This window comes from Vigna angularis, chromosome 8 (assembly GCF_016808095.1).
Source record: "Vigna angularis cultivar LongXiaoDou No.4 chromosome 8, ASM1680809v1, whole genome shotgun sequence".
Lineage (NCBI taxonomy): Eukaryota > Viridiplantae > Streptophyta > Magnoliopsida > Fabales > Fabaceae > Vigna > Vigna angularis.
Window position 1 is genome coordinate 23,067,647 of NC_068977.1, and position 72,089 is coordinate 23,139,735.

The 72,089-nt window shown below is 32.6% G+C and overlaps 4 protein-coding genes across 5 annotated transcripts; 3 read left to right on the top strand and 1 right to left on the bottom strand.

The window, feature by feature from the left end:
• Positions 1–4,745: 4,745 nt before the first annotated feature.
• LOC108345615 (PH, RCC1 and FYVE domains-containing protein 1) lies at positions 4,746–13,878 on the bottom strand. 2 transcript variants are annotated; one of them, XM_017584240.2, is made up of 9 exons: positions 13,357–13,878; positions 11,137–11,223; positions 10,054–10,143; positions 9,835–9,921; positions 9,615–9,734; positions 6,777–8,870; positions 6,416–6,562; positions 5,503–6,032; positions 4,746–5,261 (listed from the first exon to the last, which is right to left on the bottom strand). In XM_017584240.2, the coding sequence occupies exons 1-9, from the start codon at positions 13,402–13,404 to the stop codon at positions 5,108–5,110; spliced, it is 3,357 nt and encodes a 1,118-aa protein (XP_017439729.1). In that variant the 5' UTR covers positions 13,405–13,878; the 3' UTR covers positions 4,746–5,107. The 2 variants fall into 2 exon arrangements, with proteins under 2 accessions (XP_017439729.1, XP_052722791.1); XM_052866831.1 differs by lacking the exon at positions 11,137–11,223 and having other exon boundaries at positions 13,357–13,872.
• A 9,802-nt stretch (positions 13,879–23,680) lies between these two features.
• On the top strand, positions 23,681–24,798 carry LOC108344229 (uncharacterized). Its single transcript, XM_017582696.1, has 2 exons — positions 23,681–24,010; positions 24,466–24,798. The coding sequence occupies exons 1-2, from the start codon at positions 23,681–23,683 to the stop codon at positions 24,796–24,798; spliced, it is 663 nt and encodes a 220-aa protein (XP_017438185.1).
• A 32,386-nt stretch (positions 24,799–57,184) lies between these two features.
• LOC108344228 (receptor-like protein EIX2) lies at positions 57,185–59,796 on the top strand. Its single transcript, XM_017582694.2, has one exon. The coding sequence runs from the start codon at positions 57,186–57,188 to the stop codon at positions 59,784–59,786; it is 2,601 nt and encodes an 866-aa protein (XP_017438183.2). The 5' UTR covers position 57,185; the 3' UTR covers positions 59,787–59,796.
• LOC108344227 (receptor-like protein EIX2) lies at positions 59,796–60,495 on the top strand. The gene has a single exon (XM_017582693.2). The coding sequence runs from the start codon at positions 59,809–59,811 to the stop codon at positions 60,493–60,495; it is 687 nt and encodes a 228-aa protein (XP_017438182.2). The 5' UTR covers positions 59,796–59,808.
• Positions 60,496–72,089: the final 11,594 nt, after the last annotated feature.

Sequence of the window (72,089 nt, forward strand, 5' to 3'; positions counted from 1 at the left end):
TTATGTTATGTTATGTTAGTATTATCCTCTTTAATTTTCAAAATATTTTATTTAAGTTTAACTTAATATAATTTTTCAAATGAAATGAAAAAGAGTAAGTGTAATTTATTAATAGAAGGGAAGTAAATATATTTATGAAAAATATATATGAGTGATTATTTAAAAATTAGAGAAAACACAAATATAATTCTATAAAATAAAAAAAAAATAACTATTTATTTTAAAATTGGACGGGGTATAGCATCTGTTAACACAATTTTTCATAATAATTTATAGTATATCTATATATATATATATATATATATATATATATAGAAGATCCTTTTTCCATCAAATCAAATTTATTACTCATTTACATTTTAGATCTTTCATTATTGAATAATTCTTTATTTGTTATCATTGCATTGATTGTCCCAATAATTTCGAAATTCATGTATACTATAGTTCCCGTTTCAAATAAAAGACAAGATGACGTGTTCCAAAGTGGCCACTACTGGTTCTACTAACCTTTTTTTCTTCAAACACTAATCAGTGTTATTATGATATTGATCAAAGATTTAAATAATGAAGTTTTCACTGGGATATGTACAAATGTGTTTATTTTTTAAATTTTAAATTTTTTTTCTAATAAAGAAAATTCTTTTAATGTTTAGAACAATGACTTTAGTTTTCCTATTTATTTTTTATTGGAGAGATATATGCATTGTACTAACTTTGTTGTAAAGAGTTGAAGAAAAAACACAAAAACCAATTGAAGTTAATTGGTTCCTGAAAATGATGTAACTTTGTTGGGTGGTTAAGCTGTCTAATGTCTTGATTTCAAACCCATCTTTGAAGCCATGTGACCAATTTGAGACCATTTTTAAAGGTCATTTTCAAAGACAAAACCCTAAGTCAATGGTTGTTAATTAATATTAAATCATTTGATGATTTAAGGGAACAAAATTTCAAGTTTCACGTGGGTTTGGTTAAACGCCCTACAACTCATTCATCACTTTCCACTGTTATTTGAACCTTTCATTGAAATTTAGGGGCCATGCAACTGTTTAATTGGGAGGACATGTAACATTAATTGCTGTGCCCAACAAGAGTCGTGTGTCTATTATAAAATAGGACATCTTAATTTTAAATGTTTTTTACTTGATATGACTCCTTTTATTTCATTTCATGGAGTTATTTAGTACAATAACTATTTATCTTATCATTTAATTATAAATTATTATGTATGGGAAGTTTGCTGAGTTTTATTTAAGGTTTTTAATTGATTGATATTGTAAAGATTTTGACATTAAAGTTATATGAAAATTATATATGTGACAACTTTTTTTTACTACAATTATCTAAAACAACAAAAGTATTTTCCTGCTTAGGCAAGTAAAGCCAGGTTGGAAACGCAATTCTTTTTTTTTTTTTCTGATTTAAGTACATTTTGATGAAGTCATACCTACGTAGGTGTATGTAGTTAGTTAAAATTCACATCGATACCAAATTTGGATGTTGGTATGAGAAAAAGAACTTGTTGACATGGGTGACAATTGAAATAAAAAAGAAAGAAAGAGAAATGTTAACTTCTTGTTTTTTAATATATTTATTAGTATGTTTTCGTTAATAGATTAAAACAATTGTTTTCTAGTAAAAACTACCAAATAATGAGTGGTGTTCATAAATAAAGAGTTAGATTTATATAACTTTGTGATGTGTAATATATTTGCTAATTAAGAAAATTGCTAAAAGGAGTATATTGTTAAAATTTCTCTTCACAAAATAATCAATACATTTTATATGCCGTCAAGTAATTCTCAATATAGGAAAATTAGAAAAGGGTCAAATTTTAGATAAAGTTATTCTTTTGCCACCCATTTTCAGTTAAGTAATGATACATACATTTCCTCAAACATTACATAACTCATTAAAAACATATGTTCTATTCTTAAAAAAAATATCATGATTAAAGCATCTAATGTGAATAATACATAGGAAATTTCAAGTTTTATTCTTTAGAGGAAATGTTTATTTTTCTATATAAATTTGTATAAGAACAAAAGTATGAGATAAAACATTAATATTTTATTAATTAAATTAAAAAATATAAATAGAAAAATTTAACTACCTACATTTCCTTTTAAAAAATCACTATCACTTTAAATATATTTTTTTTTTATATTTTCTCTTTAAGTTTTTGAGTGGTCTATTCATCTTTTTCATATTTGAACTTATAATAGTGAAGTTTGTAGAGAGAAAATCATAACCTACCAATCATAATTTTGTTTAAAATTAATTGTTTTTGTCCTTTTTTTTTCTTGAGTTGGTTGCATGTGAGTGGTTCCATATTTAGGGATGTGTGTTTGTATGTATAGTTTGTTGAACAAGATGAAATCTGTCCATCTAAAGTCTTAGCATACCTTTAAGTTGATGATTATAATTTTTTGTAGGTAGATTTGAGCTTAGAGAAATTAGAATTTTAGGTAAGGAAAGTTAGTCATAGTTTGATAACACTTAGGGTAGAAGGCTTAGGCCAAATGGATTAAATGGATGTAACTTGGTCATAATTATAATTTTTTTGTGTAATAATATTATATTAATGTGAATTTTTGTAAATTGATCTATTTTAAGATGTAAAAATATATGATGGCCAGACTTACAAGATTTTGATGGTGATTTGTAACTATGGAAGTTATGGGAACTTGTGTGTTTCTCACTAAAAATTCATGTGGTGGGGGGAAAAGTTTTAGTTTGGCAGAAATAGTTAGAAGTTTTAGAATGTAAATTAGAACTTAGAAATACAAAGTCTTATGATTTAGATATGGTTAGTATATGTTAATTTATAATATTTATTTGATTGTTAAAGCTGAAATGCAGTCGAGAGGACTCAATTTCAAGGGATTTTCTGAAGTGTAAATACTTGAGAAAAATTTAATATTAATCAATTTTCGATTAAGCGAGGATAACTTTAATTTTCACACAAGCTAGATATCCTAAACAAATAAGGAGGTTTTAAAAAAGTGTTTATTTAATTAAAAGAACGTGGTTGTTTTATATATATATATATATATATATATATATATATATATATATATATATATATATATATATATATATATATATATATATATATATATATTTGTATACAAAATATAAAATTATATGTTTTTATTGATTTGTTAATTTATTAGATGAATTTTGTTATATGAAAAATATATTGTGTATGATAAGTTGTTGTTTGTCATATTTACAAGTTTATCAAATCGTGCAAATAGTAAAGTAGATAAATTCAAATATTATTTTTTTTTCAAGAAACTAATATTGCTTGAGTGAAATTATAGTTCTTTATTAATTTAGATAAAAACTTGAAATAATGAAGAACGTTAATTTTTGAATAAAATAAATCTAGTTTAAATAAAACAATTACATTGATTAAATGAAATATATGATAGATACTTCATTAGGATTGAATTTTCTAGTTCAATTCAATGTAAAAACACTAAATAATATATCTCTAATTCCTACTTTAATATTTACACCACTATTTAACAAACCTTGATTTTTAGAAACAAATATAAATTTTAATAATAAAAAATTATCCTATTACATAAGTGGATGATGAAATGGACAATAATATAATAAATGTAAAATATTTGGTGTTTAAATTTAAAGCATATGTGCATTCTATAAGTCGTCAAATGTCTAGTGTGATTAGCATAAAAAGACACAAGTGTAAGGTGACAAGTGATCTTGAAATGTGATTAATAGATACTTAAGTTTGTTACCTATTGGTTAATATATGTTTAGATTGCATGTTATAAGTGAATATAAGATGTATGAATTTTATTTTATAACTCGTTATTATTTTTATTATGAAAATTTAAAATTGCTAGCTTGTCTTTTTTGTGGTTTGTGTCGTAACCTAATTACCATGATTAATGTTCTTACATAAGAATTGATACATGAGAGGAGAGAATATGCTTAATATTTTGTTTTTATTTATTTTGGAACGTATGTACATTTCTATGAAGAAAGTATTTATCTAGTTAAAGTCTCATTCAATATAAACATGACAAATTTATTATCCATCTAGATTCCCTGCTGACTTGACTGTGAAGTCTCTTTACAAGCACCTATTATTTTTCTGACAAGGAGAAAAAGAAGATCTCACAGAAGAACTCAGAAAAGAGAAGAAAATTATCATACGAGGTCTATTCAGTCTTCTATTTTAATAATGTTTATATAATGCTTTCTTCATAACTGAGAGTCACTTTTAATCTTTCTCACTCGTCACTTTTGCTTTGGGAGAAAAGTAATTCTATACTTTACAACTCTACCATTATAGATCACTGGAAAATGTACTCACATTTACTGTCCTTTTCAAACGAATTTGTCTAAATAAATTATAAAACTGCTACCACAAGTACTGGAAATCTATTTAATGAAATACTAAACATCAATTCTTCTACTAAAGTATAGTTGACCCAACTAAAGCGATCAACAGTTCATCAATTCATTTCTGTTCAAACATCCATGTTTATCTTCGAAATATTTATTAATCATAATGCATCATAAAATCAGATGTTCATCCCTGATCTATCATTTAAGTAAATCATCACACTTGCAACGATTTGTAAGATCAAAATTGGACCTTATGTCTGCATTTACACATAAATTTGAGGATGATAAAGGGGTTTTCCTAATTAGGAGCCTTTATATTTTTTAAGGGTGGGAATGATCAGCCAAGTATTCAACAAACCATGTAGAAAAAATTGAATGAATGAAATTGCAAGTGTCACCAGGTACAAAGAAAGGTGTGATGGAAATAAATGAGAACAAGAAAATGGAAGGAGAAATGGGTAAGGGTAGTTCCTTGGTCAAAATGATCAGAACTGGTGATTTTATATACACTACACTACAACATGTAAAGGGCATCTTCCCAGATTAAATGGAAGACAATTAGTTTAACGAGGGAATGAGGCAAGGGGTAAAAGAAGACTGAGAAGAGAATAGGGATAGACATAAGAACCACCAACAAACAAGGATTCCTCAAATGCTTTCTTGCTTCCCTATAGTGTTGCTCAGTGTGATAAAATGTTAATGGAGGGCTTTCCTCTCCCTACTCCTAAGTTTGGGAAACAGGTGAACCAGCCCCTTCTGAACTACGTGCCGCCTGGCCGGCAGGTTTGTCTGCACTGCGAACATTGTATCTTTCATATACCTTGTCCCGGTTCTCCGACCACCAGGTTTCTGCTTGGTGCTCTCCAAATCTCCTTCGGCTGCAGTTACATTTACCATCAAAGAGAGTATACATATAAACAAAGGTTACAAGAAAAAACATCTCAGTTTTAAGCAATAACAATAATGTATGAGACCAAGTTAGACCAACCCATGTAAAGATGAAAACACATAGTTAAAGTTCATATTTTCAAATTCCACATGCCCACCAACAGTTGAACAGACAAATATGCAAGTAAACCAGATACAGATAACCTGTTCAAGTGGAAGATTTTTTCTTACCTGAAGCGTACTCGCTTCAGATCTCTAGTTCCATCACGCAGTGCCACAAGTGTTATGTAGACACCAGGTTCATATTGTTCAATCCATTCTGCTTCAATTTGATTAGTATTAGCAGCAGGTACAGCATTCCTTGATTTCAGACCACTCTCGTCATTGTGAAAATTCCCAGAATCCCTACCATCATCAGCTGTGCTACCGCTTCCTGCATGAATTACACCACCACCGTTTGGCAATTTAACATCTGGATAAGTATTGGTCCCATTAGAGATCACAGGGCTCCGGATTTGCTGGTGAAGATTAGTTCCATTGGTTCCTGGTGAATTCCGCGCAGTTCTATTCAGTAGAGAGGATTCAAGTCCCATGGAAGCCAAACTAGAGCCACTGATTGACTCTGCTCTGGAGTGCTGCTGCTCCCCATTTGAATCTGGATAGTGGATGCCATTTGGCTCAAGACCATTTGGTAGGTAAGCTGGTCTTATGTTCTCAGTATCATAAACTCCAGGAGGAAGCTTCTCAGCTAGATCTTTGAGCTAAAAGAATGTTGATGGGCAATCAGTATAAGCGTAAAATAAACAGTATGATAAGATGTAAAATAATTTTGAAAAAATAAATGCATTGAGACTCAAACCTGTGTGTATATGTCCCAACAGATAAAGCAATGCAATTTTTAATATACAGTTAAACTAAAAGCAAAAAATAAAAACTGGAAATGAAAGATAATTCTTAACTCTTATTGCTACAGTTAAGAAAATTTATAAACATAAACTTCAACTTGATAGATGGTTTAATCATGATGTTCATTTTGTCAATGCAGGAAAGTTGGCATCAGGTTACAAATAATATAGCAACACATGAAAATAAACCAGAGTAAAAGACATCTGGCTCCAAGAGAAGTAAATTAACAAAAAAATACCTGTGCTGTGAGTGACTTTATAACTTCTTTTGCAGCTTTACATTTTGCAGATTCCTCAGCAGCCAGTAACATAGCTTCTTCAGTCTTTTTTGCTGACCTTTGAAGTTCTAATTCTTGCAGTTCACATCTCTGTCTCAGGCCCTCAACCTAAGGATCTCTAATTAGACTTGTTTTGATACCACAAGAAGTGAAAGAAACAGCATATATTTATATATACGTGACATTAACTTTCTAGCAATTTAAGCAAAGTGACAGTGACTGTGTTTTGGTAGGGCTCAAAATCTGTAGGATAACTGCACCGTGTCAAAGAAGGAAAGCTCTACTACTTCATTTACATGAGAGAAAGAAAGCAAGAATGCACCTGAGCATGTAACTTCTGCACTTCTTGATTTAAAAGATCATTTGTCTTCTTCAAACTATCAGAAATACTTTTCGAGAAGGAAAGTCCTGAAGTTGTTGGAATTGGAGTAGCTGAGCGAGGGGGGCTTGTTCTTCTCGAAAAAGGTGACACAGATCTGGAACTTACTCCTGATGGTGCAACCACCGGTCTTGGGACTGTTCGTCTCAGATCAAGAGCAGTGGACATGACAACATCTTTCAGCTGTAGCAGAGAAGGTGGTTGTGAGGTGCGTACCAGAGAGAATGTATCATTTTTCTTTCCTTGCTTGGCTGCCTTATTATCTAGTTGCTTTATCAAATCCACATTAGAAGGAATTATTGCCTTGGATAATCTCAGATCAGATTTGTCTAGTCTATCCTTGTTTTCACCTGACAAACGAGGCAAGGCATTCCTTCTATTACTATTGCTAGCTTCAGCAACCTTGTTCAATTTTACATAGCAAGAATCACACACACGATATGGCTTGCCGGGATTAGGAGCCAATGCTGCTCTTAATGCTTTCCTTGAACTGCACGAATGGCAGTGGACCAATCCACAGTTATAACAGTTATGCCTCTTTCTTGTAAAGCCAAACGCCTGCCTACAAGTAGAGCACTGAGACTGCTCGGCACCAGATACCCACTTATGAAGGCATATGGCAGCAGAGTAGTTTGAACCACAAGCTATATATTTCACATGTCTATCCTTCAGTGCTTCAATCAAAGCTGGTGTTTTTCGATCTTCGATATCTCCATGACCCAATCTCCCATTTGCACCTTTCCCCCAAGTATAAACTTCATTTTTGGATGTTAATACAGCAACATGATACGCACCACAAGCAATTTCTTCAACACATTCCCCAGCAATCTTGTCTCCAACCAAGCATGGAAGCTTCCCATCAGACTGGGGATTCCCAAGTTGACCATAAACAGTACTTCCCATAGTAAAAACACGTCCAGATGTTGTCAGGCCTGCTGTCAAACTGTGTCCACAAGCAATTTTATGAAAATTGTAATCAATAAGCGCCGGCACACAAGTTGGTTTAAGACGTGCCTCCTTGTCCCCATGTCCAAGGCGATTTTTGTCTCCATCACCCCAAGTAAACAATTTACCTGATGATACACTTGTACTGGAGTGTGTTGCCATAACTTCTACAACAGCTGCAGTATGCCACACCCCACATGCTACAGCTATTGTCCTCAGTCCAGACAAGGATTCCACTTCTTTAGGATATGAAACATTTTCCTTATTTCCATGGCCCAGGACACCAAATGTTCCATCCCCAAATGTAAACAGCTGCCCTGTTGAAGTTATCAGCGCTGTGTGCCATGGACCACAAGCAACAAATGCAATTTGAAGTCCCTCTAATGAATTGGCAATTCTCTTTGGTATCCAATGGCTGACATCACTTCCATGACCAAGAAGCCCTGCATTATGTGTACCATCACCCCATGTGTATAGTTCCCCAGCCATTGTAACAGCACATGAATGGAACTCTCCACAGGCAACAAAATCAATAGTTGTAGAAGTCAACGCTTCAACTAGACGAGGTTGAACCAAATTCTTCCCAACACCATGGCCAAGGCGTCCTCCTGATTCTTCGCCCCATGTAAAAACTTCACCTTGCCTAGTGACTAGAGAAGCATGTCTAACACCACATGCTATATGATGCACATCTAAAACTACATTGGCTTCCAGTGGTCTAGGGAGAAGTACATCTGCCCTTGGGCTGAAATAATTGACATTTTTATCAGCACCAATTTTAACATGATCACAGATAACCTCGCCCCATATGTATACATCCCCCAGGGCATCATAGTCATCTGGTGCAGATCCATGACTCGAAGTACTAGGGGCACTTGAAACACTGACACGAAAAGCATCTGAACCAGATCCTTTCACTTGCATGTTTGTTGGGTCTGGTGGCGCATGTGACCTCTCAGAGATTATATTGTCAGGTTGAAAAGACTTCGGTGAAGTATTTGGAAGACTCACAGAAATGTCAGGAGAACTGATGCCTCGTGAAGTGCTAGCAGAACTTTCACTTGGACTTTTTGATTTTAAGTCTCTGTTATCCTGATATTATTCAAGCCGGAGAATAATAAGCAATTTATCCATGATTTCATCAGAAGCTATGGAAGCATAATAATGACAACAGCAGAGGTACAGGAATTAGGAAAACTTTTGTACAATTAGTTCATCTTTTCGCAAAAACACACATCACACAAAAAGTAGAGTAGATTTTAATCAGCATAATCAGTTACCCCAAATAACAATTGAAGAAGAGCGAGAGTGATTCGCTATCTCTTTCAAATAAATAAATAAACAACCAATAGCATATAGTCATTCATAATAAGTTGCTATGCGAAAAAAGAAAACAAAGGCATTCCATTTTGATGGAGCAAATAACAAATAATCACTCTTGTAATGGAGCAAATAAGTTATATCCATTTTGATTAGTTGAAAATGTAAACCTATAGTAGCATTTTGGTGTGGTGACAAAAGAATTGAGAAAAAGAGAGAGCAATATGAAATGATTCGGTTTTGTTCTGTTCTACTTGGTTCCACAATGTTTACTAAAACCAAAATGTACCATTTCTAGGCCTCATGTCTAACAGTGTTCCACTTTTAAAATGCACCAAACATAGAACAACACCCCATATGTCGTCCCATTCCATTCTAGCACATTTCCCAAATGCTGCCTATGGAAAATTATGCAAAACACAATTATTAACCAACAACTAAATCTACAGATATAGTACAAACATAACATGCCCAAAATTCGTTTTAACTACAAAATCCACATGCTTGCATATTTACATCAAGAATGAGACCCCCGTCACTCCATCCATCAATTTTAGACCGGCCACCTTGACCAGAAGATATCAGTCCTTTGAGGCCAGCAATCCACACTTCTGCCTCAGCTTTATCTTTACAAATCTGGAAAGCCATACACAAATTAATATAATAATAAAAAGTACAGAAAACGAAACCAAATAATGATTAAGTGATGCATCAAATAACATAATTTGTCACTAACCAAATCAAGTGACCGCTTTCCGTTACCATAAATAAGTGAAAAGGACAAATAGTCCTTCTCAGGACGCAAGTAGCGTTGGAAAACAGCCTGCCAAATGATTCAGGAAAGAAAATACAGAACAAATAAGAGAAGTTCGTGAAAGAAAATTTTAAATCACTTTGCCAGCAACAGAGATAGCCATGGTATTGTATGAAATTATAAATAAGGGAGAAAACTCACAGTTCTTTGTCCAGGAATAATTCTAGAGACTGAAGATAACTTCAAATTTCTTTCTTCGCCACTTGTAATCCAGATTAAAGATGATTCGTCCTACAGTTTACAGATATTTAATTTGTATACACAGAAATAACTTGACAATATAAAAAGCCAAGTCAAGGCTACTACAATATATGCATATGTAAAAGTAAAATACATCAAGGTGTACTCGTCTATTTCCTATGCATTAACAAGTTACCGATAATAGATATAAAAGGTTTAGAAGCGGGCTATACAATATTTTTATCACGTGCAAGTTAGTATTACAATTTAAGGGGAACTCCCAACTGTGAAATGAAATCACAGAGCACACTCTAGTACGTCAAAATCCAATACCATTAAAGAACACAATAGGACCTCACCAAATGTAGGGCTAGGGGTAGCAATTTGTGTTGGCTCTCCCTGACCCATCTCTAACCCATATAAGACCGGTCAACCCAGCCCAGAGGGCTATTTGTTATATGGGTTTTGTGTGTCAACCCATATTTGAACGGGTTGGCAGGTTGACCTGCAAAAACCCAATACCCTTGGGGGTGGTCGGTGGGTCAACCCTTTTTTTTTCATGCAATAAAAGTAAAATAGACATATTTTATACAAATTAAATAGTAAATTCAAATTAAAACTAAAATTACTAACCTAAAAAGATAATATATACTCACAAATAAAATAGGAATATATGAATTAATAGAATTAATTAAAATAAAAAGTTAGGTAGGTTAATCCACCCAACCTGTTTTAATATGGGCCTAAACGGGACAGGTTAGGCAGGTTGGTGGGTCGCAAATAACAACCCGGCCCACCAAAAAAATATGCTGGGATAGGCCCAACCCATTTTGACAATCCTATGCAGGGTGAGTAAACTAGGAAAACACAAATTAACAGACTTTTCAAACTATATTGCTTGTATTGTTTTAGCATCAAAAACCATGTAATAGCAGCTACATGTCATGACCACATAATCAATTAAGATTTGTCCAACTACGCAGTTAGAAAGACGTGAAGGAGAGAATCCACAAACACTCCAGAAAAGCCTTTCATTTAACCTACACTGGAAAGTCTAAATGGACAAAACTTGGGCTTTCCTTTGCGACCATATTTAAGAAGTTGAGCACCCTTTTTCAAAGCAATCAATGCCTGCAGAATTAAAAGTAACAACATAAACACCAATAAGGATCAAATGAGCTGAATACATAATCAAATGAAATTGAACATAAGCAACATATTAAAAGAGGTTTTCAGCCCTATGAAAAGGGGTAGAGGGAACCCAAAGACATTAAATGAAATGTTACGAGGGATCACACAATGAATAATGAATTTGGTTTTTAATTGAACCCAATGGAGTTGTGTTTTCCATGTAGCAACTTCATCAAGTGGGATAAGTATTTACTCGTTGTTAGTGAAATATGCTTTGTGGGGCAAACTTGATTTTAATTAGAAGAAACCAAATCAGACAATAGTTTTTTAGCCTTTTAAAATGATTTTTTGCCAATGTTCAAGAAATGGATATTTTTTTTCTTTTGCAGAGAAAATTACTCTTCTTTTCCTCGAGTGATGTCTAAGTTACACTGCCCTCCTCTCTTCTTTTAAAATATGCACTATCTTCCCTTATAAGATGAATATGAGTAGCATTTTGACCCTTCTCAATATAAACAAACTTCTGAAGTGTGGAAAATAATTATGAATGTGCTTTTCAATAACGTTTTGTCATCTTTTATAGTTTTTGTTACCATTACGAAATTTGGAGCATCCTATTATGGATTTTAGTATTTTAAAGGATAGAACCAAGTTTCAAATACATTTATTCATTTATTGTTGGCTTTAAATTTTAATCTAAATATTTATTTAATATTCTAAATCCACAAAAATTGATAACAGATATTCAAAATTAACTATTAATCATGTTGAGAATCTTCATGATAGAGGAAATTTGCATTCAAATGAATTGAAATGTAACATATTTATCTTTCAAGGGTGGGAAGCATATAGTGTATATTAAGAGGAGGGGAGAATATAATACAAGCATCCCAAGGTGAAGGGCATGTAGTTCACATATTCTTTTTTATAATAGAAGTGTCCTTTAACTGTCTAGCCATATGGAAGAATCGACTCAAGTGTCCAAGCTCATGAAAGATATACTTTTAAATCGACACATAATGCTCAATGTCCAACACAGTCATAAAAGTATCAGTATTGGAAGAATATCCCAACATAGTAATAAAACTAGCAAGTTATAACTGAGTTAACTAAAATTGATTCAATTTCTATGAGTAGCCTATCTCTCTTCCTTCTTAATATTTTGACCTGAACTACAAGTTAGAGATGTAGTACTGTGTTCAAACAACTAAAAATACATCAGTTGCTGCTTCAATCTCCTAGATAAATATAAATTCAATCAGCTTCCATTTAAAACTAAATCAGAAAATGTATAGTCAATGAGTGCAATCAACCCTTGAAGGTTCTAAAAATATATAGCATTCTCGCAATCTTCAACTTCCTATTTGAAACAATTCCAGTCAGCTATAAAATGCTGCACTATCAATACCTTAAAACTAAACATGCTCTTCAAAGACATTTTCTCACTTATAACTAAGGCAAGTTACCCTCCATTGATACACAAACATGCATGTCAGTATCTCATCATTTTCCATACCCCCCCTTCCATGAAGCATTCATCCATTTAATAAAAGAAAATCTAAAAGGGTCGGAGATAACAATTCTCATCCGCAACATGAAATTTTCAAAAAAATCTACAACTCACAAGTGTAGCTAACTTGTCACCCCCAAACAAAGAAAACAAACGCAAACGCACACAATCATAATTCATTACCTCAAGCGTCTCCAAAGGAGGTGAGCTTCTTAAGTCGAATTTGGTGAACTCTACAATGTCATTTAAGATTTACAAACATCCACAAGTTTTATAATTTCATCCAAGGGTGTAGCTCTTAAGAACTTAAAATAAGTTTCAGAGCGGTTTCAGAATTCATAAAAACTTTAAAGAATAGTTGCTTAAGAACAGTCACATCAGTTACTCCAATGGTGAAACTGCATAAAAACTATTATAGAACCGCCTTAGTAACAGCTGTACAATATCAACTATGGTCGTAAGACATCCAAAAGAAATTTAGAAGGAAAAAAAAATTAAACCCTTTCCAACATTTGAACAAAAACTGAAACAAACAATCAAAATTAGAGAAAAATAATTGTAACTTTCACACCAAACTCACAACCTTCCGTATGCATAAAGAGAGAGAGAAAGAAAGAACCTACTTGTTCAATGTCACGGTTGGCATTCCCGTAGCTAGCAAGATCTGCCATTCCATGTGAGAGATTCACCGACGCGCCACCACCCTCTCCGATCACTGGAAAGAGCTCCGGTCATCATAGAAAACTCCAACCTCTTCTTCGCTTCACAACCATTCACCCTTCACATAAAACCAAAATCTCTCTCTCTCTAGAAAAAAACTCCAAACCCACTTCTTATTCTCGCTCTAGAACCTTCCTGGATCCTCTCTTTTCCGCAGAACTCAAAATCCCCGAAACTCCACTCACGGTTCCAAGTCAAAGACCAAACCTAGCTGCCTGAACCGGGAAAAGAAAACCGGCCTTTCGAGCCGGTTGAATAGATTTCTTAAAGGGATCACGGTGGTTCGCCTCGGAGCAGTTTCCGAAGGGTAATTCCGGCGACCAAAGTTGGCTCCGGCGGGGAGACAGAGGAGAGGGAGAGAAAAAAAAAGAAAAAACAGTGAAAGGTGAAGAGAGAGAGAGAGAATCGGAGGATGTAAAAGTACACCTAGTCAAAGATTAAGAAAGACGGAAATAATTATTAAAATAATAAAATAAATAATTCAGAATAGTTTTTTATTTCAATTTTCTTTTTGTGAATCTGCAGCCTGTTCAAAAATTTTAACATAAAGCAAAACATTTTAACATGTTAATTTCCTTTTAATACTTTTTATGTCAGTTTATTTTTTATTTTTTAAGTATTCACTCTACAAATTTTAAAAGTAAATAAAACAATAATTTCACTGAAGATAAATATGTCAAATATATACTTATATTGAGTTTTGTGTTTATAGGTTTAAAATATGTATTTATAAATTTTAATAAAATCATACTTATTTATATTTTTATGAAAAGGGATAATTAAAATTTTGACGTAATACGCAAACATAAAAAATTATTCCTTGTGGCAAGTACTGGGCCTTTTTTATCTATTTTTCTTTTTGATGAAATCATGCTTACTTTTGTGACGGGGACTTTTCAGATAAAATAATAATTTTATTTATTTATTTATGCAAAAAAAATACATGAAAAATTGTAGCTGGAAAAAAAAATTCGATGACATTTTCTAACACACAAATCTTGACTTTTTCTTTTAAAATTATTAATAAAAAGTGACCTAATTTTGAATTTGCAAAGGGGTTTTCATGTTTGGGAAGGAGACACGTAGGAATGATGAAGATGCTTTCGTAATCCGAAGGGACAGAGCAGGTAACTTTGTGTTGATGTTTGGCTAAGGTTGTAATAAATGAGAAAATGACAAAATAAAACTTCCCACTTTTATTATTTTGTTTTGGAAAAGAGAAATTCTAATATATGAACTTATTACGATAAAAGGTTTTCATAATAATTCATATTTAAAACTATTTTCTAAAATAATATACATTCAAGATAATTTATCAAAACACATCAATCCGATAACTAATTTATAAATTAATTTTTTCCCTATTTCAACTTTTCCAATTTTCTTTTCATTTTTTCTCTTCTTCAACCTTTCAATCATTGAGTAGCGTTTACATATGTTGAGTGTTGTGAATGTCTTATAAGATTTTGTGTGTTGCTTATTTTAAAATATATATATATATATATATATATATATATTATTTTGGTCATGATAATATGAATAACATAATATAGTTGGTAGGAATAATAGTTGTTAAAATGAAAATGTGTTAGTACTAAGGAAGTTGGGTTGATAAGAGTAGTGGAAGACCTCGATGAAGAACATTCCATGAAGAATATAACCACCATAGAAAATTTGATGGCGAACGTGAAAGACAGCTGAAAAAATTGAAAAGGAAAAAAATAAAGAAAAATCTCATATGTTAACTTTTAAATAAGCTAATATAATAATCAAATACAATTTCTAATAAAAATACAATTAAGTCTCTTATCCTAACATACATCTTATTATTAATTTATATAATCATTAAATAGAGAATTTTATCAATTTGTAAGCTCTTTTATAACATGAAATTAAGAATTTATTTTTCTGTCCTTCATTTCTTTGTATTAATCCATCTATTAGTGTTTTCATTTAATACTACTTCTTTTCTGATACACATTTTTCTTCTGACATACATACTAACAATATTAAATAGATAATAGATAATATAATAGGTAATATTGATTGATAATAACTACTTTTAGACATATAAAGATAACTCCTTGAATATATCTACAAAAGATCATAAAGTTTATCCTTCATTTGATGAAAGCTTGAGTTCATTCCTCGTCTTGGTAATGTAAGGTACTAATTATTTTGTTTCCCATCTTTTCTTTATTATCTTTGATCTATTTATGGGAGTTTGGATTGTAAATTCCAAAAGAGACACATTATTCCTGGAATAACAAATATTTTTTAGATTTGTTTCTAATTATTTTCTAGATTACAAATTACAAATAAATTAATAAAAAATATCGAAACATGTAGAAATATTTTTTTAAGTTAGAATAATGAAATTTTAATAAAATTTAATTTTGTGAATTGTTTGGTAATTATTTGGAAGTCCTGTTTTAATTACCCTTATTTAGATGTATATAAGTAAACCGTGTCTATGTAATTTAGAAACAAAATGTAAGTTTCATAAAATATATATTTAAGTGAGGAATGATTTTGTAAAAATATTGAGTAAAATTCAAGTTAGATGACAAAATTACCTTTAAGTATTTGAAAAATAAAAAATACCACTGGACACCAAATTTAATTAATTCCACTATCCCGAGCTAACCATCCTAGCTATGCAATTTTTCTATTTGAGATAATATTGAAATTAAACTAAATATAAATTGAAAATTATAAAATTTAATTTTAATGAATTTTAGTTAAAAGTGTGGATAACACCGTATTTATCTGACTCGCCTATGGACCACAAATAAAATATTTTTCTTTCTTCCTAGTTTGAAGAAATGGAGAAACATATTTTTCTTCGTTTATTTTTTCTTTAACAAATATTAAGAATAACTGTGAAACATCTTCTCCATAATGTTTTATTAAGAAAAAAAGGGAAATTATTTTCTTTATAAATTAAAAATAATTATTATACAAATTAATTTGTAAAAATTTTCTCATATATTCTTATTTTTAAAATTTGTGTAAAACATTTTTTTAACAAAAATTCGCATGTTAAGCATCACAACTTAACATATAGAATTTGTGTATAAACTTATGAATTCACTTTTTATATTTTTTTTCTTTTACAATAACTTAAAAAAAATCATCCAATAATCAAGTTAATTAGGAAGTTACCATATATTCTTCTTTTAAGCACGGTCTATGATTAAAAGCACATTCATCTTCTTCTTTTATCTCTTAATTACATGGTTATGATCTAGAGGTAGAAGGACCATATTTATTTGGTAAATGGTTCAAAAGATTGAGATTTATAAATTAATTTATTTTGGTAATTACCCCTAAACTATATTAGTGATTGTTTTGTTATGTTTTATAATGTAACTTCATCACTATATAATTTATCTTAAATAGAAGATTAAACAAAATTTACACACATATAAAAATACACCCCTACATAAAAAAAAATTATTACAAGGCAAAACAAATATATTAAGAAAAATAATTACTATATATAAAACTATTACAAGTAAAATTTTGAATATAAAACATTGCATAGGTATACTCATAATAAATATATTTTTTTAACCGATGTAAAATGAAAAGTATATAATGGTATTTTCAACCAAGAAAGCAAAACCATATGACATAATCACAAAAATGCCATATAGTTTTAAAAATCGAGGAGTGTATAACTTTTAACACGCACTTAAAGAATACGCCATCTGATAAAATTTAATGGTCGAAAGCGGATTCAACCGATATTAGAACAATTATTTTAATAATTAAAAAATATAATATCATTTTTTGTGATGATAAAAGCTCAAACAATACATAATATTACAAAAAAAAATACTATTATAAATGGTGTATAATAGGTTAATTGTGGTTAAAAAATGCAAGCAATAATTACACAATTACAACAATTGGGAACATGATCTCCTTGAAAGGCAATTATGTTGATTTGGTATGAGTTTTATTGGGTAAAAAAGTGAGTAAGATCAAGATCCAAGAATACCAAAGCTTACAATGATGGAAAAGAAAGATAAAAGAAAAAGAGGTAGAGAGAAGATGATCCAAACTTAAAATATTTACGAACAAGATGCCAAAATTGTGACCCCAATTGAAGGTCCCCACTACATTTAATAAAATCACACAAACCAACAACTCCCCAATCTCTCAACCTGCAAATTTCAGACTTACATCAGTTCCCATTTTAAAGATTTTGAGCATAGAAAAAAAAACATAAAAAAATAAAAACATACAAATCCTCAGAAATTCAACCAATGTAACATGCATTCGATAGTTATGACCTTTTTAGACTTTAATTTATTGATTATTTCAATGCATTTGTTGTGAAACAAAGATCGTTCTTCTGTACTTAGTTTAGTATATCATGTTTAGAATCATATTTTGAGCAGTGTTGGTAAACCAATGCTAATTAATTAAGACACACAATCTCGTCAGTTACTTTTATAGCTTTTCCTTTTTGCTTTTTCTGTTCTGAATTATTACACAATGCATGTGACCACAGATATGCTGAGCCAAATTTACACACACTAACAAAACCAAAACCTAATTGTAGATTTAGTACAACTCATTATAGTACAACTTATTAGACATAACTAGGTAGTCCTCTTAAACAAAGTAACTTTGTAGGCGCAATGTTCACCATACATGCATTACACGTACCCTAAACAAAAGTGGCTTCCAAGTAAGCATGTACTTTGGTCTTTGGCCACCCTTTTCTTAGAGAGGAAAAAGGAGAGACACTGAACTTTGTTTTGATGGGCCAAACTTGGCGTGATTGCAACATTCCTAACATGAACACTACTTTTGTTTTCTAGTGCACTTTAAAGGCACGAATAGTTGCATGCCTTTGCCTATTGTCTTATTTGTTGGCGACCCTTGTCGTTGTCACAACAATATAGCTTGGATGAAGAAAAGCTTAGTCCTTGTTGAATGCATTCTGATTAAATACATGATGGTGGGGCAAAATGGATCTGGGAATGTAATAGATGAGATGCTTGCCTATAGTCATGTTTTGTGACTTAGACTTGTCTTTATGTTCACATCATATCATTCACCCTACATGCCTATGTGTACAGTTTTCACAAAATCAAGTTTAAATCATGGGCTTTTTCTGATTTCTTTTACCATGTTATTTTGAAAATTGAAATCCATATTTACGTATAATGTCATGGATGGCTTTTAAAGTTTTAGAGGTGAGAGATTCCACTCAAGTGAAATGTTGTAGAGCCAAATAAAGTTTTAGATTAGTGGTTGTAATTGGCCTGGAAATATTACTTCCATAATATAAATATTAGAATTAAAATATATGAAAATCATCACGAACTATCTTTAAGCCTAATTTATTTTTATAAAAATAGTTTATAAAGAGATGTTTGTTGTTATTTATATACTATAATTTGACTTTGTACTTGAGGTAAGATTTCTAACATATTTTTTGCGTTGCTAAGATAAACTTTGATAGCATATTTAACTTATCTACATAAAATTGATTTGGAAGACAAAGTTTGTCTATACTTTTATATATATATATATATATATATATATATATATATATATATATATATATATATATATATATATATATATATTATAAATTGACTTTATTTATATTGAATGTAATACTTACAACACACTTCTGACACAACGTGACATTAGCATCTCATATGTGGAACTAGAAATTGGTAAGTGGTATAATAGTAAATGTTATAACAGGCCTAACAAATCTTATTGGAACATATTTTGATATCATGTTAAAATGTGATTTAATCTAAACTCATCCTTATAAAAATATCTTGTAAAATGAGGTTTACCTCCATTATATATAATATAAATTGAGATTATTTTTAGTCGATGTGAGTTTTCCAACAAACCTACCTTGTATCGAGACATGGACATTTATGCATGAGATTAGATTTTCATGAATGATTTGATAGTGGTCTAATAACGGGTGACATGATAAACTCAAATTCTTGTTACAATAAACTTTAATATTATCTTAAAAAATAAGTTTAAGTGTAATTCATTCTCCAACACTTAACTTATAAAGTAAGAGTTTGACCTTATTATTATATAATGTAATTTTTATCTATAATATTACTTGTTTTTATATTCAATATGATCATAGTAGTTTACAACACATACATGTAAAGATAAACTAATAATTTAAACTATCAACAACTTGATGTATCACTCATACATCATTCTCACTACAAAAAATTACAAATAAATCACTTCTATCCAAGACTCTCTTATAATCTAATGAGTTCCAAAAGCAGAAAGTACTTTATCTCTTCAATACTTGATCAATCCCATTGTTGCTTAAGTGAAGTTACATGTATGCATGGTCTAACTTGTTCCATAGAGCACCATGCACCATTGTTACACCTTAACATCTGAGTATTTGTCACTTAATAGTTGATTATTCTATAGAAGAAAGAATTGTTTATATGTCTCTATTGGTCAAACCACAAAATTGTTGCTCAAGTAAGACACTCACTTGAACAATACATCCAAAACGGTAAAATTGTATCCTTTACTATAACTTTTTAATTTATATCGTATTTTAGTTACACACTTATGTTGATTATAATTCCTTTTCTATTAATATTACAATTCTCTAGCCATTTGAGTAAGTATATAATAATCTAATTCCATACATACATCAACAAATGTATGTAATTAACTACTAATGGTAGCCTTTATATAGTAGAGATGTTACAATAGAGTATCTTCATTTTTTAAGGTTATATTCTCTCCCATTTATTTATTTTTTCAATTAGGATCATTTTGAAAGTGGTCCATTTTTAAAACCGTTTCCAAACGTGCGTGTGGATGTGTCGTGATTCCTGCAACAAACTCTTCTAACGTTAAAAGACTCTATAATAGTTTTGGAGATATATAGAAATTTGGATAATCTAGTCGCTGAGCCTACTCTTTACTTCATATACATCACCATCGTGTTTTAAGAGAAAGGGTTTAGAAACTAGAAGCTAAGCAAGCATACAACAAGGGTTGGAGGTTGGTCTTTCTGTTTCCGCTTTTCTTATAATCTGAATATGCTTAAATGTATTTGTTTGACGTATTTAGATTTATTAAATGTTTAGTGTACATCTGTTTCATTTGGTATCACAACATGTTTATCCTGTGCCTTTTTTGGTTCACTCCTCTACATATCGTGTTTTTTAATCTTATCAATTGTTTTAAAACTGGGTAGAAAGAAGAAAGCTTTCTCTGAAGTTTCTGTGATGAAATATTTTGATACTAAAACCCTCAGATATTATTTTGGGTTTGCGTTTAGTATACGCTTTGTTTGAAGTCCATGTGAAGGTGGAATATGATCGAATCTCTTTTTGTTCTTGTATATCATTTTGGACATCTATCAAAAATATATATTTCAATTTTTATTTTTTTCTTTACCTGCATATATATACGCTTGAGATTGAAAGTACGCTGCTTGTGGTTTATTAATTAAGACTTGTCCTTTCGTTCTGCACACATGTAAATATTTCATATATATATATATATATATATATATATATTTTACATATATTGTAACATTCCATAAGCTCACACTACAAAATTCATAATTTATATATTGTAACATTACATTTACGGTAACATACATTCTGTAATCTCACACTTAAAAATTCATAGTTGATATATGTCTATACATGTTTTAAACTCAGCTTTCAAAAATCATAATTATAACTTGAGTTCTTCTACTTTATTCTTCTATCATTCTCTTCATTGGCAGTGAGTTAGACGACATTCCTTCATTTGCTCCCGTATAACGAATTATACGATCATTGCACATACCTAAACACAAACACAAACAAGTAGGGTGAGCTAACATGCAACCAATCATTTATAAAAACATGCATATTTACTTTGATGCACTCAACAAACCTCATATAATAATTATGTGAGACACACTCATACCATCATACAACAATCACATCATAGATACTCATCCCACAATACCACAATTACTAATCGACACTCATCCCACAATACTTAATAGACACCCGTTCCACAATACTCAATAGACACACGTTCCACAATACTCAATGGACACCCTTTCCACAATATCCAATAGAATCTTATCCCGATGATATGTTGATGAGCGATCAACGGGAGGTTACGCACTTGTGATGCCTTCTTATTCCTCAACACTATGTCCAAAACCGGCACATAGACCAGGACCTTCTGCCCCTCTCACCACATAATTCATCCTTTCTGGATGATGATTAGAGTATCAGGATAACCTCCAACTCAGAACCCTCAACATCAACATATACACACATACCATGACATTACAAAATCTCTCCGCGAGACTCATACCATGCTCACATTCCTCGACTCATATTATACCCTTACGAAATCATCCCATAATACTCATATCGTGTTCAGATGTATAAATTCAAATCTAATGTAATAAATTACAATTATCACAAAAATCATACAAAATGAATATATCACAAAATAAATTAGCAATACTAAAATATCACCATAAATGGTCACCGGAGAAGAATCAAATGTTTGACGAATTAAACTCACCATAAACGCCAGTACATATGACTAGTCACAACTTACTGGATTGGACCAGGGCTACTCTATGATCAGGGATGTACCAACTCCGGTTTTTAAGATTCCTCTATCCTACCATCACAATTATAATTCATAATTCTGTATCTACCACAATAACATGAATTCATCAGACATTTTCATTCCAACGAGATATATTGCACAATAGTTTAACAGTACATAATTTGTTCAACAAGATTTAAGTTAAAAACTTGTCGAGTAGACTTCTAGGAAAGAGAGGTGCGTCACAATGGACAACTTAAGTACCAAGTCTTTCCTTAGCCAAACTTTTCCTCAACTAGTTTTAACAAACTTCTTATTTACAGATGGACTTGACCACTTCTTTTAAGAATAAGAAGAACCAAGTTAATAAGAAGGGAAAGATTCCTCTCAACCAGTTATTAAGAAGGAGTCCAAATTGTTGATAGGGGGAGCCTTGTGAGTGCTAAACCCAAATCTTGTGTTTGTTTTTGATGATGATAACACATTAATTGTAACAACACAGATGTTGTCATGACACAACAAAAATTTATTTTTTGTGTTTAATGCATATGTGAATATATAATGATTGGTGTAATTCTCCAATCATTATAGTGAAATATCCTTCAATCAATGATTGATTGGAAGGGTGACTGAATGTAGGCATTGAGGCCGAATCAGGATAACAAATTGTGTTTGATCTTCTTTCTCTATCTCTTTACATTTCATTGCATACGCACTTTACTTACAACGCAATAAAGTTTTAAATATCATTCTATTTCTGCAAAAAGATTTGAAAAGTGTACATTTTTATAAATCACCAATTCACCCCCCCCCCCCCCCCTCTTAGTGTTAAGAAACAAGCTTTTTTATTTCTAACACAAATGTTTCTTTTGTAAAAAGAAGGGACACATGGAGAAGGAATGTCAAAAGTTTAAGGATTGGCTTGAAAAGAAAGGTAATTTGTTTGCTTTTGTCAGTTATGAATCCAATTTGACTAGTTTTAATCATAACACATGGTGGATTGATTATAGTTCTATAATCCGTGTTTCTAATACCTTGTAGGGTATGGAAAACCTAAGGAAACCGATAGGAAGTGAGCAATGCATCTATTCAAGAAGCAAGATGAGTTCACATGTAGAAGTCGTTGGGACATGCAATTTAGTTTTAAGTAGTGGTTTTGTTTTATGCTTAGAAAAGACTTTTTATGTTCCTAGTTTTAGCAAGAACTTGATTTCTATTTCACAACTTGCACCTTTGTGTTTTTCCTTTAATTTTATGGATTCTGGTTTTACTTTATTGAATAAATCCAAAATTATTGGCTTTGGGGAATTATGCGACGGTCTTTTTTCTATTAAATTGCAAAACAACGCTGCTTATAGTTCTATGCATGTTTCTGTTGGGTTAAAAAGATGTGTTATGAATGAGGATTCTTCTAGTTTATGGCACCAAAGATTGGGACATATCTTCATTGAGAGAATTAAGTGATTAATAAATGATGGAGTTCTTCGTACTTTAGATTTTGCTGATTTCGGGACTTGTGTGGATTGCACTAAGGGACAACAAACTAACAAGTCCACAAAAGGTTCTAAGAGGAGTTCAAGTTTACTAGAAATTATTCATACAGATATTTGTTATCCGTATATGGATGCAAGTAGTCCAAAATACTTTATCACCTTTATAGATGATTACTCACGATACATGTATCTGTATTTACTTTGTTTGAAGGATGAAGCCTTAGATGCCTTTAAACTTTTTAAGGCTGAAGTAGAGTTACAATGTGGAAAGAAAATTAAGATTGTCAGATCAGATAAAGGTGGAGAGTACTACGGTAGATACACGAAGAATGGACAAGCACGCGGTCCGTTTACTAGATTTCTTCAAGAACATGGGATTGTTGCCCAATATACCATGCTTGGCTCTCCAGATCAAAATGGTGTGGCAAAAAGAAGAAATCAAACCTTGATGGATATGGTAAGAAGTATGAGGAGTAATTCAAAACTTCATCAGTTCTTTTGGACCGAAGCACTTAAGACGGTTGTGTATATAGTAAATTGGGTCCCAACTAAGGCTATTTAAAAAACATCTTTTGAGTTATTCAAAGGTTGGAAACCTAGTTTATGACATGTACGTGTTTGAGGATGTCCGTCTGAAGTAAGAATTTTTAATCCACAAGAGAAGAAACTAAACCCAAGGATTATTAGTGGGTATTTCATTAGATATGCTGAAAAGTCTAAAGGGTATAAATTCTATTGCCCAACTCATAAGACTAAGATTGTGGAATCAAGAAATGCAAAGTTTCTTGAAAATGACTTGATTAGTGGGAGTGATTTAAATCAAGATGTTGATCTTGAAAAAGATCACTATGAAGCTCAAACCTCTCAATAAATGATAGATTGATAGTTATTTACGATCCTCCTGTTCAAAAGCGTATTAGACATCCAATAATTGAAGTTCCAAAAATTTTTGAGAATGGTAATATAGATCAAGTTGTTGACGAGGAGCAACAAGTAAATGTTGACCAACCAATTGAACAACAAGCTTCTCATCAAGATGTTGAGACATCATTAAGAAGATCTACTAGAATCAAAAGACCAACAGTTTCTAGTGAGTATGAAGTGTATTTGCAAGAATCAGATTATAACATTGGAGCCGAAAATGATCCTGAAACATTTTCACAAGCCATGAGTTCTAAGGAATCAAATTTATGGCATAATGCTATGAAAGATGAGATGGATTCTATGACATTTAATCAAGTCTAGGATCTTATTGAGTTGCTCAATGGTCTAAACCCCATTGGATGTAGATGGGTCTTCAAAACTAAGAAGGACTCTCAAGGTAACATTGAAAGATACGAAGTGAGACTTGTTGCCAAAGGATTCACTCAAAGAAAAGGAATTGATTATAAGATGACTTTTTCTCCTATATCTAAGAAGGATTCTTTACGAATAATCTTGGCATTAGTAGCTCATTTTGACTTTGAGTTAGATAAAATGGATATGAAAACAACATTCCTTAATGGTGATATAAAAGAAGAGGTTTACATGAAACAACCTAAAGGATTTTTCTCTAGAAATAGTGAGCACTTGGTATGTAATCTTAATAAGTCCATCTATGGATTAAAACAAGCTTCACGCCAATGGTATTTAAAATTTCATGAAGTTATCTTTTCTTTTGGTTTTGAAGAAAACATCATGAATCAATGTATATTCCAAAAGGTTAGTGGGAGCAAAATTTGTTTTCTTGTTTTATATGTAGATGACATTTTGCTTGCAACCAACGACAAGGGTATGTTATATGAGGTGCAACAATTTCTCTCAAAGAACTTTGATATGAAGGATATGAGTGTAGCATTATATGTAATAGGCATTAAAATCCATAGAGAAAGATCTCGAGGTATTTTGGGTTTATATCAAGAGACCTATATCAATAAAGTTCTAGCGAGATTTAACATGAAAGATTGTTCACCAAGTGTAGCTCCATTGTAAAGGGTGACAAACTTGAATTAAGTCAATGCCCAAAAAATGATATTGAGCAGGAACAGATGAAAAATATTCCATATGCTTTAACTATCAAAAGTCTTATGTATGCTCAAGTTTGTACTAGACTTGACATTGCATTTTGTAGTTGGAGTTTTAGGAAGATATCAGAGTAATTTAGGTGTTGACCATTGGAAAGCTGCAAAGAAAGTAATGAGATATCTTCAAGGAACAAAAGATTTTGTGCTCATATATAGACGAACTGATAATTTGGAAGTGGTAGGATACTTTTATTCAACCTTTGTTGGTTGTGTTGATACCAGAAAATCTACATCTTGCCATGTTTTCATGCTAGCTTGTGGAGTTGTATCTTGGAGTAGCAAAAAGCAGACCATGACTGCTACTTCTATTATGGAGGCTAAGTTCGTTTCTTGTTTTGAGGCTACTTCACATGGTGTATGGTTGAAGAGTTTTATATATGGGCTTAGAATTGTGGACTCAATTGCTAGGCCACTGAAGTTGTATTGTGATAACTCACTAGTAGAAAAATCGCATACAACGTCGAATATTTTGGACTTTTAACGGCGAATTCGCGAACGACGTCATATCAGGAGACGTTAAATTTACGTCAAATTTAAAACATTCGATGTTAAATTAACGTCGAATTTTGTTAATATACAACGTTAACTTAACGTCAAATTTTGTCAATATTCGACGTTAATCAATTTTTTTGTTTTTTTTTATTAATTATGATCCTTTTTTACAACTCTACGAGACCTGAAAAACAACAAATTTCAATTTTTGGTATTTTATAAAGCATGAACTATGAACGTGTAGTGTAGTATCAACAACAAACAATAATAACCAACAACAAACAAGTTCAATCAAACAACAACAACAAACAACTAAACAACAACAACAAACAAGTTCAACAAAAAAAACAACAAATAAGTTCTTCAAAATGAAAACGAAAACGAAAACGAAAACTAACCTTCAAAAGGTGGGTTCGTCAGAATAAAGTTTTGTCACAGTGAGAGAGAAAACAGAATGTGCCTATGAAGGACAAGAGCACGAAAATAATCAGTTAAAACAAACAAAAATCAAACATAAAGTAATTAGTTAACATGCATTTGTATCAAATGAAAGAAAGATTACATGTGATGCTCGTCAAACTTCGTTCGAGAAAAGTTTGAGAAGAGAATAGGGTATCTCATGCTAAGATAAAGTGAATGAATTTTCGATCTCTCACTCAAATTTTTATTGAATTCACTACCTTTTGATGTCAAATTTAAAATCCATTCAGCATTATATATCCTTTCACGTCGAATTACAATTCTAAACAACGTTTAATAATTGCATTTATTTACAAAATTGCCACCACTCATTTTTAACGTTGGTTATTCAGTGGTTGGACGTTGAATGCGTAACGTTATACGCTGTTGTTGTACTAGTGACTCTGCTGCTGTTTTTAAGGCTAAGAATAATAAAAGTGGAAGTCGAAGTAAGCACATCGATATTAAATATCTAGACATAAAAGAACGTGTTAAAGAAAAGAAAGTGGTTATTAAGCATGTTAGCATTGAGTTGATGATTGCTAATCCTTTAACTAAAGACGTGCCACCAAAGAATTTTAAGGATCATGTCACGTGAATGGGACTTGGTTCCATGATATGAAAATCATTGTAAGTACTTTCATTTTGATAAAACTTTTATTCAATTTAATGTTTTCTCAATTATTTGTGCACATAATTAGTTACTTTGAGAAAACTCATTTAATTGTGACCTAGAATAGACATATGGTTTATTCGTTAGAGTTAAGAGCCTGTGATGTGAGACTTAATACATCGTAATACATGGGAGATAATACTCATTATTAGTGGAACTGTTACCATGATTCATATATTTGGTCTCTTATTACGTTTGATGGTTGGATAAAACGGACCAAGTGGGAGAATGTTAGCCTTTATACAGTAGAGAGGTTACAATGTCTCCGTTTTTTAAGGTTATATCCTCTCCCATTTTTTTTCCAGTTAGGATCTTTTGAAAGTGATCCATTTTTGAAACCGTTTTCAAATGTGCGTGGATGTATCGTGATTCTCGCGACAAACTCTTCCAACGTTAAAAGACTATGTGATGGTTTTGGAGATATACAAAAATTTGGATAATCTGATCACTGAACCTACTCTTTAAGAGCAAGAGTTCAGAAACTAAAAACTAAGTAAGCATACAACAATGGCTGGATGTTGGTCTTTCTACTTCTACTTTTCTTATAATTTGAATATACTTAAATGTGCTTGTTTGACATTTTTAAATTTATTGAATCTTTAGTATAAATCTCTTTGATATCTATCCAAACAACATTTACCCTTGATTAAACCAAATTCAATATTCCATTAAAAAAAGGAAATTAATTGAATACAACACTAAGAACGTGTATACTTACCTACACAGTAATTATCAAATTATCTTCAGCTAGCACTTCTCACTTTCTCAAAATTACAGTTATTTTACAAATCAATAACGTGAAATCCATATTTTCTACAGAGGAAAGAGAATTTATAATTTTTGTTAAAGAAATTAAATTTTAAATGAAATAAGAATTATTATAATTTATGTATTATCTTTTTGTTCATTAAATTTTATCTCTACAAATTTGGTATTAGGATGATACTTTTTAAAATATTGTTTGGTATGAGATTAAAAACAAATAATTTAAAATATCGTATGAACTTTCACTTTTTCAAAGTGTGTTTTGAAATTAGTTAAGATTATTTGAATAAAGTAATGGCAACGATGCGGGATGGGAAGGAGTTTTATTATCATATGCAAATTCTTAAAAAAGAAAATTATTCCTATTTCCATATTCATACGAGTATAATTTTTTTTGTTTTATTCTTATCCCTGTCCCTGTCAGATAACTAGTATATTTGTGTATCTGTTTTCTTATTATTTCAATATTAATGACTTACTGTTATAAAAAAAATAAAAATCAACGCAAATGAAAAATGTAAAAAAACATAATTTTGTTTCTTTAATATCAAATATTTAAATGTAATGGTATAAATTTTAAAGCATTAAATATGTTTTTAGTTCCTAAACTATTAAGTGAATTTGTTTTTAGTCTATCTTTCAAATTTTGGTACATTTTGATTCTTCTCCTTAAAAAAACTATAATTTTTCGTCCTCCAAAATCAACGACGTTAAAAATCAGCTAAGGTGGCTAATGGTAGTGTGCCACGTCATCTTTTTTTTTTCTGACACCGAATCAACTTTTCCCAGCTTTTCTCCCTCCCTCTCCCTCAATATTCTCCTTAAACTCCTTCTCAGAAAAGGTCACATCCTTCAAACTCTTCACCACCACCACCGACCCTGCCTCAAGCATCGCCTTATATGTCGTCTCGAAAGTCCCTTTCCCCCAAAACCTCCGCTGAAGCCTTAAGCAAATCCTCCAAATCGAACGCCCTAACCGCACTCCCAAAAAATACCAACTTCTTCGCTGCCCCACCACCATTCACTTCCACCTTATTCCCCACCGAAACCGCAACCATAGCCACCGCACCTCGACGATGCCATTCCCTCCTTCCCTCAAGAACTCCCCAATCTCCTCTCCACCAAAACCACACTCAACCCATTCAACTCACAAGGAAATACCCCACCTTTACGAGCTTCCATGCATTCAATGAAGCTCTTCATAGCGCTTTTCGCGTACACCCCCATCAAAATAGGGTTCATTTTGTTCTTCCTTGTCACCACCTCCACGATTTTGCGACAATTCTCGTCCAGTCGAGAACGGGTCTTCTGAGCAGGTTCGAGGTTGTAGAGTAAAACCGGAGGGGTCAACCGCGAGAAGATTCTTGAAGGTGAAGTGGTTGAAGAAGCACAAGTTTGATGTCCTAGCTTCTGATGCTGCTGCTGCATCATCTACATAAGGTGGAAGCTATCCAAGTGGCGCCGCAGGTTCTCCTGTGAGTGCTTTATGGCGACCGTGAGGGAGTTCGAAATAGGGGGACCCTCGTCGCCAGCCTTGCCATCTGCCCCGATGGAGCCAACAGTTTTGGTTATGGGGAGGAGGTTGAGGGAGATGCCGACAGATAGCTCGAGGGCGCAGAACTGGAGGCGAGGGGAGTAGGAGCAGCTCCAGCAGCGAGCGTAGGCATCTCGAAGCGCCGCGAATGGAAGTAAGAGAAGCGCGGAGACGGCATGGAGGGAGGTGGTCTAGGTGTGGTTTCGACGACATGCAACTATGATGACGTCGTCGAGCGCACGCGCTGCCTCGTCCGTGAAGTAACCTTAACGACATGAAGAAAGATGAGAACATAGGAAGATGGAGAAGAAGAGAAATATAGAGAGAAAGAGAGAGCCTTGAAGGATTTAGGCGGTGCTTGAGGCAGGGCCGGTGGTGGCGGTGAAGAGGTTGAAGGATGTGACGATTTCTGAGAAGGAGTTTAAGGAAAAGATGGAGGGAGAGAGAGTGAGAAAAACTGGGAAAAGTTGATTTGGAGTCAGAAAAATTAAATGATGTGATACACCACCGTTAGCCAACTTAGTTGATTTTTAACGCCGTTAGTTTTGAAAGACGAAAGATTATAGTTTCCTTAAAGAAAATGATAAAGTGTACCAAAGTTTAAAAGAGGGACTAAAAACAAACTCGCTTGATACTTTAGGGACTAAAAATATATTTATATTTAACCAAATTTCAAATTAGAATATCAAATAACAATTAGATAAAGTGAAATAATAAAAAATATTATAGAATTATATACAAATAACATTTTTTTTTGCAAAAGATAATGAACCAAGTTGATAAAGTTAAATAATATTTTTTTTAAAATTTATAAAAAGAAAATAAATATTCTAAAAATATTTTAAATGTTATTTTCTAAATTCTAATGAGATCTTTCTTTTTTTACACAAATAAAAATTATAATACACCTTAAATGAAATTGTATAAAAAAATATTAAACTAATAATAATTTAAATTTAGCATAAATTAATATTTCATCTTTTAAGAAACTTCAGCTTACGTGTCGGAGGGTGATAAACAACAATAATATTAAATAATAATATTAAATTATTATATTATAGTAAATATTTTTTATATAATTGTTGTGATAAGTTACAATTAATGAGTTGACAAATAAAAATAATTATATAAAGAATCAACAAAACAATACATGAATAAACAACAAATAAAATTATTAAAAAGAAGTAAAAATATTTGTATTTATAGTAGAAATAATTTAATACATCCTTAAATTGAACGAAAACGCACAAATGAAAACAAATGTATAATTAAGGTTATGATAAGATGAAAAATACCTTATAAATATAAGAAAACTTTTCGTACATTCAAATAATGGAATAGTTGAGAGATAACTAAATTTGTTTTACCAAAACAAAAGTTCTTTAAATTAAACAAAAATTAAGGATCAAAGAGAATTAAGAAGCAAAGTTTTTTAATATAATTTTGTAACAGTAGTTAGTCCGCTTGGTGATAAAGATTATCTTTTCCTGATTAGGTGGGTACATGCGAATTTGGTTATATCCCGAGTATGTGTCTAGAAAACTCAGGATTTGATGCCTTAACGTTCCGTCTACCAATGTGCCTATACTGGGCAACAGATATGCATCCTTAGGACAAACCTTGTTGCGGTTTGTGTAGTCTGTGCATATCCATTATTGGTCGCTTGCCTTCTTTACCATCACCATGATGGCTAGCTAGGTGTGTAAGTGACCTCCTGAACAAAACCTACCTCCCTAAGCTTCTTCACCTTTACGTTCACTACTTTCTACTTCACCTTACCCAACCTGCATTTATTTTGGGTGACTGGACGAGCTTCCTTGAAAAGGACAAGCTTATAGGACATGATAATGAGTTGGATCCCTGACATATCTGCCATGGTCCATGCGAAGAGGTCTTTATTTTTCCTTAACACCTTCACCAATGTCGTTCTGCCTCATTGCTAAGTCCATTGGCCAAGGTGGTTATCTGACTCTCCTCCTACCCCAAGACGAGTGGCTTAGCCTCGCCTTAAGGCTTCATCTTGTCTTTCGTGTTGTTGTGGTGGTCCAGGTCAGTCATGGCATTCTCTAACCATCTGACGTTCCTTGACGAGAAGTATGGCTCCATCTTGAGGCCAACCACATAGCATTCTCGTGCGGTTTTTTGATTTGTGTGTACGGTACATATGGTACCTCGCTCTGATGGAAACTTCATCGCTAGGTGAGGGGTGAAATCTATCGCTCTGAACGCGTTGAGGCACGGATGCTCAATCAACATGTTGTAGGGTGTGTTTGCCTCCACCACCAAGTATATGACCCTTAACTCCATACTTTATCGTCTGGTCCCCAATTGGGTCCTCAACTCAATGTACCCCCAATGAGCTCCCCTGATCAATGAGCACCTTGCTTACCCCATACTGTGTTATTTCCACCGTGATCACCATATGATCGTTTTGATTGGGGTCAATGGCTTTAAAGTCTTCAATTGTGAAGGTGATGGACGACATATATTTGTGCTTCTTTTCCACAAAGTGGACCATTTTAAGGGCCCGTGCATGATGTTTCGTGGCTGAGGAGGATGACCCACCGCCCGTGAATCCTCTCGAGATGATGTGATGTGGCCACGCAAGAAGCGATCCCTACTCCTGCTACGACTGCGATTCCTCCTTGAGTCGCGATGTCAATTGGTCTCGGCTGCATAACGCAAACGATCCCTTCTTTTCGAGTTTCTTTCCCCAGGGCTTCTCTATGGCTACTCAGTTTTAACATACTTCTTTAGCTAACCCGCACAGATCAACTCATCAATCTTGTCTTTGGGGGTCACATATTACTCTGTAGTGTGACCCATGTTTTTATGCTACAAGCAATGCTTGTTATCGTCCGCCCTTAGAGGGGTAGGTCTTCTCTTCAAGGCAGGCATAAATTCTTCACTTAATTCCTCTTGTAGAATCTTTTCCTGAGGGGCGTTAAATAGGTATTGCGTGAAATGGGGGCATTGGGATAGTAATGGAAGCAACTTCACACTTCATGCTAGAGCAGCCACACACATCAAAATGAAGTAGCGAAATGGAAGGATGAGTGAAATCCATGGTGCACGCTAAGTGTTTGATGATTGGTTCAGTGAATGTTTGGTGAGTGTGTAAGGATTCTCAAGCTCATAAGGCCTTCCAAGAGGGAAGGAAGCTAGAGGAGGGAGTGTTGAATAAGCACAAGGATAATTGAACTCTAAAGATAAGCTTGGAGTAAACTCAACAACATTTCTTTATCATTTCAAAGTTAAAATTTACAAGGAGGACAACCTCTCTTTTATAGGTGAAGAAAGGACTCCATTTCTGATCTACAAAGCTTCTACGAATTACAATATAAGTGTGCTGGAGAAGCTAAGGAGTTTGGGACGCAAGGTTCAGCCAAGCACACATTAAAAACCTGCAAAACGTTTAAAGCTGTCAAAAAAGGCTGAGCTCAAGAAGGTTCTAGCTGGGCGCCCTACACAATATGGAAGCCATTTGCCTTTCTTATCCTAATCAGGAAGCTACCAGTTTCAATTTGGAAAACACCTCTTTCCTTCTCTTCTTTAACTCCTTTGCTTCCTTTAGCTCACCAAGCTTCTTTGCTTGATTGGCTATGGTTTCCAACCTTTATTTAAGGCCTACAAAACAATGCAAACGTATTTAGTAAAGTGAATCTTTCTAAGACTTAGATAAGGAAAAAATCTTTTTGTTAAAAGTCTTTATTCAACTTCCCTTTCTTAGTGTTAAGATGTTGGAAAGTGTACCGAATTGTATCAAGTAATAATAAATGGTAAGACGGAGTATCGTTTCCCAAGAGACTCACGGCACTAGACAGTCATGTAATTACTTAACTAATTAAGACTTTGAAGAACAATTTTAGGGTTTTGAATGCAAAACAAGAAAATAAATATGAATGAAAACTATCAATTGAGGTTAAACACTAGAATGAATGGATGAAGTTGAAATATGAGATGAGTATGTTGTTGGGGTTTAAATTTCACCTAGTCCACTCTCATGCATATAAGAATTCATCTTCTTCATTCAATTGTTAACATCACTTTCTAAATTACTTAAAACTCGATCCCTCGGCGAAGAAAGCCTATCCTTAATTACTAGACCATAATCCCTTGCATCCCTAATAATTAATTCTGCATTACGATTAGAAGCTTAAGACAAACAAACCTCCTATCCCCATCCTTGGGCAATATTGCTTTTGGGACCAATTCTCCATATCTAGGTTTCCTCGTATGTGTCCATATCACGAAAATCAATAATCATGTCATGAATGAGTTAAACATAACAAGCATAGACAAAGAAGAATAACCCTAACAATTGATGAAAGAAGCATGTATTAATTAAAACCAATTCAAATACATGAGAGTTTAGAGGTTACATCTTCCCCAACAACAAATAAGGTTCAGTTCTCCATTATCATGGAGAAACTAGATGAATAATGCAATGAAAGAGATAGAAAAACCCTAGAAACTAAAGAAGAGAGCTCTCACATCCACAAATCTGCCTCCAAGGGGTGAAAAGTGTGTTTCTATGCTCAAGTCATCAAAAGATACCATCCCTAGGACGTCCAAGTCCTTAAATAAATCAGAAAAGTAACAGAAAACGGGTCCAAGCCAACGTCGCTGGCGCTCAACGCCCTGGAAGGGGCAACCAGGCGAATTTGTGCAAAGTGACATTCAGTAAGTGTCATGGACCGTTCGGTTTTACTCTGTTAACCATTCGGCCTCACACTGTTCATCGTTCGAGCTATCTTCATCCGCACCATTCAGTTTCTCCTTTCACAAACTGTTTGGTTTGCATTCTCCTTTATCACACCGTTTGATCTATCTCCTTACACCAATTGGTCTACATTCTCCTCTATCACACCGTTCGGTCTATATTCTTGAACCATTCAATCTTGGTTATCCTCTTTCAAATAATTTCAATTTCCTTCAAAATCAAGGGAATTTAGTGATAAAATCATTAAGTATATCCTCTACTTACTTATTCACAAAACTAAACTAAAAACATGAATTAAAGCAAGCTTCTATGTAAAAAAAGGTTCATCTAGTATCAAAATTGCATCACAGATAACAGTATATTCAACCGTTATCACATAGTCTCAGTATAAGTTGATACTTCTTTGGATGGAAGTCCTTAAAGGAGTTGTCATCATTCCCTCATTCTTGAAAAACGATTTGTCCTCAAATCGCGAAGTTAGAAAGAAGCATAACTTTGGTTATTGCTTTCCTCTGGGATAAAAAATATATCTACAAAAAATAGAAAAAAGTAATATTAGTAAAAAGATGTATGCAAAGACAAGAAGACAATATGAAGGCCTTTTATTGTTACAAATATATTATTAGAAGTAGTCTTGGCCTTTAATTTATTTGTTCGTTCACTTTGTTTTGAGCATTCCCTGTCATGAAATGAAGAAACAAAGTGATGCTTTGGAGAAGAAGAGTCAAGGTATTTACCTTTGAATGAAGAATTCAACATGCATACCTTTGTCTCTTTTCTCTTTTCTTGAGAAGGTTGCTTATCCAACATGTCTTCTTCTTTTCTTTCTTTTTCAATTTTCATTTTTATTTTTATTTCATCCTCTTTCACTTGTTCAGGTGTAAGAGGAATCAATGTTATTTTATTGCCTTTGTGGAGAAAACTTATTGTATTAGTGTAACCATCATGAGTGAAATTATGATCATATTGCCATGGCCTACCTAGTAAAACATGCCCAACATCCATTGGGACAACATCACACAAAATTGTTTCTTCATAATTGCCAATGGATAATGGTATGTTTACTTGTGTTTTGACTACTATTTCTTCATCCTCTTTTATCCACTAAAGCTTGTAAGACTTGGGATGAGGAACAGTAGTTAAGGCCAACTTTCCCACCACTCTAGAACTACAACAATTACAAGAGAAACCACTATCCACAATTAATGAACAAGTATTTTCAAAAACTTTGCATCTTGTTCTGAATAGGTTCTCCCTTTGTGATTGTTCTAATTCTTTATATTGACTTCCAAGAAGTCTTCTTAACAATAATAACTCTACTTCACAAGGTAAAGCTTCTTCCTTAGATAGAGAAGTATCTGATTCACTAGAAGAATCTTCATCTTCACTTTGATATTCTAAGATATTAGTAGGCTTTTTGGTAGGACATTCGGAAGAATAATGTCTCCTTTCTCCACATTTAAAACATCTGGTCTCCCTACTCCTTCTTTCCTGTGAAGATTCCTTGTGAGATTTTTCTTTTTCTTTTCCTCGCTCTCTCTCTTTCTCTTTTTCTCGAGGTTTCTCATACCTCAATGGACTACCCTCCCTCTAAGGATCTTTCCCATATGTAGAGGTGGTAGCGTAAATCCTTCTAGTGGAAGCTTTTCTTCTATTTTGCTATTCCACTCTCACACATACTAAACAAAATCATTGAGATCTAGCAAGGGTAAAAGCTCTACCTTATCAAAAATCTCATAGTTGAGCCCACTTTGGAACCTAGCTATGGTGAATCAATCTTCCTCTCGAATTCCAGCTCGTAACATGAGTACTTCCATCTTTTGTCGATACTCCTCGACACTCATGTTTCTTTGTTGCAGTCTATGGAGCTTGTCCATGATTTCCCTTGCATAATATGCTGGAACATGTCGTCTATGCAAGGCTACTTTGAGCTCATTCCAATATTAGATGGTGTATTCTTGTCGCATCCTTTGTTCTCGAATTAAAGATGTCCACCAATATAAAGCAGCGCCTTGAATGGTCAATGTTGCTAAGGTAACTCGCCTTGCATCATCAATGTGGTAGCAATAAAAAATTTGTTCTACCTTCATCTCCCACTCAAAATACTCTTCTACATTATCTCGAACATAGAATGGGGGAAGGTCAAGTTTTGGTTCCACATGATGATCTCTATGATTGTGGTGTCTCTTAAGATTGGGCCGATAGTAGTCATTATTATGATGACTACTATGAACATTTTGATCACTATGATGGGAATGATGATCACTACGATCATTGTGTTGCCTGTTGGAAGATTCGACATGAGCTTGACCTTTTTGGTTAATAGTGAGGCTAGTAACCATTTGTCTAAGCTCATTTATCTCTTGTCGAGCTTGTTGAAACTCAAATTAAGTTCTATTCAATTCGGCTTCAGCTCTATTAAGTTAAGCTTGAGTTCTATAAAGCTCCTCACTTAAGTGTACGTTCTCATAATCATTTCTAATACTTCCTTGCATACTTGAATGACTCATACTTGTGAAGTAAGAAAGAAAAGTTTTCACAAGAGTTTGAAAAACTTGCATAAGTAGAGAGTTTAAAAATTTTCACAAACTTTTGAGATTTTTGGGAAGGATTTTAAAAAGATTTTAGAACTAAAATTAATCAAATAACTCACAAGAAGGGGATGTGAGTCACAAAAATGGACAAGCTTAAAAACATTTTCCTTCCTAGCCAGAGTTTCTTTAGTTGTTTCTTACCTTAGTTTCTAGGTAGAAATCTTTCAAAAGCTTTTGAATGCAAAATAAAAATACACCTAGAAATCAAATGAATGTTTATCTAAATGAAACACACATCGATATATCATAGAGACTTAAAACATAAAAGACATCAATCAAATTAAAATAAAGCAATGCAAATAGAAATGAAAAATGCTAAAGTGGACCTAAGTGAAAGTGCAAGTGATACTTTAAGTCCCTTGACACACTTTCACACTAAAGTGGAAACTAAGCTATTACAATATTAATTCGTACACTTGAAATTTCTTGAAGAACATTTTTCTAAGTTGCAAATGTAAAAACAAAGTAAACCACGAAATATTCCGTGATACAATAAGCTATAAATATTTATTATTCTAAGCATAAATCTTCTTTTTCAATGTTGCAGCAGCGGAGATGAAACAAATAAGAAGAATATGAAGTGATGGCGATGACTGCAGCGGTAATGCAGTGCAGATAGAATATTTTAGTTGTTTTACTACTTATATCGGGTGCAGATAGTAATCATGGGTTGCAGGAAGAAAAATTGAATGAAGTAACACAAGGAGTCCAACAAAAGACCCTCCCGTTTGTGAATAGTGTGGTTGGTTTCATTATTCCAGAATTTAAATTCTGATTTTGAAATCAAACTTCCAAAAGTATAATTATTATAGATGTCAAAATTAAATTTATAGAAATTTGTATATTCCAAAATGAAACTTCTGGAATTCTATCTGTTATATATTGTTTTGTAAGTCTATTATTAGACATTCAAAAGTTTTATTCCAGATTTTCGCAATAAATAGAATTTCGAAAGTTTAATTCCAAAATATACGAACAGACTTCCATAGGTTTCAGAATTACAAAAGATAGATTTTAAAAATGAATTCACTTCATTTTTCCTAATTCTTGAATAATCAAACAGAAAATAAGAACTTGATTGAAAAAATCACAAAATATTTAGGTAGATGTAGATAGTTATTTTTGTGTGTGAATAATCACTAAAAAAAGATCATTAAATAAAACTGATATGGAAATAGAAAATATTCAGTGATTAAATACACGAATTTAGCAAGTATTTTAGAAATTCAAGATTATTAATTTTTACATTATATTTTATTTTCATTAAATAAGTTTCTATTTTTTTCAAAGTTAAAGACCAAAATTCACTTACTTTAAATTTGAATTTGAATTTAATTTTTTATTATTTTAGTGACTAATTCTTTAAATTTAGAGACTATTAGTCCGATCTCTGAAAACAATGTTTCTTGTAAATTGATAACAATTTGATTAATAGCTGAGTTTAGTACTTTTGGGTGATAACCTAACAGAATAAAATCAGTATCAATGGTGTTCTTATAAAAATACATTTATAATAATAAGACACGCAGCTGTTTTTATTACGGATATATTTATTTAATTTAGATATTATTATATATTACTTAAATAATTTAATATTGAATTTTATATATTATTTGTATCATATGATATACTTTAAAATTTTGTATATTTACCAAACATATTAATACTTTCAAATAATAAAAAATATATATTGATTTGTGATAAACATGGTTGTTGTCTTGTACATTTTCTAATTTTCTTGTGGTTTAGAAAGTTAGGCAACCACATCAAAATTTTAAAAGTAAACCAGCGAACAGACTTTGATATTTTAGTCTTTGCAGAAATTACATGCAAAGACAAATTTTGGTGATAATTTGAAGTGAATATAGGTTTTCTAACTCTTCTAGCGGATTAGAAAATTAAATGTCTTATCACGTTAAATTTCGAAATTCAAACCATTACATAGACTTTGAAAAGCCATTGCAGAAATTTCGTATAAAGACAAATTATTAGAAACGACCAACTTATATAACTGTGTACAAGTTGACCATAGCTAACATAATTTTCAAAGCTAAATTTACATTACTTGAAGAATCATATCCTACAATTAAAAAAAGAAAACTATTTTTGTATGGGCTATCAATTTATTATGTATTTTATAAAATACATCATTTTACATTTTTTTATTCTTTCTATTGTTTAATTATTTCGTTGTTATCATTTATCATAAGAGAAGGTTTTATATTAATATTTGGATACCACAAGAGAACTTATAATGTACTTATTAATGATCATTAGCTAAGTTTTTATTAGATTAGTCAGTGAGTTTTGCTTTACGTTTAGTTAGTTTTTATTTGTTGTTTGGTGCATCTCATAATCTTGTCTATTATTATTATTATTGTTTGTCGTTTAATGTTTTTAGAGCTTGTTTATAGAAAGAAGAATTAATCTGGATTTTGTTTTTGTTTGTATATTTTTGTGATTTTTTCAAGTATGGTCATACGGTATAATCATAATCAGATAAATTATTATTTTTGTTATATTTACAGTAAATATTGAATTATTTTTACTTTAATTTAAATAAGATAAGTTAGATATATAGTTTGATGCACTTTTTTTATACTATTGTCTCATACATTACATATTTCTTAGAAAATACATATTTTATGGAAATATATTAGTATTTTTAAACATTTACAAAAAGTATAGTTATGAATATAATAGATATTATTATTGTCTTATATGTCGTTTTCTCACTCTTTTAATGGGTTAGAAAATTATTCGTACAATCACATCAAATTTAGAATTTGAAACAATTGCATAAACTTTGAAATTGCAAGTCTTCAAAAAATTTATATAAAGACAAATTAAACTTATGTTTTTCCAAGCTTTTGGTAAAACGCCATTACTATTTGGTAGACTTTTCTCAATATAGTTTTGTCTTTTTGTTATGCAACTCTTACCTTTAAAAATATTCTTAGGGACAAGTAATATATTTTTTTAAGGAGATGTTATAATCTACAATATTTGACATCTTTGATGTATATCTATGACACTTTCTTTAGTTAGTAGGTAAGTTATGTTAAAAGTTATTTTTATATTACCAATGTTTCATTTTTTTCTTGTTAAACATATCAAGAAGTTTATCTCTTATAACCAATGATTCTTTTTTTTTTTATTTATTTATTTGGGTGTATTAATTTTTTTTAGGACTTCTAAAGACATGGTTTTTTTTAGCATTCGATTGATAATAAGCTGGATTTTTTGAAGGAAAAGTTTCTGATGGAAATAATTCAGCTAGTAAATTTCATAATTGTTGGCTTGTTGTCTTATAGTTCTCAGGTTTATAGATGGCCTATTAGGCTAGATGGCCTGTTAGGCTTGTTATTGAAGTGAAATAATGAATTCAAAATTTTGTTTGGACAAAAAATATACAAAATTGAAAGTTTGCTCATTGTTAAATGATTTATCTTGTGTGGTACTAAGGTGAATGATGGTTTGTAGGTTGCTAATATTCAGTTGGAAAATAAAGCATTGCTACGTTAAGCTTGAGAGTTTGCTTATGAAAAAATGACTTCGGTTAAACTCATCTGTATCCGATTTCTTAATTCTAAGTATAAGAAATATATGTTCTTTAAATCATCATCAATTTGGAATGATATTAAGGATACATATGATATTATTTTAGAAAATACTCTTTAGACACTAGGTAAGGGTGATTGTATTAATCTTTGGAACGATCGCTCATGTTCTGATTCTTGCATATCTAAATTGGCTTGAATCCTTATTTCGATAGAGTAATGTTATCTTTTGTTGTTCGCTCGGCTTGGACAAGTACTCATTGGAACTTTCTCCTTTCGTTGCCGTTTTATGTAATATTTTTCTTTGATGATTAATTAGGAGAAGGATGTGCCTAATTGGATTTTGGATGATACTAATGTTCTTTCTCAAAAAGTTGCTAAAACCTTTTACTCTATCGGTATAGAATGTGTGGATTGGGAGAATTTGATTTGGATGAACATTGTTCCACCAACTAAAACTTTGGTTCTTTGAAATTTGTTGTATGGTCATTTACCTATCGAGTTGGAGGTTCAAAAAATGGCTGTTGTTTTATGCTTTATGTATTCTTTGTGTGAGAATAATGTTAAATATTTTTCTCATTTGTTCTTTCACTATTCTATTGTTATGCAGTTATGAGAATGGTCAAATGGTATTTTTTAGGATTTATAATTTTCCTCTTTGAATTTAGTTGTTCAGTTTATGAAATCGCCTTGTAGTTCTTTGTTTAAAATGATTAAAGTGGTTGTCATTATTGTAATTATCTAGATGATTTGGAGGATGATAAACCATAATAAATTTCAGATTCAAACTGCTTTTACTTCTATTGTTTTTCAAATTAAGGAATTGCTACGCATCGTAGGAAATAAATTTAAGAAACATATGACTAATACCATCTCTAATTTTTTGGTGCTGAAAATTTTTAATATTCAAACTAGGGAGGGTAGGGTGGCTCCATTTAAGGACATATTATGGCAAGTTCCATCTATTAATTGACTTAAGGTAAATATTGATCATGCATGTAAGACCTGGGAAAAATGGAGAATATTTTTATTATTATATTATATTTTAGTGAGGTGGGAATAAGGAAAATGAAGAATATTTTATTATAGTTTGGTCGTATGAGGATAAGACATTCAATAATCCATTTGTGCGTGTTTTCTTGTATTTTGTTTGGGTTGCCAAAAGGTTTAAATAGTTATTTTTGCGCTACATATTAGTTTGGAGCGTGTTGGCCCAATGGTGGAAGAGTTGGAATTTATTTCGACCCAATTTGGTTAAATAGGTCAGGTAGTGGTCCAATGCATAAAAGAAGAAGTTTTTTTTCTCTCTTTCATCTTTTCCTTAATTTCATTAAAAGCCAAAATGATGTGTTTCATTTAAGTGTCGTAGCCTTAGGCTCATGGGCCAAAAGGGAGGTCATTTTAGGGTTTTAGAAGGTTATAAACATTAGGTTTAAGGAGGTATTGGAGAGGAAAAACCATAGTTACTGTAAAAAGGGATTTGAGAGGAAGAGATTCAAGCCAAAGCCAAGGTATATGAGTGAAAGTAGAGTAGAAAAAATTTTGTTTTGTTTAGTTGTAAGGTAAGGAGAGTAGACTTTTATATGAATGCTTGCTTTGGGGTGTATGAAACCACATGATTTCCTTTTCGTTTGGTGTGTGTACTGACTGTTTCTTCTCTTTTCTTGAGGTGTCGTGACTGCATGGTGGGGTTGGGCATTTTTTTGTGTGTTTTACGTATTCCATGGTGCATGAGTCTAATAGTTACATATAATAATAGGGTTTCATGTATTGCATGCTATATACATGTGCAACATAGGTTTTCTTGGGTTGGTGTAATGGGTTCTTGGTTTTCCACGTGGGAATGCATGGGTTTGGGTGAGTTTTAGAGTGTGTTGTAACATTTTATTTCTATAGGCATGAGGGTCCTATGGTTCATGGTATTCCATGGTTGATATGGAACAACATGCCTACATAGAAATACAATTAAAAACTAAACAATAACAATTAAGAAATTGAATTAAAAGACTAAAAATAAAAGAGAGAAAGGAGAGGAAACTTATGAATTGGAAGACATGCCCCACCATGCAGTCACAACACCTTAAGAACACTTATGAATTGCAGCAATGAAGTTCTTAATTTTTGACCCAGAACACTATGTACAAAATTGGTTTAGACAATCCACATATGAAGAAACACATGCCTCCATCATCTATCTAGTCAATGACCACTTATATGGGAAAGAACATCCTCTCCAAATGTTCTCCCAACATTTAAGAGAAAGTTTCTTGGCAGACCAAAGAAAAAAGAAGGTTGGAGCAGTGAGAGTTAAGGAGGGATGACACCCAAATAACCAAAGGTGGGCATCGAAGAAAATGTAGCATCTGTTGTATAGTTGGCCATAACAAAAATCATTGTCCCTTACGTCCCCAAAAACCAACATAACTATCACACCTATCAACAAAACCAAGTTTGCAACCCCCACAACCATTAGAGGCACCAACATAACCAACTCAGCAATTCCCACAACCATTAGAGGCACTACTACAAGCAACTCAGAAATTCTCACAATCATTAGAGGTCCCAGCACATGCAAGCTAACATTCTCAACCATCACTAGAGGCATCACCACAACCAACTCAGTAATCCACATAACAATTAAGTCAATCAATCAGAAGGGAGATATTAGAAATTAGGAGAGCAACTACTTCATAGTATTTGGAATTTCATTGGAATGACATTTGTTGTACTTTTCTAATGTACTTTCTTAAAGTTGTCTACCAAACAATGTTTCTTTTGGAATCATTACTTTTGTGGTTAGGTATATTTAGTTAATCCATAATTAGTGAATGTTAATATTTTATTATTATGTCATTAATGAAAACAATGTATTTCGATAGTCCATAACTAATTGCCTTTAATATATTATGTTTGTTGTTCTTGTTATGTATCAAATGGACAGACAAAATATGGATCACATTAACATAAATTTAACTAAAATGGGACTAATTTGAACAATTTCAAACCAATAAAAATTTCAATCATTCATTCATTTCTAGAGATTACAAAACACAGAACATTAACATTAGATAACCTACATTTAATTCAAATTTGTGGCCCTGTAAACCAAAGCACATAGTGGCATCAACATAAGCACACACACACACAACATAACTACGTTCAGTACATCAACAACGCACATGACTACTACTAACAATTGCATCTTTTTTATAAAACTTTCACTAAATTCTCCATATCATAAATCTTCTTCCTTTGTCTGGCAATGATAGCGTCCCTTTCATCAACATTTTCTTCTAAGCACCACTTGAAATAGTTACAAGACATGACATCAGAAGATCCACTTTTTAATTTAGCAAAAAAAAAAAATACTTCAAAGACAATATTAATTACCAACACAACTCCATTAAAAATAATTAAAACATGTTATTATTGATATAACCTTATAGTTATGATAACCCCAAAATAGTCTCCTAACATTCTTTGAAGTTCTTTCTTACCACTGCTATCATCTTACCACAATTGCAAATGAGAATTATCTCAATTCTCCTTGAACCACCACCATGTGAGGAATGGAAAATTCGGTGTCCCCAAGTATTGCAACAAGACAAAGAAGATTGGGAAACATACCCCAAAAACCAATGACTACACATCTGTCACGGGAAGGACTTTGCTTAATCAGGGAAAGATCCCACCAAACCACGAAAAAATCCATGTAGTTCAAAAACCAAACCTTACTTCTGAAACCATTTTAATTCTTCGACAAAATAATAAGAATAACATAAATCCATATCACACTGTTTTAAGTGGTCACGTATGCCAAAAATGAACAAGTCATTTAGTCGTTGTTCACATATACACTTTGTCGTTAACGATTAAGACGACGTCATGAAAAATGAATAAATTGAACATAAGTTATGAAAATAAGAACCACATTGAACACTCAAAAAAATGAATCTCATGTTAAATAAAATTATTGGATTTAATTTATTTTCTGTTCAAATCTGTGCATTTATGTTGATATATTTATATTCTGTTTTTATGTTGTTTTAAACAATTATATATATCAATTGTACTCTCTCCTTATATGATGGAATAATATAAACAATTTTCATCCTTTCTTTTCTCGTAACATGGTATCAGAAGAAAATTAATTCTTGATCACGTTCTTCCGCAACCAATTCTATTACTGCCAAGATCTTCATCTTCTACCTTTTGTTCTTGGTCTTCCTACAATTTCTTCTCCTTCTATGGCTACTCCCTCTATTACTCTCGCATTTTTATGTTTTATGTTTTGACTTTGCTTTCTAGGGTTTTCAATGAAAAACAATTGGGTGCTTTAATCACTCGTAGCCCTGGATTGATTTTTGAGTAATTTGGAGAAGTTTCTGGAGATTCGGGTTATGAAATTTTTTGTCCAATTTGAGGTTGTGAAATTCAATGGCTTCTACAGCTATTCCTTCTTCTACTAATTCTCAGGCGCATCCACATTCCTCAACTCTGGGACTTTCTCAAGAGCAAATTCATGGTCTATTGGCACTTCTTCCTCAATCTAATCCCACAGTCACATTTTACCAATCTAGTGAGTTCTCATAATGTTTCCACTTCTTCTCAGGATCAAGGTAATATTTATTCCAAATGGATTCTAGACACAGGTGCTACTAATCATATATCCAGTTCTTTGTCTCATTTTATTTCTTATCATAAAATCTCACCAATTACAGTATCACTACCCAACAAGAACTCTTCATTTGCTCATTATTCTGACACAGTTTCTCTTATCCCACACCTTACTTTACATAATGTCTTGTTTGTTCTTAATTTTTCAATCAATATTATTTCGGTCACAAAGTTAACTGAGTCTCTATCTTGTAAAATTACCATTTCTGAATTTTCATGTGAAATACAGGACAAGTCAACCCTATAGATGATTGGGAAAGCTGAAGAAAGAGATGGCTTGTATATCATGATAGTTCCTGCATCCACACCCCTTGGTACACCAGCTTCTATTACTCTTGAGAATTCCATTGCTTGTTCTACAATAAGACCTAACTCTATAGATATTTGGCACTCTAGACTAGGGCATCATTCTTCTTCTTGTTATATCAAATTACGCACCATGTATGCCACTTTACCTGATACAAAATACACTCATTGTGATACTTGTCACTATTCTAAGCAAAGGAAATTGCCTTTTCAATGTACTACTGTTTCAAAAGCTCCTTTTGATTTAATTCATGTTGATATTTGGGGGCCCTATTCTACTTCTTTTGTTGATGGTTTCATATATTTCTTAACTATAGTGGATGATATGTCTAGACACACATGGATTAAATTGATGGCAAGTAAGTCAGATACAAGATCATAACTTATTGGCTTTGTTTCTTATATCAAAACACAATTTGACATTGATGTAAAAGCTGTTAGATCAGATAATGGTAATGAGTTTGCATTGACATATTTATATAGACAAAAAGGGATACAACATCAATTATCTTGTGTTGAAACACCTCAACAAAATGGAGTTTTTGAGAGAAAACATCAACACATTCTCAATGTTGCTAGATCTTTAATGTTTCAATCCCATTTTTCCCATAACTTTCGGGTCTTTTGTTGTTCGTTATGCTGTGCAACTCATTAATATTTTACCTTCCAAAGTTTTGGCATATTTTTCTCCATCTCAACTGTTACACAATGTTAAACCTGACATTACTTACTTACGAGTTTTTGGCTCACTTTGCTATGCTTCAACTCTTCAAGCTCATAGAACAAAATTTCAACCTCGTGCAAGAAAATGTGTTTTTACTTGGTTTTAAAAAGGAGTGAAAGGCAACCTTTTGTTAGATTTAAACTCTAGGGAAATTTTTCTATCAAGGAATGTAGTATTTTATGAAAACATATTTCCTTTTCTTACTAGTGACAAGCACTCACCTATTGATACACAAAATTCCTTGGATTTTGTCACCAAAATCATTTCCTCTCCATCACCTCTTTTCTCAGAAGTTGCTGATCAACCCTCTTTACCACCTACATCTCCTCCTTCTATTGTTCCAGACCCTGTTATTTTTTCTTCTCAACCTGTTTTTGTTGAACTTGCCACTGCTACTCCACAAAGGAAATCAACCAGGCCAAAACATAAACCATCTTATCTGCAGGACTATCATTGCAACATGTTATCTACTTCTTCTGCCACTTAGTCATCCACTGGTGATAATGCTAAATTATACCATATTTTAAGCATCATTTTAGTGGCAAAATCAACTCCTTTCTTACTTATAACTTGCTTAATCCTCTTGTTTTGTCTTCTTTTCTAAATATTTGTGTTTTTGGCTACTTTGATGTACTTTCATCAATAATCCCTTATTTTGTAGCTAAAAATGAGCTTGGAAGACTCTCCAACAAACGATAGAACTGGACCAAGAAATTAGCACGAAGAAATGCCATCAGCAGTGCAAGAACGCTCGTCCCAGGAGAGCGGACGCTCGCCCAGAAGGCAGAAGAGTGGACGCTCGTCCAGAGTGGAAGCACGAGCGGACGCTCGTCCAGGAGCTGGAGGACGTTCGTCCCACATTGAGGACGCTCGTCCAGTCAGGTGGCCGCTCGTCCAAGAGAGCGGACGTTCGTCCAGGAGGACGCTCGTCCAAGCCAGATTGAGGACGCTCGTCCAGCCAGACACGAGGGACGCTCGTCCATGCAGAAGAGGACGTTCGTCCATGCAGAAGGAGGACGTTCGTCCAGGAGAGGTCGTTCGTCCCAGGCAGAGAACGCTCGTCCAGCTAGGCAGAAGTGGACGCTCGTCCAGCCAGGCAGAGGACGCTCGTCCAGGACGCTCGTCCAGGAAGGAGGACGCTCGGCCAGATTGTAGGACGTTCGTCCAAATGCGAGAGGCTCGCGCTCGGGCGTGAGAAATGGGGCGCTCGGGCGCGACTTTTCGCCAGTTTTGAATATTTCCAGAGAGTCTCGCGCCCGGGCGCGACTGAGAGGGCGCCCGGGCGCGACTTTTGCTGATGTGTCAGATCCAGCTTATTTAACCCAGAAACGCGAAGGGTTTTAGGTCTTTGGTCATTTGGAGGCGCGATTTCACGGCTGGAGCTCATGGAGGGCGTGAGGAGCTTGTGGGAACATCTCCTCCTCTTCCTTTGGGTCTCCTTCTTCTTCCATCTTCCATGTTTGTAAGCTTTAGGGTTCTCCATGGAAATGGAGAACCAAATTCATCTTTGTTGGGATTAGTTGTAGCCTTTGAATTCTTGTGTAATTGTTGAATGATTTGATTATATATATGCCTTTTCTATCAATTGCTAGTATTCTTGTTTCCAATCTTAAAGCTTGCATGTAATGGGAACGTTCATGGCTTGATTTTGGGGTTTCATGGATTATGGGAACGTAAGATGAAATCTTGAACTGAAATAGGAGTCCTTGTGGGTCATTGATTCTAGGAATGGAAGATGATTCGCATGTTGTCTTAGATCCCAGCTCTTTAATGCAGGTTTTGCTTGTTAGATTGCCAAGGAATTGGGATTTGATAAGGAAAACCTAGGCTCTTTCACCTAAGGAATTAGGACTAGAGTGTTTTAGTGGATTGACTTTAGTAAATTGATAGAGAGGAGATAAAATTGGTTATACACAAGAGTGCATTGGTGAAAACTAGCCTTAGCAATGTCATTTCATATCATTTCTAGTCTTTTCCATTTCCAAGTGCCTTCAATACCAAAGTCCAACCTTGTAATTATGTATGAATTTACATTCCTGCACTTGTTCTGTATATTGATGTTTTGTTCTTGAGTCTATATGAGTTGTTAATCGCACAATTCTCTAGTAGTACGAGTCTCTTGGGAAAACGATACCCGGTCTTACCGGTTTATTACTTGAACGATTCGGTGCACTTGCCGAAATCGAGCCCAACAAGTATTTTTTGAGCTAACAAGTTTTTAGCGCCGTTGCCAAGGATTTGGGGATTGAACCCGAGTCCTAGCAACGGCTAACAAACAAGTTAAAGTTGGGCCTCATCAACTGGTACCTTATATCCTATCTTTTCATATCTCTCTTATGATGCATTATCATCTCTTCATAAATCATATGTCCTTAATCTTTCCCAAGTTAGTGAACCTAAAACCTATAACCAAGCCATCAAACATGATTGTTGGAGAAATGCCATGGATAAAGAAATTGCAGCTTTAGAAAATTCCAAAACATGGGCTTTGACTGATCTACCTTATGGAAAGCAACCTATCAGATGTAAATGGATATACAAAATAAAGAGGCATGCTGATGGGAGTATTGAACGATACAAGGCAAGGTTAGTAGCCAAAGGCTACACACAACAACAAGGCTTAGATTACTTTAAGACTTTTCACCTGTTGTCAAACTCACAATAGTAAAATTGGTTCTGGCTTTAGCAGCCTTCAAACATTGGTATTTACATCAACTAGATGTAAATTAAGCTTTTTTACATGGGGATCTAGATGAAGAAGTATACATGTCTCTTCCTCTTGGCTACAAAACAGAAAAACCAGGGCAAGTTTGGAAGTTGTTAAAGTCTTTATATGGACTCAAGCAGGCATCTAGACAATGGAATTACAAGTTGACAACTACTTTACTTTCTTTTGGCTACATACAATCAAAATCAGATTATTCACTTTTTGTCAAATGTGATTCTGCTCATATCACCATCTTACTTGTTTATGTAGATGATATATGTGACATCCCAATTTTATATAGAAAGCATATATAATAAAGACGTCATCATACATAATATAGGAAAGCAGTCAAGAGTAATTAAGGATTACAATCATCCTCAAAGTAACTTCAGAAATTAAACTTCAACTCCAAAGAGATCTAAACTGTAAACTTAAAGGGAAACAATATTTCAAAATACAGACAATAATCGATAACATCCTAAGGAGACTAGGCAGCAACATTGTCCTCAACTTCCAAGGTCGTCTCCAAAAGAACCTCCTCGCCATTTGCTCCCACCCAAGGGGATGGTCATCGCAAAAGAAACATACACAAGCAACACAAACAAGCAAGGGTGAGCTAGATATAAAAAGCATGTTATTCAACCTCACAAGACATGCAAAAGTCACTCAAACATGGTAAAATGACATCACAAGACTTGTTACTTTATAAACCGACTCGTCCAGACTAGAATGATTACCGAGCTATGGCGGGTTATGCACTCGTGGTGGCCTCTACTGCTTTACAAAGTCATTGCCAATGGGTTCCACCCTACCACACTCACGAGGTTAGTTCGTTCCGCGCCCTGGAGCATACTGGAAGCCTCTAAGACTAGGACCTCATGCTACTACTCACCACATGATTCAATCCTCTCTACTTGAGAATGATTGATCATTTTAGTTTCAGGAAAACCCCTAAAACTGAGCTACTATGCAATCATTCTACACATCACCAGGGCACCACCATGTATCCTCTCCTTGAGGATCATGGAATTACGTCCATGAACCATACTGTCACTTTGAAACTTAACCCAAGACATGAATAACTAGATACCATCATATTATCATAGTGAATCCAACATATCTCATACATTCACATACTTCCCACATAAATCACATCATTATAGTTCACAACCATGTTCTTTCCAACCACCCAAGTCTCATACATAACCGTACATGACAATCTGTTAAGCAAACAACATTAATCAATCCAATACACATTACCAGACAATAACAGTCCCAAGAGAACCACTAAACAACACAAAACCCCTTTAACTCATACTTAGACAAAGAAAATGGCTTTGAAACCATCACCAACAGTTCCAGATAGGTTCAAAACCCCCAAAACGACCTAAGAAACATCCAAAACGGACATCCGAAACCCCAAAAACTATCAAAAACAAAGACAACAACATGTTGGTACGCCCAGGGGCGCTGGGCGCGAACCGCCTCACATCCAGGGGCGTTCGGGGGGCGCTTAGAGGGCGCCCAGCCCCATACCAATTGACAGCAACCATGAAATTTGACTTTTGATTCACTTGGAACCTGTTTTAATGGCTAAAGGGGTTCTTTACACATTGGTATTGATGGGAAACACGTTTATAAGTTAAAACAAACATCCATTTGATCACTAGATCCAAGACTAGGTGTATCAAACCACTTTTGACACTTTAAAAATCCAAATTCAATTCTACCAGTTGCCCAATTTCATTTCTATCCTTTAAAACCCTCAATTCTTCCAACTATCAATAATAACACAATTTCATATCAACAACATACCAGCTCAGAATTTAACATACATATAGATCATACAACAAATTTTTAACAAGACACTAGCTCCCCTTACCTCTTGAAGACTTCCTTTGTAAACCTTGAATCCATCTCCACAAGACTTGCAGCACCTTGGCCTCCTTGCGACTCTAGAAGCTCTCAACTTCACCTCTCTCACGGATTTTGCAGCAAGGACTTCACTCCCACAAGTGCAGAATCCATTTCCTCCTTTTTCCACACTTGTAGATCTGTCCAAGAGACACCATGGCCCCTTAATCCACTAAGAAGCACTTAAAAATTGGAAAGGAGGTCTGCCCACGCTCCTCTCTGACCCAAGGGACCAATATTATGGGGCTGGAGCACATTTTATTCTATAATAATTTTTAGTTATATTCAATAACTATTCAAATCGTATTTTAGAGTATTGGGTTCAAAATTAACATTAAAATGTAACAAAACAACTTATTTTGATTCAAATTTTATTTTTTAATTTATTTTTCAATTTTTACTTGATTCTTTATTGTATTTAAGCATGTGATCTTATTTAGATCTGTCTTAAATTCACTTTGAATTTAATTCTACAATCTTACTTGAATTTTTTCAAATTTATTTTGAATTTAACTGTTTAATTTATATTGATTTTGCTTTGATTTTATTTTTTTAATTTAGTTATGTAATTTTTTTAATTGATCTTCTTTTAATTTTATTTTGAATATAATTTTTTTTTTCAATTTTGTTTTGAATTTAATTTTCAATCTTAATTCAAAGTTCTTGGTGACATTCGTGACAATTTTGTATTCAATTGACATTATAAGAATGTTGGGCATTAGCTGCCATAAAAATAGCGTTGACTTATAACATCCCAATTTAGTAATATAAAACTACTAAAATGAACCTTACATTAATAATGATAGAACAAAACTAGAGATTTTTTGCGAAGAATAAAATTCTTCACCTGAAGAATAAATGTACAACCTATACTGCAAGCTTCACTTCCAACCTCCCGCCGAGTCAACTAAAAGATTGTATCCCTAAACTCACACCATTAAGGTGATCATCGCAATAGAGAAACCACAAACAAAGACAGATCACAAAAAATGCAAGGGTAAGCTAGTTTACAATTGAGAAACAATATATATATATATATATATATATATATATATATATATATATATATATATATATATATATATATAAACTCATTTAAAACATGTTATATACAACCAACATATCATTACACAATCATCAAACCCTTTATGCAGAACACTTATTATGAATGGACTGTCTGGACTTAGAATGATTGTCGAGCTATGGCGGGTCGTGCACTCGTGGTGGCTTCTACTACTTTGCAAAGCCATTGCCAATGGGTTTCACCCTACCACACTCACGAGGTCTATCCGTTATCACTCACCTTGGATCATACTGGAAGCACCCAAGACTAGGACCTCCTGCTACTCCTCACGACATGGTTCAATCCTCTCTACTTGAGAATGAAAGACCATTGGAGTTTCAGGATAACCCCCAAGACTGAGCTCATGCATTCATTCTAAGCATACTTGAATCTCAACAAGAGATTTCACTTTGGAAATGGGCACCACCATGTAACCTCTCCATGAGGATCATGAAATTACGTCCATCAACCATACTTTGAAATCACATACTTTCACTATATAACATAACTCGTGACAATAACCAATTATGTAATGTAAGACAAACTTAAACATACTTCATATTGCACGCAACAATTCATTTAAATCAACTTAAGACTAAAAGAAAAGAGTGAACTAAACCTGGACCATTCGCACAGCGCACATATTCGTAGAGCGAATCCATAGGTTTCTCGCACAGCGACCCAACTCGCTGTGCGAATCCTTAGACAGAGACCTACCCCCCATAACCATTCACAGAGCGATTAAACTCGCTATGCGAATAAACTCCTAATTGAATCAGACCCTAACCAGTCACATAACGCCTCGATTCTCCATGTGGATCATCAAACAGAGAGCAACCCTCTCAAACCATTCGCACAACGCGTCTATTCGCTGTGCGAATGCCCTGTAGAGAGCATCTTGCCAGGGTGACTCGCTGTGCGAATTCATTCGCACAACGAGTCTGCATAATCTACAGAACGACTATGCAACTCAAACCCCATATACCAATTCTATCTATTTTTCCCAACTTCTAACCTTCCTAGATTGTGTTATACACCCAAAATATACTCTACCAAGTGTGTCTAAACTCTTCTAACATCAATCTAAACATGTAACCTCAAGATCTCACCCAAAAACTTACAAAGACTCAACTTAGAGACCCAAATTGATTTCTACCCTTTGTGGCACAATTCCAAATGACTTAGGGACTTTAGGAAGTCCAAAATGACTTACCAAGACTGCCCAAACTGACCATTTGCATACATAACTCCAAATTCAAGTTTTCACTGTCTCACTTCCTCCAATTTGAGTTCTGACACAAGTAGAACTCTACTTCATCCCCATTACCTACCTACAACTCATATTTCTACCACTTCCAAAGTATAAAACCTGCATCTAAACGTCTCATAACTAACCTCTAATGCAGTAAATCAGTTCATTCACCCTTGATCACCAATTCTCCACACTAAACCCCAATTTTTACAAATTCATCTTCAAATTATATTATCCTTTTTCTTCAACAGTCCAATTATCCCAATTCACTTCACTAACATCAAATTACAGCATCGCAAACATACATGAAACAAGTTCTACCTTCATTTCCTCTACTCATTATCATATCATTCATAAAATTCATAAAATCCCAAATTGATCAAGAACACCAATTGCATTCACATTTCAAACAGTTTAATATTCTCATACCATACATTTTCATAGCATGCATAAAATTTAAAAGTGATCAACTAGCTTCCCTTACCTCAGATCAAAAGCACAGCTCGAAGAAACCCCAAGAGTTAGCCTGCCTCGCAAGGAAATTCTACAAAAACCTACAACTCACCGATTGGTGATAGGAAACCAACCTCAGGACCTAATTGAAGTCAAGAATTGAAGGGAAAGGCTACTTGATACATGCAAACAGAAACCATTGCATTATCAAGATTCAAGAACTCATGAAGAAAGAGGGGAAACAACGTACCGACTTGAATCAAGAAATTGATCGGTAGGAATTGTAACTCTCGACGCCAGGATCGCCTAGACGCTTCCTGATCGTCGAACAGACGACTTGAGATCAAAAACTCTTAAAGAGAAGGTAGAGAACTCTAGAAAAGTGGTTTCTAGAGAGATGATACGTTTTAAAATAATGAAACTCGTTTATAACAAAACTATTTATAATAAAATCGTTTAATGTTAAAATAATCGAGTCTCACGATTTTTAGACTACCACCACAAAATGTGTTAGTTTTTTTTTTCTAACGCAACCATAATATTTTATATATGCGTGACCGTTGACTCTTAAAATCTCGATGATATATACATTGTCAATTAAAGTATATTTATTTTAAAATATGTTTGTCCATTATTGATTTTTTTTATTATCTAGTATTTGAGTACATCAAAATAAATATAATTATTGTTAAGTTGTAGATTTATTAAATTTTGAACTAGTCCACTCATTGTGTTGTTATGGAAGCATATATTACAGTCATTTTTTTTTCTTTTTCAACTTATGAAAAATTAAATTATTTTTCTTTTCCATTTTTTTTAAAAGGACGTATACAAATTACGTTCAAACATAACCTAATCAAATATCCAGAACTGAGATAAGTTTTCTGGTCGTAAATTAATTTTTAGCATTAACTATAAAAAATTTAGTTATTAAAGAATAAATTTTTAAATTAATCTTTACTTTTAAAATATGAAAAAGGCTTGAATATTTTTCAAAAGTTAGAAAAAGAATCCAGCAAAAAAAAGTATGAAGTATTGGCATAATATAACATATAAAGAAAAACAAATTTAAATTGAAAGCCACCTAAGGGTAGTTAAGGAAATAAAAATATATAACGTAAAGTATGGGTTCTTATTGAAGGAGAATCAACGGGTCTGTCAATTAGCCAGACTATGAGCCATAATCTTATTTCAATTTGAATCATGAAGGATGAATTGGTGGTTGTTAGTATTTAAAGTTAATGTATGTTAATTTAGTTATATTTGAAATGATTGTTTCGTGTTAATCGTGTTTTGATAAGTGTGCTTAGTTAATTGATGCATAATGACATTGATTACGGTTTAGGAATTTAATGAGCTTGTGAATGTTACTGTTATGATGTATATATGGTATAAAATTTATGTGTATTGAGAAGTAGATAGTAGGTTAGGTTGTAGGTTGATTTTGGACCTTAAGAAGGAGTTTTGATAGGTGATATTTTAAGGTAAGGGGCGAATGGGAGGAACGAAGTTTGTGGGTCTGTTGTATGGTCATTTGGAACTTGTGTGAGATTTGAATTAGCATAAATCTGATGTAGAACTAGTCTGTAGCTAATAGGGTGCATTGTGTATGGTTTATAGTTTATTTTAGGGGTTTTGTCTAGTGAGATTTTTAAAGTAGAATGTGCTAAAGTGGAGGGTTTGGGATTTGTAGTTGGATCATTTCTTATTGGTTTAGACCCTTAGGTTGTTAATTTATGGATTAGAAGGAGTAGAAGTGAGATTGGGTAGTTTGAAGTTATCAAGTTGGTTTGGGGTAGCTACTTTAAGTTATATATGCATTTTTGGATCATGCCTAGGAGGTCATAAGAAACAATTATATTTGTGTAGAGAGTAACCAAGGTCAAATTAGAGGTGTTTTAGGTTCTGGTGTGGCGCTCAGCTGTAGTTAGTGGACCTGGGCACCAAAAATGCAAGGAGAATGTCAATCAACGGTAGGAAGGTGCCACTTAGCGCTAGTGTGTAGGGTTTTCAATCTTGATATGTATCTTTTAAGTATTGATATGTATCTTATGACATTATTTGGTATGTTTTATGGTATGTTCTCAGTGGTTTGAATGAGAATTGATGTATTTTTTTTAAAGTGTGATGGAAAAGAGTTTCTAAGGTGAAATTCTTGATGGTTGTTTCAAGTAGTGTATGAATTATTGTAGGAGTTCTGTCTTGAGGGTTATCCTGGCACTCTAATGATCATCCATTCTCAAGTAAAGAAGGGTGAAAGATGTGGTGAGAGTAGTAGGATGTCCTAGTCTAGGGGCTTTATCTTGGCCTAAGGCACTGTTTAACAGACTAACCTTGTGTGGTAGCTTGGGGTGAGCCAGTTGTTCCACCACTACAAGTGCACAACCCGCCATAGGTTTATAATAATACATGTATCCGGATAAGTGAAGTACATAACTGTATCTTTAAGATTGTTTGATTTACCTATGTTGATGCGTTAATCTTGATATTTAAGTTATATGTATACCTTAATGATAGGAGCAAATAAAGATGTGTTTTCAGTTATTCTAACTTAGAGCGAGGGTGAAACATATGTGAATGTATAGATCTTTTCTTTATTGTAGATTTCTTTTACCTAGTTGTATTATTATTATTTTTGTAATATTTTATTTTTGTAAATAAGATCTAACAAAGTAAATAAGATTTGCTAACATATAAAACATAAAATTACAATATATTCTGTAACAATGTACAACTCACTATGTATTGGAAATAGAGGGAAGACACGAAGAACAACAAAATAATTTAATATTTGAATTTTTAAAAGTATGTAAGAAAACGAAATTTAAATTGGTATAACCACAACTATATACCAAAAGAAAGAACGTCTTACTAGTTAATTTTTTTTATTGGAAGCATTCAAAGTAGTTTCTCCCCTATTAAAATTAATCTATTTCGTGAACTAGAGTTAATTTCATATAAGTTATATATATATATATATATATATATATATATATATATATATATATATATATATATATAAGTTTTTAACTTTTATTTTGTATATAAATTAATTTTAAAATTATAAAAAATAAAATTATTTTTCTTTCTCATTTTTTTCTAAAAGGACGTATACAAATTACGGGTCTGTTAAGTTTTATGTTCCTTGTTAACAAGAAAGATACAGAGGCAGTAAAACATTATAAGAAAATTAATAAATAATAATAATTTATTTTAAAGATAAAATTATTTAATTTCAATATTAATTTATAAATTAAAAATTATTAATATTTAGTTTCTATCATAAATAAAAAATTATAATTAATTTATAAATTAAAGTCTAAATTTTCTAATATTAATTATCAAATTTTGAGTTATTAAATAATTAATTTTTAAATTAATCTTTAATTTTAAAATAAGAAAAATGCTTGAATATTTTTTAAAAGTTAGAAAAAGAATCCAGCAAATAAAAAGTATGGATTATTGGCATAATATAACATATAAAGAAAAAATTTAAAATTGAAGGTCACCGAACGGTAGTTAAGAAAACAAAAATATATAACGTAAATTATGGGTTCTTATTGCAGGAGAATCAACGGGTCTCCCCATTAGCCAGACTATGAGCCATATAAATCCTATCATTTGGCTTTGTAATGAATAGTTCACAACCTCTGTTTTACTGTTATTGTTTTATATGAGCAACTACATAATGCCTAATTATTATCTGAAAGTGTTTTATGTACTTGTGCTGCTCTTGTTACCTGCTGCAGGATCCATTCTCGGATTCAACAGTACTGCACAAATAAAGTGCATTGACAGGGAGAGACAAGCACTCCTTAACTTCAAACATGGCCTGATCGATTTCTTTGACATGCTGTCAACATGGAGAGACGACGACAACAGTCGAGATTGTTGCAAGTGGAAAGGCATTCAATGCGACCCTCAAACAGGTCATGTAACCGTCCTTCGTCTCCGTGGTGGTTCCTTTCCACAATATTTGACAGGTACAGTGAATATCACTTCATTGCTTGCCTTGCAAAATATTCAACATTTGGATCTCAGCAGCAATCGTTTTTTATGGAGTCACATCCCAGAACTCATGGGCTCACTTACCAACTTAAGATATCTCAATCTCTCCTATTCTTATTTTTGTGGTAACATTCCTACCCAACTTGGAAGCCTTACACATTTATTGTCTCTGGATTTAAGTCACAATTATCTTCTCCGTGGAGATATCCCTTATAAACTTGGAAGCCTTACAAATTTAAGGTATCTTGATCTCAGTTATAATAATCTTGATGGGAAAATCCCTTCTCAAATTGGAAATTTGTCACAGTTGAAATACCTTGATCTTAGTGAAAATTCCTTTTCTAGAACATTGTCTTTCCAGGTTGGCAATTTTCCTTCCTTGGACACTCTTAGACTTGCTGGTGATTTTGATGTCAAAGCTAAGGATGCAAAGTGGTTGTCTAATCTCGGTTCCCTAACACATCTTGCCTTCAATGGTATACATAACGCTGAAGCGTTGCAGATGATTCATAGTCCAAAGCTAAGAGAGTTGAGACTAGTTGATTGTTCTCTTTCAGATACCCATATTCATTCTCTGTTTTATTCACGTTCCAACTTTTCCAATTCTCTTACCATCCTTGATCTTTCTTCTAATATGCTGACATCCTCAACATTTCAATTATTGTCTAACTTTAGCCTTAATCTTCAAGAGCTTTATCTTTCTCAGAATAACATTGTTTTGTCATCTCCAGTCCACTCAACCTTTCCTTCTCTTGTGATCCTTGATCTTTCCTATAATAAGATGACATCATCGGTCTTTCAATGTATCTTCAATTTCAGTTCAAAACTTCAAAATCTTTATTTGCGAAATTGTAGTCTTAGGGATGATAGTTTTCTCATGTCAGCTATTTCAATTACGAATTCCTCGTCTTCTCTTGTCTCGCTTGATCTCTCCTCAAATCTCTTGAAATCATCATCCATATTTTACTGGTTCTTCAACTGCACTACCAATCTTCGTACACTTGAACTTAATGACAACATGTTGGAAGGTCCCATTCCAGATGGATTTGGGAAAGAAATGAACTCTCTTGAAGTTCTTAGCCTCTTTCGGAACAAACTGCAAGGCGAGATTCCATCTTTCTTTGGGAACATGTGCACATTGCAGAGTTTAGACCTCTCAAACAACAAGTTGAGTGGGAACATTTCTAGCTTCATTCAAAATTCTTCATGGTGCAACAAACAAGTGTTTCAGAGTTTGTTTTTATCTGATAACCAGATTACCGGCATTCTACCTATGAGCATTGCATTGCTATCTGAGTTGGAGATCTTGCTTTTGGATGGAAATTGTTTGGAGGGTGATGTCACTGAATCCCATCTTTCAAAATTTTCCAAATTAAGGCTCTTATCTTTGTCAGATAACTCCTTATCTCTAAAAATAGTCCCTAACTGGGTTCCTCCTTTTCAAATAATAAGCTTGGAACTAAGATCTTGCAAGTTGGGTCCTAGCTTTCCTAGTTGGCTCCAGACTCAACGCTCTTTACTTTATCTGGATATTTCTGAGAATAGGCTTAATGGTTCAGTACCAAAATGGTTTTGGAACAACTTGCATAATGTGGAAAGTTTGTATATGTCTCAGAATAATATCAGTGGAGCAATTCCTAATAATATATCATTGAAGCTTTTCAATAGACCGTCCATATTTCTGAATTCAAATAATTTTGAAGGAAAAATTCCGCAATTTTTACTACAAGCTTCAGACCTAAGGCTTTCTGATAATAAATTTTCAGATTTGTTTTCATTCGTATGTGACCAACGAACATATGTAATGGCCACCTTGGATTTATCAAACAATCAATTGAAGGGACAACTACCAGACTGTTGGAAATCTGTACATCAGTTATTGTTTCTTGATTTAAGCAACAATAAATTGTCAGGGAAGATTCCTGTGTCCATGGACAGCCTTGTTGAATTGGAAGTCTTGGTTTTACGAAACAATAACCTGACAGGTGAATTAGCTTCCACTTTGAAGAATTGCAGCAATTTAATTATGTTGGATGTGGCCGAAAATATGTTTTTTGGCCCAATACCATCATGGATAGGGGAAAATATGCAACAATTGATAATATTGAACATGCGAGGGAATCATTTCTCTGGACATTTTCCAATTCAACTCTGTTATTTGAAGCACATTCAATTCTTAGATCTTTCGAGAAATATGTTATCAAAAGGAATTCCATCATGCTTAAAGAATTTGACTGATGACGGAAAAGAACATCAACACAAGTGACACTCTAAATCGTATATATTCGATGAATATCACTTATTTTGAAATGTATGGCGTTTTTGCTGAGAAAAATTACACCCTTAGCATAAGCTTGATGTGGAAAGGTGTGGAACAGGGGTTCAAAAATCCAGAGTTACAGCTTAAGATCATTGATATTTCAAGTAATAATTTAAGTGGTGAAATACCGAAGGAGATTGGATATTTGGTTGGGCTAGTTTCTCTGAATTTATACAGAAATAATCTGAGAGGAGAAATTCCTTGTGAGATTGGTAGTTTAAGATCACTAGAGTTCATCGATTTATCAAGAAATCATTTCAGTGGGAAAATTCCTTCTTCTCTTTCTGAAATTGACAGTCTGGGGAAACTAGACTTGTCACACAACTCTCTTTCAGGAAGAATTCCATCGGGAAGACACTTTGAAACCTTTGATGGGTCTAGTTTTGAAGGAAACATTGATCTTTGTGGTAAACAACTCAATAAAAGTTGTCCTGGAGATGGAGATCAAACAATAATAAAGCTTTCAAAAGCTGAAGCAACCAATGATGACGAAGAGAGCTGTTTCTTTGAGGCATTATACATGAGCATGGGGATCGGATACTTCACTGGATTTTGGAGCTTAGTAGGGCCAATGCTACTTTGGCGTTCTTGGAGAAATTCTTATCTGAGATTCCTAAATAAATTGACAGACAGCATGTATGATCAGTTGTATTGAATGTGACGAGAAAAAGGTATGCTACTCGTGTTTGTTTAGTGAGACTATGATTGTTTATTAATGGAAGCTAAAACACTTTGAAACAATGAAAGGAATAAATTTTAATAAGATAATTATAAATTCTAGAAAGCAATTAAATTTATAAAATTAAGGATAGGGTGAAGACTTCGTCATGGTTGGATTTTATGGTCTAATTTAATATGAAAATACTAAATAATATATTTCTAATTTTATTTTATCACGGCACAACCTAACAAATTCTAATTTCTTAGGAACAAGTCTAAACATTACTAATAAAATATCTAATCTCTTGGATGTTTTTATCATAGATTCACATTAAATTCAAATGTGTTGAATGACTAATTGATAAAAACTTTATATCTAGAGGTAAATCTATTAGTTATTCTAATCAAGATTCTAAATTATTTCTCAATAATTAGATACTAATAAATAAGCAATCAATAATCAAACAATTGTCAAAAATAACTATTGTTGTATTCTTTACATGCATTAGTGATTCTACGAATCAAAATCAAATACTTCTCTTTCCAAAATTATTTGATAAAACTTTAATTATTTAAAAGAAAACAATAATAAAAATACCGACATGACCTAAAAATAAGCTTAAAAAAATTATAATAGCAATTATCAAAGTATCCTATACTTGAATTTTTCATGTTTCCATGAAAGATAAAATTACTAAATAAGAAAAACTCCGGTGAATTTATTATAATAACACAAGAGCAAATGACTTCCCATTCCTAATGAAACATCAAAAGAGAATTTCACTATAACTTCAAATCATAACCACATGTTGTTTTTATCAAATATAAGTATATTTAGGTAAATTATAAGTAGTATTTAGAAACAACTCAAATTTTAATATTTAATCAAATGTAATTATGGTGAGCCACAATGAATTATACAGCTTTGGTGACCAATTCCCTGTTTAAATTAAATCACTTGGATAGTTTTTAATATGATAATAAAAAAACAACATTCTTAGACACTAACTAAAGTTTAAAATTTACTACTTAATTTATTTAATTATACAACAACGTAGAAAATATCTTAAGAGCAGTGGTGGATTTTATAAAAAGGTGGATTTTATACAACAACATTCTTAGACATTAACTAAATCTTCTTTTATGCCTTGAATTTGGAGCAATCTTGCATTTTGTTTCGGCTTGTATTTTTGCCATTTTTGTTGAATAATCTATGTTTTATTTGATTATGTAAATGACCTAATCGATTGAAACAAAAAATATCCTACAAAAAAAATGCAATTCTATGATTTAATCGATTGTGTAAGTACTATAATCGATTAAAACATACAATTTTATGCAAAACTACATTTTTGACTTTCAAAGGTGACTCTTGAGTGACTAGGGAAGCTAAGTGGTTCTTTAGGCTACCTTGTACCTCAAGTAATCTTAAAACATTGCTTGTGGACCTATAAATCCTTTAAAGGTGCATGCATTTGAAACTAACTAAGAAGATTATTGAATTCTTTACTTCAAAAGGTACACTAGTCACTCTTGAGGAAAGATCTAAAGTTTTTCTCTTCCAGATTCATTTTCTTTTTCTCTCTTCTTTGTTAAGACTTGAGTCCACTCCTCCCTTCTATATACGGTGAAACATTGTAAAAGAAAGCTTGGAAATAATATAGAGAAATTATACCCATTTTACAACTCTCCTTTTCTAAGTTCATCAGGATAGTTGTCTCCTTGATTACTCCTAACCTTTTTCTAGATAGTTAGCCTAACCTCTTGTAAGACTTGGAAATTTATATAACTCTAGGTATAAATTAATAATTAAAATATTGTTTTTTATGTGTAAAATAATGAATGACGTGAGTAAAAATATGAAAATGTAAAATAAGAATAACTTAAATATATATTGATATATGGTGTATATAATAATCACAAGATGCAAGAAGTAAAGTCCAACCAAAACACAAAGGGAGTGCTTTAAACACCCTCTTTTTCGTGAAGGGTGTTGCTCCCTCCAGTACCCCAAGTGCTTCTGTACCTCTCCACTATTTTCTTTTATTCCAAAAATATTCTACACCTCCCTACTATTTTCTTATATTCCAAAAATACCCTACACCTCCCCAATATCCTCAATAATCTTTCTTTTTCTCTCTCTGCATTAACGGAGCATTCATGTGACTTAGATTTAAACTTGTGATATATTACAAAATATAAGAGGAAACTTCAATATTAGTGCTTCTACCACTTCCATTTTATAAACTTAAAAGTTAGATGCAAATACAAAATAATAAACATAATAATATTAATAGTAAATAATATATTATTATTATTATTATTATATACTAACTTTATAATGATGAAAGAAATAAATAAATTTCAAATCTTTAACAAATAATTTTTCTTTTATATTTTAAGCATTTAATAATATTTTTATATTACTTATATAATAAATTAAACACTTTATTCAAGTTATTTGAGTCAAACATGTCGATAAGTTAAAACATAATATAATGTTAAAAATTATAGATATTAAATGTAAAAAAAACACATATATATATAAACATTTTTCTAGAAATTTAGAGCAAAATTTTACTATTTATTAAGTAATTTGAAGAAGAAAAAATATATTGAACAATAAAAATAAAATTGAATCAAACTTATTTAAGGGAAAGTGTAAATAAAATTTTGCAATATATTTAAATCTGAGTCATGTGAATGCTCCATTAATATGGAGAGAGAAAAAGAAAAAATATTAAATATAGTAGAAATATGTAAAATATTTTTAAAACAAAAGAAAATAATGAAAAAGTGTAAAGTATTTTTGAAATAAAAAAAATAATAAAAAAGTGTAGGAACTCTTGGTAATAGTGGAGGGAGCAACACCCTCTCGGAAATAGAGTGTGGTTAGCAGTTTCATTATTCCACAATTTTATACTGATTTTGAAATCATATTCCCAAAAGTCTAATTATTAAAACTTCTAGAATTTATGTGTGAATAATCACTAAAAACGTTCATTAAATAAAACTGATCTATAAATACAAAATATTCAGTGATTATTTACACGAATTTAGAAATTATTTTAGAAATTCAAGATTATTAATTTTTAAATTATATTTTTTTGCATTAAAAGTTTCTAAATTAATTATTAAACTGTTTTTCAAAATTAAAGACCAAAATTCAATTATTTTAAATTTAAACTTTAATTTTAATTATTTTAGTGACTAATTCTTTAAATTTAGCGACTATTAATCCAATATCTGAAAACAATTTTTCTTGTAAATTGATAACAATTTGATTAATGAGATTGATATTTTGTGTGATCTACAAACTTGAAAACTTGATCTAATAGAATAAAATCATTATTAATGGTATTCTTATATAAATGATATTTATAGTAATAAGACAAGCAGTAGTGTTTATTGTAAAATAAAACAATGGTATACTTATTTGAGATATTATATATCACTTAAATGATTAGAAATTGAACTTGACATATTATTTGCATCATATATTATAATTTAAAATTTTATATATATATCAAATATATCAGTGCTTTCAAATAATAACAAAATATATATATTGATTTATCATAAACATAATTGTTGTTGTCTTATACATTTTTAACTTTTCTAGTTGCTTAGAAAGTTAAGTAAGACAAGAGAGTTTTAAAAGTAAAACAAGCAAACAGACTTTAATATATTAGCCTCTGCAGAAATTTCATGCAAAGACAAATTTTGTTAATAATTTGAAGTGAATATATCGCTTACACCTAACAAGTTCTATGAGAATTAATACGACCAATTTTCTAAATATACAATGAAAAATATTGCTGAAATTCTTATGATTACTGTATTTTTATAATAAACATAATATGTTATATATATATATATATATATATAGATATTTGCTAATTTTCGTAAGGGGTTATTTTAGTTGGTACATTTTAACAAAAATACCAAGTTTTAGGTTACAAAAAAGTCCCTGTTAAAAAAACCTAAATTTAAATTTAAGGATATTTTAATAATTTTAAAATTTAATTTAAAATAAAAAAATAAAAAAATAAAAAGTAGTTTTTTATCATCTGGTTAATCCGTGTACGAAAAGTTATTACCTTTTATTATATATTTTTTTAGAAGGTAATTGTTTTTTAAAATAAAAAATAAAATAAAAAGTAATAACTCTCTTACACGTGGACCAATCACAAAGATAAACAACTACTTTTAATTTTTTTATTTTAAATTAAAATTTAAAATTATTAAAATATCCTTGGATTTAAAGTTGTACTTTTTTTAATAAAAATTTTTTTGTAACTTAAAACTTGGTACACTAACTAACTAAAAAACTCCTACTTAAATTAGCAACCCTATATATATATATTAATAACTTTTATTGTAATAATACTTATATCAAATTTTCTAATCATACTTATCATGTTTTATTTCCATAAAAAAATGTAGAGATATATTATTTCCACTACTTGCTTCTATATATCAATTTATTTATCTATTTAGTAACTCTGTATGTATAAAAGAATTAATATATGTCTCAGTGCTTAAAACATATAGTTTTATTTCTTTTAATGGGTTAAAAAATTGAATGTGTTATCACATCAATCTTGGGAATTGAAACAATTACATATAGACTTTGAGAAGTCTTTGCAAAAGTTTTTGAATAAAGATTGGAAATTGAAACAATTCCATAGACTTTGAAGAGTCTCTACAGAAATTTTGTATATAAACACATTCGGGAAATTAAAACAGATTGATTTTGAAAAGTCTTTTGGAGAAATTTGTATAAAGACAAATGAAACTTTCATATTCCATGCTTTAATGAGATCTCATTCCTTGAGAAAGACATCATTGTCATGAGAATGAAGATATGCGGATAATAAAATGGAGGTCCTAAAAGACCTTATAGAAAAATTACAAAACGGTGCGTTGATTGATATATTCAATGTAAACTTTGCAAGAGTTTTGAGAAGATCCTGTGTTTTATATTTTAAGGACTTTCAATTTTCCCGTTCTTTAATAATTAACAAAGTTGTTTCAGCACAATTGTAAGATAAATATTTGTAAATAATTTCAAGATTCTCAAAATCAGTTTTTGGAGCATTCAATTCATCATTTAACTTTAAAACTCTATTTCTAAACCAATTTTTCATTGTTTTTATTGTATTATTAGGAAGACCAACCTATTCAACCTATAAGTAAAATAGAATTTATCAAGAAATTTTATAATTTTAATTATTTTAAAATTTAAATTATTCATAGATATATATTAATAATAAATTCATCTGTAAAATATCTTGATAAAATTTGTTACTAACTTAGAATTTTTATTATCAATAAATATTTTCACCAATAAATTTTATAAGTAAAATGTGTATAAGGTTTTTACTTTAGATTCATAATAGAATTCGTTGCAGTAATTGAATTTTTTAAAAATTTGTCAGTAAAATTATTGATACTAGATATTTTTAAATTCATTAGTAAGTTAAATTTTTAATATCCATCAATAATTAAACTCATTAAAAATTTATTTATCGATAAAATGAGTGAAATATTTTTTTGTTAAATTAATCTGGAATGAATGAAATGAAAAAAAGAAAAGAAAAGGAGGAAAAAGAAGACAAATAGGAGGAGAAAAAGGAGAAGGAAAAAAGGAAAAACATAGAGAAAAGGAAGAGAGGAAAAAGAGGAAGAGATGAAGAAGAAGAAAAAGAGAAACAAGCCGAAGAAGAGGAAGAAAAGAAAAGTAAGAAAAAACAAAATAAATCACGATATTTACTTATGAATGAAAATTATAAACCTAAATATAAAGGATTAGGAAGTTGGTTAAAAAGGAGGTACATAAAGTAAATTATATCTCGTTAAGGATTGATGTGATTTATGTATACAAGAAAAGAAAATGTTGCATAATGAAATTTGTTATAATTTATGGGGGATAATAACATTAACTATAGGCTGAGAACACTTCAGAGGGGATCTTAATCATGTGGCATATAGATACATCCACTTGCAAAAAGACAAATTAGGGGTAATTGTTGTGGTCGTACCAAGAGCAACAGTAAAAATAAAGTGCCCACAATTTCCATGAATTCATCTTGTGACATTAATGAAAAATACAAAATGTGGGAAGAGATAGGAAAACTTAATTCGGTAGGATGGTGCATACTAGAAGACTTTAATGCAGTAAGGAAACCAAATGAAAGGAATGAAAGGAAGGGCTTAAGTTAGATGTTTTCGGGATCATGAACACAACCAAAAACTCACATAGATTATTAAGTTAGATAAGTTGAAGATGTGAGCAACTTTCATGATATGAGACTACAACGCATGAAGCTAACAATTTTAAAAAAGAAATCGTGGGTGAACTAGCAAATGTAGGGAGATACTATACTTTTAGGTACTTTCACTCTAGGATTAGATGGAGAAGCATAAAGTACGAACTAAAAACGATGGAAATATAGGGGTTATGGTGTGAGGAACCAAGGAAGCCGAAAAGTAGTGTAAAATAATTTTCGGAATAAAAGTTTAACGATAAAATTAGAACACATATTAGGCTTGAAATATTCATTTTCCATCTTTAACAAATGTGGATATTGAGGTGCAACTTGATGATATTGAGAAAATGGAAATAAAATAAACAATTAATCAATGTAAGAAAAAGAGCCCTCGGACAGATAGTTTTAACTTTCAATACCAGTATAGTCAAAAAAAATGACAGCAATTCTTTTCGTTCATAGATAGCGATTCCTGAACCAAAGTATATCCAACTGAGATAAAAAGGAATAGTCTTTTTGCCTCGGTTTCGAACCGAGACATAAAAATATAGAATTTCATCTCGATTCAAAGACCACCGATGCAATATGTTTTTTGTTTTTAAATTTTTTTTACAGGACTTTATGCCTCAGTTCTCTTTGAACCGAGACAATAGGGCTTTTTTTTATTTTTATACCTCACGCATCCAATACATATAACTTTAATAAGGTGAAAGTTCATCTCTGACTAAAGAATAAGCACCCAAGGAAAGTGCAATCAAGTTTTTCCATATTACCACAAAACCCAAGAAACTCAAAACAATAATTTCACACATAAAGTTCACATACTATAAAATTCAAATATCTAAGCACTCAAACATATTAATAACTAAAGTCTGGATGTTTCTAATACTAATAATTACAATAAGAATGAAGCAAATTAAAGGATTCTTTATCTTGTACTTGATCATTATCATGCAACTCTTAGTTTGAATCAAATTGACCTCCTATGTTGCAATGGTGTTAGGAGTTCTCCTGATTGCTTGTAGAAAAACTTTCCATCCTCCATGACAACTTCATATGCTTGAGGGATGTTGGACAAAGGTTAGGAGCCATATGAGGAGCGACCCCATTTTCATCAAACCCTTAGCCTTTTTTTGTTTCATACCTACTCACAAGTAAACTTTATCATCAAAAAATCATATTACCAATAAGATATGAAAAATAATTGTCCTAAACACTAAGTCAGACAGACAGTGAGAAAAATACATTCTCGGAGAGCGAAAATGGGTGTTTAATTGTATTTAATTATTTCTTTATGATGAAATTGATAGCAAAATCATAGTTTAAAATATGTGAATGAGAATTTCTAAAATTATTAAACAAAATGTTAATTATTTAAAAATTGTTTAAAGTTTGATTTTATATAATTTTATATTTTATTTATAGTTCTAAAATGAAAGTTATCTTCAGAAAATTAATCTCTTAAATTATATTTTAATATTACTCATTTAATATCTTCAGATGTAGCAGTTATTAAAAATTTAAAACCCAAAAGGAGATAGTTTTTACCCGTTTATTTTATTCACTTGATTTCATTAATCATACTTGCTGAAACTTTTGGTATTTAATTGAGATCTTAAAAAGGCTCTTAGTGGTACTATGAAATGAACATGGAAGAAGATAAACATACCAAGCACTTGCTTAGCAGTTAATCGAAGCTTAGGGTCTGGTTCTAACATTTGTCTAACAAGTCTTTTAGCACTTTCAGAAATACTTGGCCAAGGTTCCCTTTTGAAATCTATAAGCCCCCGAAGAATGGCCGGTGCAACTCCTTGCTCAGATTCTGCATAGAATCAACATCAAGAAAAAAAATAAGAAGACTTTTTCGAGCAAATGAAATAATAAAAAGAACCAAGCTCAAATGCCCAAAACTAATAATATGCTTGAACCAAAAGAAAAAGGCAACAAAACTTGTGAAGCAACAGAAAAACACCAAACAGTGGAAAGAAACCTCAGCACATACATAGTTCACTAATAGAAATCCAGAGAGAAAACAGAACCACCAAGATACAGTAAAGCAGAAGACTTCTTTTCTCCATTACCAATGTTTGGTTTAAATCTAATAAAAACGTCCCCTGATTTTCTTCCATTTGAACAGGACACCGTTTGTAAGGACCGCACGTCCTACTTTCTTTTTGAAAGTGGGAGGGGCGGCTACCTAACAGCAGAAGAGTGCAGCTGTTAGTGGTGGGGGCTCCATTCTTTTAGCAGCAACAAAAATGGGTGGTGGGTCTTCCCACTTTGAAGTGTCTAGCCAACAGGAAACACCATCATCTCCATCAATTAGTGTGTTTGGCACTAAGAATGGAGAGGAGTGGCTGAGAATGTAGAGTTTTTCTCTTAAAGGTAAGATGCGTGGATTCAAGGGGTGCTGAGTTCTGAATTTCTGGAGAAGTGGAAAGCTTTGCTGCAAGATCTGGGAGAGGTGAAGTGGAGATCCTTTAGAGCTGCAAGGAGGCCTTGGTAGTGCAAGTCTTGGGGGAGATAGATTCAATAGTTGCTAAGGAAGTCTTCAAGAGGTAAGGGGAGTTAGATGTTTTTGTTTGATTGTTGAATCATACTGTATTAATGCAAATCTGGGAATTTGGGAATGAAAATTGGGAGTTTCTGGGTTTCTGAAATCTGGTGCGATTCTGCAGAATTCTGCAGAACGCACGTTCGTCCGCATAGTGCTCGACCAATTAGTGGTCGGCCAAAATACCCTAAACGTTCGGTCAATTTCGAATGTTCGGTCCTAAAAATTGGTAGTTTCAATTGAACGTTCGGTTTTGTGTTCGGAGAGCATTAGCGTTCGTCCTTCATTGTGAGTGTAGCGTTCGGTCGTTAGTTGTTACCGTTTGGTTAAGCCTTGATTTTAGTACCGTTCGGTTAGGTGTTGAATTTACCGTTCGTCAGTGTTTAATTAATGCCGCTCGGTCGAGACTATGATTTAATAGTGTCCGGTTAAGTGTTGATCTATTATAGTTCGGTCGTGAATGTTTAGTATCGTTCGATTACAATTGGATTTAGTACCGTTCGGTCAAACTTTGATTTAATATTGTTCGTTTTAATGGTGTTTGATCTTGAGTGTTCGGTCTTAAACTGATATTCTAAGTTTGAATCTTAAACGGTCGGTTTGATGTATTAGTAATTATAGCGTTCGGTTTTGAGGAGGTACACTCAGGTTTAACTTGTAGTGTTCGGTCTTAGTGAACTAGGGATTGTAAGCGTTCATCCCTAAATTGGTATTTACAGGAAGTGATCTTGAGCGTTCGGTATTGGGTATCAGTGATTGCAGTCGTTCGTCCTTAATATGGATTCTTAGGTTTGGATCTTGAACGTTCGGTTTTGGTTGATTAATAAACGTTCGGTCTTAAGTTGCTTATTCTTAAGTTTTGGATCTCGAACGATCGGTTTTGGTGTGTTAGTGATTAGATGAGCGTTCGGTCGTTAGTTTCTGCTGATCGGTTAAGTCTTGATTTTAACACCGTTCGGTTAGGTGTGGATTTATTTCGGTCGGTCAAGGTTTATTTTTATACCGTTCGGTTGATACTTAAATTGTAGTGTACGGTTAAGTGTGAGTTTAGTACCGTTCGGTTAGGTGTTGATCCAGTACCAATTGATGATGTTATTCTGCAGTGATCCTTCGTAGTGAGCGTTCGATTTTAAATTGATATTCGTAAGTCTAATCTTGAACGTTCGGCCTTGGTTTAAATGTGATTGTGAGCGTTCGGCCTTAAGTTGGTATTCTTAGGTTTGGATTTTGAGTGTTCGGCCTTTAGTTGGTATTCTTAGGTTTGGATTTTGAGCGTTCGGTCTTGGTAGATTAATGAGTGTGAGCGTTCGTTCTCAATTTGGTATTTTAGGTTTCAATCTTGAGTGTTCGGCCTTAAATTGATATTCTAAGTTTGAATCTTAAACGGTCGGCCTTGGTGCATTAGTGAGTATAAGCGTTCGTTCTTAACTTGGTATTCTCGGATAGCAATCTGGAGCGTTCGGTCTTAATTTGATAGTCTTAAGTTTGGATCTTGAGCGTTCGGTGTTATTATATGATTAGTGATTGATAGCGTTCAGTCTTGGTGTATTAGTTATTGTTAGCGTTCGATCTTGATCTGATATTCTCAGACTTCAATCTTAAGCGTTCGGTCTTGGTACATTAGTGACAATTAACGTTCGTTCTCGATGGTGTTGCCCTCAGGTAGTACTCGTCATAGGCAGCGTTCGGTCTTTGTGAGGTTTGATCTTTGAGCGCTCGTCCAAACAGTATTGAATTCAGTATGGTGTTCGATGGTTTAGCGTTCGGCCTAAGTACTCGATCATAGTGTTCGACCCAATAATGTTTAATTGAATATGATGTTCGGTTTTAGCGTTCGGTCTGATTATGTTAAATCCGGTGTTCAGTGTTAGCGTTCGGCCGAATAGTGTTTAATCCAGTGTGGTGTTCGGTCTTAGCGTTCGGCCGAATGGTGTTCAAGGTTCTCGGTTATAGCGTTCGGCCGAATAGTGTTTAATCAAGAGAGATGCTCGGTTTTAGCGTTCGGCCGAATAGTGTTCAATCTAATATGGCGTTCGGTGAAATAGCGATCGGCATGATATTGTGGGATTTGATAACGTCCGTCCAAATAAGTGTTCGGCCTGGTGTGGAAAATAGCGTTCGTTCAGTAGCGTTCGTCTAACAGTGTTCAATGAATAGTGCTCGTCCAAATAGTATTTTACAAATATGTTGGATTCTAAGTTCCTTTGCTCTTGGGTTGAATTATGTGTACCAATGTTTGGAATATATACTCTGATGTGATTTATGTGAAAATATGTAAATGTATGAGATATGTTGGATTTGCGGTGATAATATGGTGGTATCTGGTTATTCATGACTTGGGTTAAGGTTCAAAATAACAGTATGATTCATGGACGTAATTCCATGATCCTCAAGGAGAGGATACATGGTGGTGTTTTGGGGTTGTATAGAATGATTACATGGTAGCTCAGTTTTGGGGGTCATCCTGAAACTCCAATGGTCTTTCTTCTCATGTAGAGAGGATTGAACCATGTGGTGAGGAGTAGCAGGAGGTCCTAGTCTTGGGTGCTTCCATATGATCCAAGGTGAGTGATAACGGATTAACCTCGTGACTGTGGTCGGGCGGTAGTGTCCAAAGTTCCACCGGGCGGTAGTGCCCAAAGTTCCACAAGGCGGTAGTGCCCAAGTTTCATAAAGCCACTGTTAACTTTATGGAAAGTGTACCAAATCGTTTTAAGTAATAAACCGGTAAGACCGGATATCGTTTCCGAAGAGACTCGTGTA

Excerpts from the sequence above, each read along its gene's own strand:
- LOC108345615 (XM_017584240.2), bottom strand. The coding sequence starts at position 13,404 with ATGGCAGATCTTGCTAGCTACGGGAATGCCAACCGTGACATTGAACAA. Across the intron at positions 9,922-10,053 it reads TTATTCCTGGACAAAGAACT|GCTGTTTTCCAACGCTACTT; the intron begins GTGAGTTTTCTC and ends ATCATTTGGCAG. Across the intron at positions 6,033-6,415 it reads TAAAGTCACTCACAGCACAG|CTCAAAGATCTAGCTGAGAA; the intron begins GTATTTTTTTGT and ends ACATTCTTTTAG.
- LOC108344229 (XM_017582696.1), top strand. The coding sequence starts at position 23,681 with ATGGATGCAAGTAGTCCAAAATACTTTATCACCTTTATAGATGATTAC. Across the intron at positions 24,011-24,465 it reads ATCAAACCTTGATGGATATG|CGTATTAGACATCCAATAAT; the intron begins GTAAGAAGTATG and ends CCTGTTCAAAAG.
- LOC108344228 (XM_017582694.2), top strand. The coding sequence starts at position 57,186 with ATGAGCAACTACATAATGCCTAATTATTATCTGAAAGTGTTTTATGTA.
- LOC108344227 (XM_017582693.2), top strand. The coding sequence starts at position 59,809 with ATGAATATCACTTATTTTGAAATGTATGGCGTTTTTGCTGAGAAAAAT.